The sequence below is a fragment of the Gopherus evgoodei genome, unplaced genomic scaffold, assembly GCF_007399415.2.
Source record: "Gopherus evgoodei ecotype Sinaloan lineage unplaced genomic scaffold, rGopEvg1_v1.p scaffold_31_arrow_ctg1, whole genome shotgun sequence".
Lineage (NCBI taxonomy): Eukaryota > Metazoa > Chordata > Testudines > Testudinidae > Gopherus > Gopherus evgoodei.
Genome location: NW_022059983.1, coordinates 4,245,073 through 4,315,164, shown reverse-complemented (window position 1 = coordinate 4,315,164; position 70,092 = coordinate 4,245,073). Strand labels below are relative to the sequence as shown.

Here is a 70,092-nt window from a genome sequence, read left to right as displayed (position 1 = left end):
ACCATGTTTTATATTTACAAAGGTGCACTCACCAGAGGTCGCTTCCATAGCTTCACTGTCTGGGCTAGTGGCTTGGGAGGGCTGGGACGGTAATTCCATCTGGGTCAGAAAAAGTTCCTGGCTGTTGGGGCTTACGGAGTGCTGTGTGTTCTCTCCAAGCTTGTCCTCCTCTTCCTCCTCCTTATCTTCCCCGTCCGCATAATCCTCAGCCATGGCTGAGATTACAACCCCCACCACGGTATCCAAGGACAGGGGTGGGGTAGTGGTGGCGCAGCCCCCTAAAATTGCATGGAGCTCAGCGTAGAAGCAGCATGTTTTCGGCCCTGCCCCAGACCTTCTGTTTGCTTCAAACAGTAGTATTTTATATCGAGCAAAAAAGCATTACAAATTAAACCTTGCTAAATTTTACAATTATTAACCAAGACAATTTACATTGAGACCCAGGCCTTCAATGTTTCTCTAATTTACTTAACAGACACAATAGAGAATCCTGTCTCTTACTATCTAAATCTTAAAACAAAGAGTTAGAGAGGGCCCAATTTGTAATGCATATGGGAAAACAGAATCCTATAGTCCCAGAAGGTCATTTCTTTCTGCTATTTAAAAAGGGTGGCTAGCAGGATGAAATCAAATTATACTTTAATTCTTATGGGACATTATAAAATCCTGCTCCTACATATCCCCCTTTTGACACTAAGATTATTAATCGGCAGTGTCACTTTTTATTTAGTTCACGTAATAGAAAATACTGGGAGGTGATTTGGGCCTGTGGCTTTAGCTTTGCATACATTTGTTTTATCCACCAGCACATTTTAAACATTTCAATTAAACACATACAATTTAAAACCAAAAACAATTAGGGGTAGTAACATTAGTATGCCAGTAGTTGTGGGAGACCATACAGAAAATATGTTATACCAATGGTAAGCTGTTATGTTTTTCTGCAGTGGCAATTCTTAACATGTCCCCATTTGCGTGTATAATATGAATGGTGTCATTATTAATTTTATTTTATATCCAAGATTCTAATGAGATGTCTTTACTACAGGGCTTTGGAGCAACAGGCATGGATAAGCATACCCTCTTTTGAGGAGTCCACTTGGTACAACCTCTGGTGTCCAATAGTTTCCCTTTCTCCACAGCCCACTGGCTTGAGGTCCAGGGCAGCCAGAAAGATCCCAGGTGCAATCTGGGGAGTGGGCTAACCTTCCATATCTTTGCTTCCAGAGCCTGTTGGTGTGCGATTTTAACAACAATTTCTTTACGTAACAAATTTTGTCTCACCGTACCGCTGACATACTGCATTTATTTATACTGATAGGTATCAATGATTTTTCCTTTGCTTTAACAGATGCATCAAAACCTTAATATTTTCTGATATTACCCAAAACATCTTATGTTTTAAATATCTGCATTTCAGTACATTCCATAGCTATTGCAATATGTTTTTTTACTTTCATTTGTTTTTGTAATAGGTTGCTTTGTAGCTGGTATTAGCTTTTTCTGATTTTCTGAAAGAAAAAAATAACATTTTTCTACCCCTTTCGGGGTGGCATTGATCATCGCTTAAAAGATTCCTTTCTTTTACAAATACTCTGCTGACTGCAGGCAAAACAGAGGAATTACCCCCATATTTTCCTGTTTTTTTTTGTTCTATAGGCAGGCCAGGTTTTAATGGGTTCTACTTTTTAAGGGTTATGGGGAAGTTATTCCACGGTTTAGTTATTAAATTCATGAGGTGGTGTACCTCAAGTTTTTTATTTCTTATATAGCAGACCAAGTTTGTTATAGCAGCAAAGAATCCTGTGGCACCTTATAGACTAATTCACCCATGAAAGCTCATGCTCCAAAATGTCTGTTAATCTATAAGGTGCCACAGGACTCTTTGCTGCTTTTACAGATCCAGACTAACATGGCTACCCCTCTGATACTTGACAAGTTTGTTATGTTTTTCCTACTGTGTTAAGCTGTAAGTTTATTCACAGGTAATAGCTGAGAAGCATCATTGCCATATTACTTTAAAGGATTTTTCCAAAAATCATGCACACTATACATTGTTACAGGGGTACTTACTAACATTACATTTATTTCAATGTTTAATATTAACAATAACATTTAGCATCAAATTTCTTAAAGGGATCTTGTTATACCATGTCTTTTATTTAGGCAATTTCTTTTGTGCTGGCAGTTCTCACCTTCCTTTATCAGTTAGGTAATTTGCATCAGCACAGGCTTGGTTTTTGGATTCAAAACCATCAGCAGAGCTCAGAGACAGAGGCCTTGGCTACACTCACACTTTACAGCGCTGCAACTGGGGTGTGAAAAAACACCCCCTTCAGCACTGCAAGATACAGCGCTGTAAAGCGTCAGTGTAATCAGGGCAGCAGCGCTGGGAGCACGGCTCCCAGCGCTGCACGCTACACGCGTAAGGGATGTGGTTTACATGCAGCGCTGGGAGAGCTCTCCCCCGCGCTGCCGCTCCGACTAACTCACACTTCAAAGCGCTGCCGCGGCAGCGCTCCCGCAGTGCTGCCGGGGCAGCGCTTTGAAATTCCAAATGTAGCCATACCCTCTGTCTTAAAACGGACACAATCAACTTCCACCAGAGTTTTGATTTCTTTCCACTTTCAACTCCTGCTTAAAAAACACACAGAGATCTGAAAAAGAAAACACAATCTATTGTGGCTTTTTTTGGAGCCCTAATAGGATTTTAATTCAGTAGCTCGTTTCATTTGCATTTCTTTTACCCCTTTCTACAATATACACTGCACATGTCCTAGGGAAAATGCACATTCCTTCTATACTGCAACTTTTTTTTAAACATTAGCCATATCAATTTTTACATAAGGTGTAACTGTTTCTTTTGTTCTTACAGTTTTCATGTACCCCATCAAAGTAACAGTCTGATTACACAGAGCCATTTTAAGGCTCAGTGTTTTTAACATTGCTTCTTTTTGTTTTGTGCACCTCACCTCTGCTGTTGCTTCAGAGGGTCACTGTTAATTTCTTATTCTTTCACTACAGCTCTTACCTGCTATTGTTACAAAAAAAACCAAACCAAACAAACAAACAGACTCCAGAATCTCTACCTATTCTCCTGATTTTGACTGCCCTATTGCAGCCATGACTTGGTCTTTATTTAAAAACATTTTAATTTTTGTAAAGAATGAAGTTACCCCTTAAGGGTTAAATCCCAAAGACAAACAACACTAATTGCCTGTGTCTTGCAAAAAGGTCTGTCAGTTTTGCAACTTTGAATTAGAGTCAAATGCATTTGTAGTGGCATTAAAAACAAAAACAAAATCAATTTATCTTACCCCTACAAAACAGGAGTTTTACAAACCAGATGTGCTGGTTTAGATTCTTAGAACTTTACATATTTTCACAGACAAATAGATACATACACTTTTTTTTTTAACATTTCTTTACACTACTTTGTTTTTACATAGCTGTATATATATTTGGATGATTTACAGGCATTCTTCTGGAAAAGGGCCCATTTTCCCTTCAGAATGGCTGCAAAGAAACCAAGAATTCTCTCTTTAACATGGTCCTTTTTAACATTTTCCACAAAGTTTAACTGCTTAATTCTCTCCAGCCTCTTTAGAGTTAACTTTTCGCTCTCTTCCCTTAAATCACCTGTTTATGTCCCAAAATGACACCTTTATCACCTCAGATTTCACCATTTTAAGTATTGTTCCAGGGATTCATGCCTGCACTTACTGCTTTTCTTACTCCTGACACTATGCCCTTAGGGCTTCCAACCTGTTTTTCAGTTTCTTTATCTGTTGCTTGTCTGCTTTTCTGGGCCCGATCCTGCTTTTTTTTCCCCAATGAACCATTTGTGAGTGCTATTGTGGTCACTTCACAATTTTGAAAGAAGTGTTCAAAGAAAGGGACCAGGAAGGGTAGGGGCTAGTTGAGGAGTCCCCGCTCTTGCTGAATTGGTAGTGGAACATTAACAAATCAGTTTCTGAGGCAGACAAAGGGGAGCAGAACAAGGAGCTTTTTGTCCTTTTTACAATGAGATGGGAGTATGAAGGGGGTTGGATCGATCCGGGGTTTGGAGAACGGGGTAACGGGGAGCGCTCAGTCTGGTGGTGGGAGAGGAGGCTTTTAATAAAGCTTTTAACTTATTATTTGAATAATTGAGAGAGGCCAGTTTTGATTTTGTCCACCTATGATTTGCCTCTTGCAACCACTGCATGAAACAATTAACCTTTCCTTTAGCCAATTTAGTTTTAGGTTGGCAGAGTTTGTCCTTTAAGGCCATGTCTACATCTAAAATTTTGCAGCGCTGGTTGTTACAGCTGTATTAGTACAGCTGTATAGGGCCAGCGCTGCAGAGTGGCCACACTTACAGCAACCAGCGCTGCAAGTGGTGTTAGATGTGGCCACACTGCAGCGCTGTTGGGCGGCTTCAAGGGGGGTTCCGGGAACGCGAGAGCAAACCGGGAAAGGAGACCAGCTTCGCCGCGGTTTGCTCTCGCGTTCCCGGAGCCACCCAGCAAACCGCAGGGAAGGAGACCTGCTTGCTCGGGGTTCCGGGAATGAGAGAGCAAACCGGGAAAGGAGACCAGCTTCGCCGCGGTTTGCTCTCGCGTTCCCCGAACCACCCTGCAAACCGCAGGGAAGGAGACCTGCTTGCTCGGGGTTCCGGGAACGAGAGAGCAAACCGGGAAAGGAGACCAGCTTGATTACCAGAGGCTTCCTCCTTCCACGGAGGTCAAGAAAAGTGCTGGTAAGTGTCTACATTGGATTACCAGCGCTGGATCACCAGCGCTGGATCCTCTACACCCGAGACAAAACGGGAGTATGGCCAGCGCTGCAAACAGGGAGTTGCAGCGCTGGTCGTGCCCTGCAGATGTGTACACCTTCAAAGTTGCGGCGCTGTAACTCCCTCACCAGCGCTGCAACTTTCTGATGTAGACAAGCCCTAAGACGTCCACTCAGTCTTTGTTCCAAGATTTTAACAGTGGCAACTGAGTTTTGGGATCCCCCTGAGTTAGCCTAGACCATTTTCCCAGAAATTTACAGGAGTCTGGACCCTTTTTACAGGAGTCTGGACCCATCTTAAATACATAAAATGAGCCGGCATTCATTTAGGGAACTGCCCCGACTTAGACATCTGGTTACCAATACAGGAGGACTTCACACACCAATCACACAAGAAGGAAATTCGGGTTCGTCAGAGCGATGCCCAGTGCAACACACCAAAGGAGCCCACAGGCTACTGCCTCAGTCGCCCTTACTTTCACACTAGGGGTTTTACCCAAAGTGCGGTGCGGCTGCGATTGTGCAAATTCCACTCAGACCGCGGGGACAGGAACCCCTTGGTCGGCCGATCCCCGGATGGAGACGGCACCCAGACTCAAACACTCCACAAGAGGACAGATAGACACAGAGACAGGACAGTCCTCAGTCCGGACAAAACACAGAATTAATTACCTGACCAGATTCCTGATGTCAGATCCCGGGATCCCTACCAGAACAGAGTGGGAACCAACAGGTTCGATGGCGTAGACCTCACTGTGACTGTGCGCCTTTCTGCTCTAGTGGAGGACCGCTCGGGCCAAATGCCCAGGTGCCGGCTACCACAGTCATCCTACCAAAACGGTCAGGAATCACACAGCCTCAGTGAAGACGGTTGCCATCTCAGTGGAACCTCCAAATTGTCAAAGTTAGAATCAGGACTCACAGGTTGTCAGACCACTCTGTTTTATTAGCACAGCGCTCTGCTAATAACACCCAGATAATGTGAGCCCCATGCAAGGCACAAACTATCTTATTTATACAGATAAAAGAGCGGGAATTAGACAAAGGGACAAAGAAAGCAAAACTGTAAAATTTACCTGGGGCACAGCATGCATATCCTACTTCCTTACTAACTCTTCTATGTTAATGTCTGTATTCCTGACACCTGGACTGCAGCATTCCAACAGTTTTGCTTAAAGATACAGACAGCATTTCTTTAATTCTTTCTATTTTCACAATATAATTCATTCTACTTTCACAAGGGCCATGGCTTGGGATCTAACCTTCCTCCAGACTGCTAGTCCTGCCCAGTGCCCGGCTAACACTTTGGCACACACAGCACTTGGGCACAGATCTGTGTTACCGGAAGGTGTTAAAGGCTCCCCCGTCTGCCCTCACCCTATGAGCTGCTCCCTTTTCTCTCATTTCATAAAATAGATAGCTGTGACCGCAGGTAACAACTGCACAGAATACAAATGCATTCAAAGACTGAAGCAAAATTACTAAATAAAAACCTTATGTGATTTTATGGGTAGAGTTTTCTGGAGACCCCTTTTGTTGAATAGTTTGAGTGACCCAACACATGGGGGAGGCAGGCAGAGGTAGAATATAGTGAGAAAGGGGGGTTCCCTGCTTTTGCATTTGTTTTTTCACCTGGGAAAATGGGACAAAAGAAAATGAGTTTATGAGTGAGCCAAGGTGGGTGAGGTAATGTCTTTAATTGGACCAACTTCTGTTGGGGAGAGAGATAAGCCTTTGAGCTGCTGATTGAAGAATGGTGAGCAGCTCCAGGTGGTGTTCCTTTGTCTGTGGGTATGTCTACATCTACAATTTTGCAGCGCTGGTTGTTACAGCTGTATTAGTACAGCTGTATAGGGCCAGCGCTGCAGAGTGGCCACACTTACAGCAACCAGCGCTGCAAGTGGTATTAGATGTGGCCACGCTGCAGCGCTGTTGCACACCGCGGGGAAGGAGACCTCCTTGGAGGGGGGGTCAGGGAATGCCAGAGCACACCGCGGGGCTGGATACCTGCTTGGAGGGGGGGTCAGGGAACGCCAGAGCAAACCGTGGGGAAGGAGACCTGCTTGGAGGGGGGGTCGGGGAACGCCAGAGCACATCGCGGGGAAGGAGACGTGCTTGGGGGGGGGGGTGGGGGAACGCCAGAGCACATCGCGGGGAAGGAGACCTGCTTGGAGGGCAGTGGAGTTTGCTTGATTACCAGAGAGGCCTCCTCAGGTATGCTGGGATACCTGTTTATTCCACGGAGGTCAACAAAAACGCTGGTGAGTGTCTACACCTGATGACCAGCGCTGGTGATTCAGCGCTGGATCCTCTACACCCGAGGCACGACCGGGTGTACGGCCAGCGCTGCAAACAGGGAGTTGCAGCGCTGGTAATGCCCTGCAGGTGTGTACACCTCCTAAGTTGCAGCGCTGTAACTCCCTCACCAGCGCTGCAACTTTGTAGTGTAGACAAGGCCTGTGTTTCCTTGCAAGAGAAGGGCTGCCAGAGTTTTGCTTGCTGACTGAGAGCCAGCCCCTCTTCCTGGCTTTCTCCCATTTCTGGGAAAGGGGCAGCTCAGCCTGTTGCTTTCAGTTTCCATCAGAGTCAGATGAAAATACATGCCCTAAAATGGTTCTTGGGACTGTCAGAAGCTCCCTGTAAATCAGACAGGGCTGTCTGAGCGATTTAAGATTCTCCATTGCCTGCACCTTGAAAACTCAGGCCTTGTCTACAGTGGATTTTGTTGACAAAAATATTATCGACAACCAAAAAGCATTATAATCACATTGGTAGTGCATGTTCACACTACGCTGCGTGTGCTGACAGAGCACATCCGCACTTGGTGCTTTAACGTCAACAGTGAGAGCAGTGCACTGTGGGTAGCTATCCCCAGGTCTAGGTTGGATATTATGAAACACTATTTCCCTAGGAGGATGGTGAAGCACTGGAATGGGTTATCTAGGGAAGTGGTGGAATCTCCTTCCTTAGAGGTTTTTAAGGTCAGGCTTGACAAAGCCCTGGCTGGGATGGTTTAGTTGGAGTTGGTCCTGCTTTGAGCAGGGGGTTGGACTAGATACCTGCTGAGGTCTCTTCCAACCCTGATATTCTATGATTCTATGATTAAAATGCCAGTAGGCCGGTCCTGACCTCTTTGAGCTGAGAGAGGCCGTCACGGTCACCAGATGATAATCCGAGAATGGGCCCGGCCAAATGCTGGAGGTGTCAGCCTGTGACAGATGGAAGCATGGTAAATAAATCTGGTCCAACCGGGAGTGGTGCGACCGATCGTCCTCCACCCGGACACAGGTAAAGGTGCTATCATCATCTGGGTGGTGGTCGTGCCAGATGTCCAGCAGGGAGTGATGGTCCATGATCTCCCTGAGGATGCCCGCATTAGCGTAGCAGCTCTTGACTCCTGAGTGGTCCCGGTCTTCAAGGGGGGTGTTGAAATCCCCACCCAGGTCCAGGCACTTGTGCAGATCCAGAGTGCCGAGGAAGGCCAATGCCTACTGATAAAACACACTCGTTCTGGATCTGTGTTCAGGGCATAGACATTGACTAGATTCAACGCCAGCCCCTCCGCAAAGGCCAGGACATGCAGCAGATGGCCCAGCATGACCTCGGCAACCCCCAGCACCTCGCGCTGTAGCTCGGGGGAGAACATGGTGGCCACTCCAGCCTAATGGGCGCTGAGGTGGCTGAAAAAAACTCCATCCCCCCACTCCAGCCGCCAACTAGCCTTGACAGCTGGAGCCGTGTGGCTCTCCTGCAGAAGGAGCACAGAGTACCCCCCTCGAAGGAAGGAGAGCACCTGGCACCTGCGGAGACCCACCTACAGCCCCAGGTGTTTAATGTAGCAAAGATTATAACTTTCATAGAGGGCTGGGGTGGATCCTCACAGGCCAGCAGGGAGTCGCAGAATTTGCAGGCCTGCTGGTAGGCCGCGATGTCCTGCCTCCTGGTCCCTCGTCTCTCCTCCAGAAGGGCCTTCATGGCCCAGAGGCTGTGATGGAAGTCCCCCAGAACTGGAAGGTGAGCTGCATCTTGCCCTTTGAGCCATGGGTATCCACCAAGAAGCGGCGCAGCTCGTCCCTCTGCTCAGCGGGAGGTGCGGTAACAAGCCCGCTGCCGTTCTCCAGCTGGGCCCCTGAGAAGACCTCGCAGCCCATCTGGAGACTGGCAAACACAGGGCTGTCCCATCCCCAACACAGGAGAATTTGGCGTAGGGAATAGTTCAGCCCCCATAGTGTTGAGAAGGAGAGACACGAAAACCGACTTCTGAGGGTTGTCCATGGGCAGTGGAAACGAGACAATCTCAGGGGTGGCAGCAGCATGGGAAGTGGAGGGGAGAGGGGCGGTTGATGCAATGGGGGCAGGAGTGGGGCCGAGAGTGGGATCAGGGGCAGGAGCAGGGACCGGGGCTCAGGCAGGCGAAGGCGAAGGGGCAGGAGTGTGATCCGGGCAGGGATAGTGATGGGAGTGGAGACAGAGGCAGATACATGGTGTGGCACTTCTTGACCGGGGTTTGGGGCTGGGGGACTCTTCGGGGGGGACTCCTCGAGGGGGACAGTGCCGCCCCATCCTCTGCTATGGTCTCAATGGCCGGCACCTCCTGTGTGGCAGCACCAACCCCCCTCAGTATTTTTCAGGGGGCCTCCTCTCCCTCCTCATCTGGCTGCTTAGGGCCTCGTTTTTAGCTGCCTTATTGGTCACAGACTCACAGCCCATGTGCAAAGGGTAGAATTGTCTTAGCAGACAGAGGCAAATGGACAGCAAAAGCATGAAAGCGAGAGGCAGGGGCACCAGAACAAGGGTACCAACGGGCCCTGGCCCCAACACTTTTAAAAATGGGAGGATTTTGCCTTCCCACTTTTTAATGGCTATAAGGGTGAGCGATGATGGGAGGAGGCAGAGAGCAGCGAGTGGGGGCAGAGTGTTGAGGGAGAAGAGGCGGCGCAGGAGTAGGGCCTCAGGGGAAGAGGCAGAGCGAGGGCAGGGGCTCAAGGAGAAGGGGTGAGGGTGGGATCTTGGGGGGATGGGGCAGTGCAAGGGGCAGGGGTTTGGGGATAGGGGCAGCATGGGGGGGGCATGATTTGGGCACTAGTGGCCCCCCCCATTTTTAGGGACCTTCAGTCACTGCTGGCAAAAGGAGAAATTATATGGAGAAGGAAAGTAACCAGGAGGGCGGGGAAGGGCCGGTGCAAGGATGTTTCGCTCCCCCTCTCCGCCCTGAGGCGCCCCCCCCGTGGCAGGTCCCCCCCTCCGCCCTGAGGGCCCCCCCGCCCTAGCTCATCCCTGCTCCGTGCATGAGCACCCCAAACACCCCATCGCTGCCTCACTTCTCCCATCTCCCAGACTTGCGGTGTCTAAGCTGATTGGCACCGCAAGCCTGGGAGGCGGAAGAAGTGAAGCAGCCACGTCATGTTTGGGGAGGAGGTGCGGTAGGGGTAAACTGGGGTTGGGATTTCCCCTGCGTGCCGCTCTTCCCCCCCTTACTTGCTGCAGGTGGCCCTCCCCATGCTTCCCTGCCCCAACTCCCTCCGCCTAAATGCCGGTGGCGACCGAGGTGGCCAAAGATCCGGCCATTGCAGTCGTTGCCAAAGAAAATGGCACCTCCCAAATCCCAGCACCCTAGGCGACTGCCTTGGTCACCTAAATGGTTGCACCGGCCCTGGGGAGAGGGGTGTCAGCAGGAATCTCTCTCTTATCCCAAGTGGTGTTTAGCAGATTCAGCTGGAGCTGGTGGTGTCACATGGCTCCATCTCTGACCTGCTCTGGTCAGCACGTCTCTGAGGATGAGGAGAACGAGACCCAGTTGTGTCACGATGGACTCTGGGGTCCCAGGAGACAGTGGGGGTGGCAGCCTTGCTGGTGAGGCTTGTTTCTCTCAGTCCCCCCATCCCAATGCTCCTATTTAGTGACCCCCAGATACACAATATTGGGGTGAGGGGATGGGTCTAGTCCCACTGACGTTAATCACTCAAAGGCGCTCTGGGGATTTGAACTGCGGAAGGTTCTTCCCATTTCTGGACTCTCTCAGCTCAATGTTGTGCCAACCTGGGACATCACCCGGAGCCCGGCCAAGCCCGTAGCCTGAGCCCAGCTCTTTCCCCTCCCGCAGCCCATCTGCCCGTCTGTTCATCTCCTGCTTTGCTGACTTTTGCAAACCGTTTGTGTGACAGATTGAGCTGGACCTTTGTCACCTTGGACATGCCAGACTGAGGCTTCTCCATGAACAGTTCCTAGGTGGGCCAAGACCCCATAAGGGACAAACCCCTGAAGCCCCTTGTCCTCATTCACATCTCCTGTCCTTGGGGAGCTTGTGAGGGTGGTAGGGCCAGAGCCTTGTTCCTGCTGGCTTTAGGGGAGAGGAGGTTGGGGGTGTCTGAACAGCAGGAAACCTGGAGGAAGAGTAGGGACATATTCCCACCAGTCACTGCTGCTCCATGGGAAATACGCTCTGTGTCTTCCCCTGAGACTCAGGAAGGTTTCTGTGATTCCCAGACCAGCCTGGATTCTCTTCAAGGTCTGATCCTGACCTCGTCCCCGGGGTATCCGAGCACTTTCCAGTCGGGTGTTATATGAGGTGACTGACGTCTGTCACGTGTGATTTGGTGCCTCTCATCCTCGCTTTGCGCTGTGTGTGCAGTGGGTTTGTTCTGGGAGGTGTCACTGGCTGGCCGGCCCTTTAAGGCAAACCAAGCTCAGCCTGGCCTGTGAGCTAGCAGCGAGTCCCCAGCTGGGGGTGACAGGACAACTTACTGATAATTGGTGACCCCAGCTGGGTCGGGGCCAGGAAAAGACGATACAAGGGAGGGGGAACCCAGGTAGGGGCAGACCCTGGAGAGAGGAGTGTGAGCCCTGGGGCCTGAAGTCCATCAGAGAAGGCAGGTACCGGAGGGAGCTCTCTGCTGGCATCTGCTGAGTGAGGCCGTAGCTCATTTACATATCAACTGTGGGTGGCTTGGGGACATTGGGGTTAAATGTGGTTAAGTTTCATTGTTGGGCTGATACTGTGGAGAGTCCCCTGGTGGGAACCAGCTGGGCAAAGCCTGAACAGTGACTGGGCTCAGGGTCTACATTCACCTAAAGACTCTGGTGCAGGCTACCTGTCCCAGCTGCTGAAATAATTGTAACAGCCCCAGAATGGCTGAGTGGTGGCAGCATTAGGTTTAAGATCCAATGGACGTGTCCACGCACAGGTTTAAACCCACTTCTGACATCGTCATAACAGGATGGGGGTCAAGCCCCAGGGACCCTGATTCTCCTGCAGCCACAAACTGTGAGTGAGGGGCTGGGAGGCAAAACAAACTGAATCAGCCACTCAGGGGCCAATTGGTCTGGGCTGTGACAGATGTGCCCTGAGACAGTAGCTGGGGGAAGGTGTTGAACTGTAAATGTCTGTCCCAGCTCACACCATCCTTCCTCTTCCCTCCGCCAGCAAAGTTCTTCTCTTTAACCCTCTGTTGACTGTGCTGGTGAGTGGGCGCAGATTAGCCCAGCAAAGCTGCCCAGAGTGGATACAGGTTCCCAGGTTACTGGGTGGGGGCTGGAGTCACAGTTAAGGAACTGTAGAGAATCCCCTAAGGTAAAGACCCGACCCTTGTTGCTGGTGACGCTGCTGCTTCAGGGTTTCGCTGCTTCGCCTCACAAACACCCTAGGGATGCATTCCTCCCCCCTTGTTAAACCCCCCAATTAGTGACACTCGGAGGGAAGAGCTCCTGTCTACTCAGAGCAATGCCCTTAAGCCCTGGGCCTTTAGCAATGGTGAAATTCAGAGACGCGGGCTCTTAGTCCAGATTAAATGCAAGTTTATTATAATTGAAATATTAAATCATTTCTACTAGACAAGAGGAGCCCATTCTGGCGTGTGACAGGATTGCAGAACCAGACCGCTAATCATTATGAAAATAATTTTTTTCAAAATGGCCGATGGCGCCACACTTCGGCGCCAACGGAAATGGGGTGGGAAGGCGGAACATAAGCCCGAAAAGGGGCCTGGAAACCTGTCAAAATTGCACGGTGATGCATACTATTGAGTGTATTACTACTCAGGTGTGTAAATCAGGGCAGAAAAAAAGCCTGGTGCCTGTATCTAATTCTTTTTCTTATTGAACTACACATTCCAAGCACCTCTTCACTTGTCAGGATGAGAGGGAAATGCTCTATTTTAGGGAGAACGAAAGGCCTTTAGGGAGTTGATGGCCCAGAGTGGTGGCAGGCAAGACATTTTGGGTCATGGCTGACATCTCAACCCTCATGTAAAACGCTTCCCTGTGGCCTTTTGACCTGCACACCGAGGTATCTCACTGCCAAGTCCCTATCCAGGGAGGGGGAAGGTTGCAGGGTGAGCTCCCACCTCGGCTTCCACTGCCATGCTGGAGCCTCTACATTTATTTACTGACCAAATTTGCAAATTTTTGCAGAATTTAAAAAAATTGTGCACAGAAATTAATGTTTTGGTGCTGAATTCCCTCAGGAATATGGGGTGCTGGGAAGTTGGGGGGCTGTGAGAGGGGCACTGGGCAGTGGGGGGGTGTCTGTGGGTGGGAGATTGCTGAGCAAAGGGATCTGTGGTGGAGATTTCTGGGTGAGGGGCCACTGGGCATTGGGGTTGCTGGGCATAAATTTTCTGTTCTTTAATAGCCTACCAAACTAAGCCTTTACCATCATCTGTCCTTACTCAAACTCACTAAAAATCTCTCTTCTTTCAAACTAACTAACCCTTTAAAAACAAAAAAAAATCTATTCTTTCATAACCTGCTTTTACCAGCCTCTATTCTTCAATAATTTACCTCTCTGCCTTCAAATTTCCTTTTTTTCTCTACACCTTACTCAAACTCTCTTTTCTCGTCTTTACACTCTTTCACAGTCTTCTTTCAACCTTTTTCTCTCCATGTACCCAAGCACAAACATACGCAACACTTCCCCTAGTCAAACACGCACACACACACACATTTTTTCAAAATGGCCGATGGTGCCATACTTTGGCGCCAACGGAAATGGGGTGGGAAGGCGGGACATAAGCCCTAAAAGGGGCGTGGAAACCTGTCAAAATTGCAGGGTGATGAATACTATCAAATGTATTACTAATACTCCCCCATCCTCACAGCTCAGGGAGGGGTGCTGGGATCTGGGAGGTCTGTATAGTAGGGTCTTCTATGAATCCCTTTTTAGGCTCCTGGCTCTTGCCAGGAATTGCATGAGCCTGGGCAGCTGACTGGGGCTGTGAATTCACAGAGTGGCAGGTCACATCAAAATTAGGTGCTGCAATGCTGAGCCTTGCAATGCTTAACTTCCCCCTTGTGAATCCTGCCATTTGTGCACATTCTTTGCAAATAACCAGCATTGCAACAAAGAAATACATGATTCCTACATCAAGTTCTCCTGCTAATGGAATCAACCGGCGAGATCCCAAATATTGGCAAAACTGCTTGGGCAAAAGGGGGAAGGGAGTGCATACTGGCAATCCACATTAACTGTGGAGTTACAAAGAACATCTCCTTCAGGCAGAGTAACCGGCGTTCTGACATTTACTCTGGGGGAGTGGTGACAATGCCACCATTATGGTTGTAGCAAGTTTTGTTTCTTTTGAAAGGAAGATTAAACTTTGATTTTAAAGAAATGTTGTAAAAGTGATAAGGAACAGAGACATTAAACTTACAAAGTGTTGGAACTTTTTGTGGAGGTTGGGTGCAGAGCAACTTCATATGAACAGAAAATAACTTTTTAGAATGTCAACTGATTGGGGGGATTCCTTTACTGAAAAATAAACTTCTGGGGTCTGATTTTTGGCTCATACAGGCTCTGCATTAGATAATGAGGCCAAGAATGATTAGAGCTAGGTCTCCCTTTTACTTAATTTTTTAATAAAATAACTTATCGATGAATAGCAGCTAAAGCTGGTAGGTTTTGTTTGTTTGTTTTACCAAAAAATGGGTTTCATTTTTCTTTTCTTTTCTTTTCTTTTCTTAAGTCACAGTTCAGGCTATGTTTTGTGCATTGTGGTCTTTGTTCAGAGATGGTATTGATCTATCATTATACATAATGGGATGTGAGTTTAATAGCATGTGCTCTGTTCCACATAGATCATGGACTATTATCTGTGTTGTTTCCTGTGTTTGGGGGTTTTGTGCTCTGTCTGGGGGCCACCCGAACTTCCAGCAAAGTTTCTGGCTGGATTAATATCATGATAATGTGCGATGAAAAGCCTTTTAGGCCTTTACTATACATTTTTGAGGTCCCTATGATGTATTTAAATGTTCAGAGGCTGATCTTTTCCACTACATCTGGTTTTTCACCCCCTCAGGAAATTAAGAATAGTACATGATTACCAAATAAAAGCAACAACTCTACCTTCTGTACATGTCTCTGTGGAGTCTTTCAAAGCCATTGCTGTAGGGTGATATTGTAATTGCTGTGAAGCACCATTCCACCGGAGATCTTTGATAGATCATTTCCTTGGAGCTCAGCTAGGTGGAGGGAAAAGATCCAGGCATGAGTCAGCAGGTTCACTACAGTTCATCAGCTCAGCATGCTAGGGACAAGCTGCAATGTGTGTATGGGAATGTTTTGAAAATACAGTGTACTGAGCAGGTGGTTTGGAACTGAACTTTGGCTGTTGATTTTTGCCTCTTTAATTTAATCAAACATCCCAGAGCATCTGCTATTGCTAAAGGTTGGGTGTTTGCTTCTAGGAAAATCAGCCTGTGTTAAACTTTATTACGACCTCATATGGTTAAAATTGATGTCAAAATGAACCTTTCCCCCAACCAGAAGCAGGTCCTGAAGGAAAGGGAATCTGATTTATCCTGATAAAAATAAATCACTGGAATTTTTCTTTTCCTTTTTCTAAGATCAGTGGTAAGAGCATCTGAGCCACCACCAAAGGCTGCCATGGTTGGTAGACTCTCCAGAGCAGAAATTGAAGAACTATAGGCCATTGTTGAGAGAGGAAACCTCATGGCAGCAGCTGCTGAACTTCAGAAGAAGTTGGAATCAATAGAAAACACCCCACTGGACATCGCCATCATGGGAGAGTCAGGTGCAGGGAAATCGTCCTTTGTCAATGCCATCCGGGGCCTGCATGATGATGATGAAGGAGCTGCTAAGACTGGGGTGAAACAAACAACAATGAAGCGAAAGGCTTATCCATACCCCAGACTCCAAAATGTGACAATATGGGACCTGCCAGGAATTGGGACACCGAGCTTTGAAGCAGACAAATACCTTAATCGGGTAAAATTCAACAACTACGACTTCTTCATCATCGTCACTGCTACGTGCTTCACTTCCCACCACATCACCCTGGCCCGTGCCATTCACAGGCTGGGGAAGAGGTTTTACTACGTGCGCTCCAAAGTGGATATTGACTTGAGAGCTGAACAAAGGAAAAGGAATTTCAACAAGGAGAGAACCCTGCAGGAGATCAGGGAAGACTGCAAAGAGAACCTGAGAAAAGCAGGTGAGACCTCCCTGTGGGTTTTCCTGCTCTGCAGCTGGGAACTGACTGAGTATGATTTCCAGCTCCTGCAGGAGACCCTGGAGAATGAGCTGGATGATCAGAAGAGACACATTTTCATCCTGGTCATGCCCAACATCTCGGCAAAGATCCTGGAGAAGAAAAAGGCTGAACTGCAGGAGCATATTTGGGAAGTGGCCCTGTTGTCATGTGCTATTGGTGCTCTTCCTGTTCCAGGCCTCTCTCTCATCTGTGATGTAGCCATCTTGATTTTTCACATGAAGCATTACTGCCTGGCCTTTGGCTTGGATGAAGAGTCTCTCACTAGACTGGCTAAGCAGATTGACAAGCCTGTTGCGGAGCTGAAATCTGCTATCAGAAACTCTCCACTGGCCTCAGCCATAACAAAAGAGTTTATACTGTCTCTGCTTTCCAGATCTCTATGTGGAGCACTGATGGTGGTGGAACTTATTCTGAATTTTGTACCAGGCCTTGGCTCCCTAGCAGGGGGAGGGATTTCTTTTGCGACCACATACTACATGCTGCAGAGCTTTCTGGATGACACTGCAGAAGATGCTCAGAATATTCTGACCAAGGCTCTTGAACCCAGAGCTGAAGAATCCATAAAACAGCACCAAGACCGCCTATACATGCCCATAGAAAACCAGACACACTTGTCCCAACCCTGTCAGAATCTCTAGATGTGAGTGAGCCCAACAAAAACAAAACAACACCCTAAACTGACAAACAGCAGAGAGACCGACCAAATCAGATCAGACAGGATTCTGGTAAATCAAAAGCTTGTCCCTTCCGCTAATACTATATGTCAGGTTATATAATTTCTTTTCAGGCAAAACTAACTGGGATGGAGCTGGTCTCTAAACCCGTCTATGAATGCAGGAGAAATGTTCTGAGAAAAAGATGATGCTCCAGTATCTCTGCTTGGCTCCCTCACCCTGGCCTCATGTGAAACAGAATCTGTAAACCGAACAGTTTCTATGCAAATAATAAATGGACACAAATCGGACATCAAGAATCACAACATTCAAAAACCAGTTGGAGAACACTTCCATCTCTCTGGTCACTCAATAACAGACTTAAAAGTGGCAATTCTTCAACAAAAAACCTTCAAGAACAGACTCCAATATGAAACTGCAGAACTGGAATTAATTTGCGAACTGGACACCATCAAATTAGGCCTGAATAAAGACTGGGAGTGGATGGGTCATTTCAAAACCTAAAACTAATTTTCCCCAATACTAATTTCCCCCTACTGTTACTCATACCTTCTTGTCAACTATTTGAAGTGGGCCACTCTCATTACCACTACAAAAATGATTTTTCCTCCCTTGGTATCCTGCTGTTAATTGAATTGTCTCATTAGACTGACCTCATACTTGGTAAGGCAATTCACATCTGTCATAAACAGATAGCTAAGGGTTAATGTTCTTATACCTGGAAAGAAGTTACTGAAACACCTGACCAGAGGACCAATCAGGAAACCAAACTTTTTTCAGATCTAGGGGGAGGGAAGTTTGGGTGTAAGTTCTTTGTCTTCTTCCTGTATGCTCTCTCGGATGAGGAGTGATTTCTATTTCCTGCTTTCTAATCTTCTGTTTCCCAGTTTTAAGTACAAAAAGATCAGATAGGATTTATATGTTTTTTTGTATTTACATGTGTGTAGTTGCTGGAGTGCTTTGAATTGTATTCTTTTTGAATAAGGCTGTTTATTCATATTTCTTTTAAGCAATTGACCCTGTATTTGTCACCTTAATACAGAGAGACCATTTTTATGTCCTTTTCTTTCTTTTATATAAAGCTTTCTTTAAGACCTGTTGGAGTTTTTCTTTAGTGGGGAACTTCAGGGAATTGAGTCTGCAGCTCACCAGGGAATTGGTGGGAGGAAGAAGTCAAGGGGGGGAGATCTGTGTGTGTTAGATTTACTAGCCTGACTTTGCATTCACTCTGGGTGAAGAGGGAAGTGCTTTTGTTTCCAGGACTGGAATTAGAGAGGGTGGACTCCCTCTGCTTAGATTCACGGAGGTTGCTTCTGTGTATCTCTCCAGGAGCGGGGGGAAGGGAAAAGATTTATTTCCCTTTGTTGTGAGACTCAAGGGTTTGGGTCTTGGGGTCCCCAGGGAAGGTTTTTGTGGGGACCAGAGTGCCCCAAAACACTCTAATTTTTTGGGTGGTGGTAGCTTTACCAGGTCCAAGCTGGTAACTAAGCTTGGAGGTTTTCATGCTAACCCCCATATTTTGGATGCTAAGGTCCAAATCTGGGACTAGGTTATTGACAACATCTTTTCATGTATTTATACCTGCTCCTGTATTTTTCACTCCATGCATCTGATGAAGTGGGTTCTAGCCCACGAAACCTTATGCCCAAATAAATGTGTTAGTCTCTAAGGTGCCACAGGGACTCCTCGTTGTTTTTCCTATCAAGTCTGGTACAACTGCGTCTTCAGGGCTGGATCTGTGAAAAGGCGTTAGGTGCCTAACTGTCATTTTAACCCCCAAGTCCAGCATGGGGCACCCGAGCATTCAGAAAACCATCGCTCAGCTGCCACCTGACCCTGTAGGTGCCTAAAGTCCCTTGATGGCTACTTTTCCACCATAAAACCTCAAGGCTCCTACATTTCTGCCAGTGAGCAGGGGCACAGCCACATCAGTCTAGGCACCTGGGAACCTCCCCCACGCCGACACCACAGAGGGTTCCATTCTCTCGTCTGTATGGCCTGCAGGAGGTTGCTTAACGGAGCTGAGCAGCAGGTGTTCACTGGCTGTCCCAAGACGGTCGTACTCCTGGCTGTGGCCTAATTTGTCCTACACAACCTGATGTGACACCAGGAGTTTTGCACAAAAGAGACTGGAATTTTCAAGACCCCCATGTAAGAACTCACAAGATATACCTGTGGCTGGGTGGTGAGAAGGACACAAGTCTCATTTTGGTTGGACATTTCCAGCCTTCATCACAAGCATGGGTCACCGTTTGATTGGTCCATACCAGCTTCTCCAAGAAGAGGAACCAAGTTGAACTCACAGCAGAAAGGGGATAAAATGGCCTGTCTCCTTCAGCACCTCACTTCCTGAAAGCCAAGAAAAGGAGAAGACTGGAATTCTGAGTTGGCCACTTGGGAATCCTCACTCCTGGTGACATTAAGTACCCCTCAGTTAGGCACCTTTAACTCTCTCTCTCTCTTCCAGCTTGGGTTGCCTGTTAGCACAGGAGGAAAACACAATGTCCGTCCTTCACTCCACCTGTGTTTGCAGTGTCAGCCCCACTGTGATCAGTAACGGAGCTGAAAGCTGACAGTTGAGCAAAGATTTGGTGATAAGTAACATACAGCCTCTCTCTCTTTGGCGAGGACCCAAATCAGTCACTTGACTCCTTCCTCAGCTGGGTACCTAATTACTAAAGACATGTACATGCTTGTGTACGTGGTTTATAGATTGTCCCAGAGTTATAGCTTGTGCCCTTGTTTTGATAAAGTTTGTTGTAAAACAGCTTTTAAATAGAACAAGTTACAATTCCTAAACACTGCACATCCCCCGTAGTTAATGGCTGCACACTGCCTGTCCAGTTCCAGGTATACAGAGACATAACATAAGGCCTTGGCTACACTTGAGAGTTACAGCGCAATAAAGCCGCCCACGGCGCTGTAACTCATTCCCCGTCCACACTGGCAAGGCACATACAGCACTGTGTCTCCATGGCTACAGCGCTGCAGGTACTCCACCTCCCCGAGAGGAATAACAGCTGCTGCAGAGTGGCTGAGACGCTGGTGCTCCAGTGTAAACGGGGAGTAACCTTATTACGCAGTGATTGACCTCCGGAAACTCCCCATAATCCTTTTAAGTGAAGGTTCCTCTCCTTGTTTTGTTGTGATGCCTCTCTTTGTTTTGTGGTGAACTCCGGGAAAAACAAACACAGCTACTGTTTGCTGAGAATGAGTAAAGGCAGGCAGGGGGGCTCCCTTTGGAACGCCCACAGCCAATATTTGCTTGAAGAGAGAGGCAGCGCATGGCAGGGAGGGGAGGATCCGTTTCGGGGAGCTCTGCTTATCTAGTCTGTGAGAAAAAAACCAAACAGCTGCTGTTTGCTTTCAGTGAGTGAGAGAAGGGTTGGGGAGGGGGTCAGAACTTGCAAGGCAGCTGCTGACACTGTGTCTGCTCCAGAAATCCACTCTCTCTCTCCCCCAAGCTCCCTGTCATACTCCACCCACCCATCCCATTTGAAAAGCTCCTTGCAGCCACTTGAATGCTGGGATAGCTGCCCATAATGCACCGCTCCCAGTGCCGCTGCAGATGCTGCAAACGTGGCCATGGCAGTGCGCTGGTAGCTGTCAGTGTGGACAGGCTGCAGCGCTTTCCCTACTCAGCTGTACGAAGACAGGTTTAACTCCCAGCGCTGTACTGCTGCAAGTGTAGCCAAACCCTTAAACTACATGTGAAAGCTTCTTCAACTGCATGCAGCCTGTCATAAAAATATAGATGTTCCTGTTAGGTGGTTACCAGATCCTGAATGTAAGTGGTGCGAGGATTGGTTAAAAGGGGTAACTACAACAGACCCATTGGGAAGGAGACCATGGTGGGTTGGCATGTGAGGAATTGCTCACGTTGTCTTATGCATTAGCCTAGAATTGTTTTCAGATGTTGAGTCAAGTACCACTGGAGAGTTTTACTAAAGGGCTTGAGTGCGGTTCCTTCTGCTTTAAGGGGCTTGGTCAAAATTCCAAACAAAGTGAAAGGATAATTGTCGAACAGGAATTTCACTGCTTTCTGCTATGGATGTGTTATGTGATTCTTAAAATCTGGATGGTTCCGTTTTTCGTGTTTCTCTCAGCCCAATCATAAACCAGTGCTACTGTGCATTCTTTTATGTTATATACTCTTGGCTGCTGTTGATAAGAGTAGCCAATAAAACTGAAAAATCAAATCTGAGTCTTTTCCTTTCATTAAGAGGTCAGTATCCAAAGACCCCTAAGACAGGTGATTTGGGTAATCAGCTGAGCAATTAACTTAACCAAGGTTTTCTTTGATACCTTTCTTTCTTAGGTGTTCCAGGAGGGAAACAAACTCTGTGCATCACCCTGACTGGCCACCAGGTGCCAGCACAATAGGGTGCTGATCCCAGCCCGGGGCCAGGGAATGTTACCTCACTAGTGATAATTAGTGATCAAGGGGCAGGGGGTGTATCCCACACCCTGAGGCTGAGAAGGGCAGAGTCTGCCAGGCATTCCTGCACCGGCTGTGCACTTACAGACCTGCCCTGGCTCCCTGCACAGACTCTCTCCCTCCCTCAGACAGCTCATGGGGCAGCCTGGGCTGAGCTGGGGTTTGTGCAAAGCCACCCGGTGCTGACTGACCCCTGGGCCGAGCAGACATGGTGACTGGGCTGCGGAGGCCCTGATGGGCTGCAGGGGCAGTCGAAAACAAAGCCAGCTCCTCTCTCTTCCTGGCAAGAGCCCACTGGGGTGACACATCAGGGGTTCCCAGACCCAGCCTCAGCTGGGCATCCTCCCCTCCCCGTCTCTCCGGGGCCAACCACGTCCACCCCTGGAACAACCCTGCCACCCTCTCAGCCCTGGTAAACAGCCAAGCTGCCCCCTTCTCCCTCCAGTGGGTCAAATCTCCTGCCCCTTTCCTCACCTCCCCCTCCCTGCCTTATCCAGACACGTGCTAGCTCAGCGCCACGCCAAGGGTCCTTGTACCCTGCCCCGGCTGCTGAGCCAGGCGTGCTGGTGATGGGCGCAGGCACAGCCGTGCTGTCAGCTACCTGTCCCCTTTCCTGGGTGAACGTCTCTCCCAGGGATGTTATTTCTGTCACGCAGAATTTACATTGATTCCTTTAGCTCTAGCCCTGTGGCTCTGGCTGCTCGGAGCCACTGGTCAGGCTCTTCTGCTGCTGTTCTCCACATCCAAGTGCCACCTGTGTAACCTTACAACCCACTCTAGCAGAGGTGGGCAAACTACGGCCCGTGGGACCGTCCTGTCCGGATGCTGAGTTCCCGACCGGGGAGGCTCGCCCCCGGCCCCTCCCCTGCAGCTACACCGCCGTGCGGGCAGCGCTCTGGGCAGCAGGGTTGCACACTCCTGCAGGGCAGCACGACAGTGTATCTAGGTCTGGCCAGGCGGCGCAGCTACCAGACATGCTGCTCTGAGCGGCATGGTAAGGGGGGGGATCCCAGGGGGCAGTTGGATGGGGCGGAGGTTCGACGGGGGTGGTCAGGGGATGGGGGGTTGTATGGGAGTCTTGGGGGGCCTGTCAGGGGGTATGGACAGGGGTTGGGGCAGTCAGGGAGCAGGGCGACTGGATAGGGGGTGGGGTCCCAGAGAGGGGGACAAGCAACCAGAAAAGCTGTGGTGTGGTGCAAAAACGCAGCTGACAAAGGGCAGAAGTAGTTGAGAGATGATCAGGTGTTCTTGGCCCAGGTGGAGACGGCTGTGGGATGAGATTAGATTAGTTCAGTAACTGACCAATTTTAGGTCCTGCTGAGAGAATTTTTCCTTGGGGAAATGTTTCCTCTCATACTGGAATCAATGTAGACAGACGGCAGCGCTTTCCTTGCTCAGCTGTACGAAGGCTGGTTTAACCCAAAGCACTTTACAGCTGCAAGTGTAGCCAGACCCTGTGTCTCCAAACTCAGACAGACTCATAAGAAGTTAATCATGTCCACACTGGGTCAGACCAATGGGTTCCTTAGGGAGGTAGTGGAATCTCCTTCCTTAGAGGTTTTTAAGGCCTGGCTTGACAAAGCCCTGGCTGGGATGATTTAGTTGGGAATTGGTCCTGCTTTGAGCAGGGGGTTGGACTAGATACCTCCTGAGGTTTCTTCCAACCCTGATATTCTATGATTCTGTTTCCCCCCGTGTATAGTCAGCTTATAGATACTGATCTTTCTGAGGCATTTTGAGATCTACAGTTGAAAAACACCAGCTAGAGGGGAAGGACGGGCCCAGTGGTTGTTGGGCACTAGTCTGTGACATGGGAAACTCAGCTAATTCTCTACAGACTTCCTGTATGGGCTGGGACAACTCACTTTAGGCAGCGAGCTTCCCTTGAAATCTGTGACATTGCCTGAGTCTGCAGAGAGCCTGAGCCAATTGCTCTGAAATCAGTGGAAGTTAAGTGCTTAAATGCCTGTGAATTTCCGGGCTTCAGTTTCCCCATTTGTAGAATGGGGGCAATAGCCCTGCCCTATCCCCAGATATGGTGGGAGGATAAAGACATTAATGAGGCCTGAAGCCCTTTGAGCTCTGCTGATGAAAAGCGCTGTGTAAGAGCTAGATATCATTTATTGTGCTGGCTTTAATGGTGCTGGGCTAAGTCATGGTAGATGGGATCTGATCTCCAAGGCCTTATTTTCACAAGTAATAGTAACTTGCAGCTTGGTCTGCAGTGCTCTGAGCAGGGGATTCTCCTCCGGCTATGGCAGCTGGCAGGTGATCTTCATGATGGCTTTGTTATACTCCTTGGAGGCTGGCTTGAACTCACCCACCAGCTCACTGAGCTCCTCAATCTTCGCCTCCAGTTGGTCTCTCTCTATGGCGCCCAGGATCGCGCTGAGAATCAAGTCGACACCCACACCCAGTAACATGCCAGCCATGGCGCCAATCACGGAGGCACCGATCTTGGCCAAGACCATGGCCGTTTGGCTCAGGACTCTACCCACCACCTGTGAGAAGGCCAGCTTGATGAAGAACCCCATGGCCACGATCCCAGCGAAGCCGCTCACCACTGTGGAAACATTGCGAAGAATCAGCATCTTTGTGGCGTCAGGCTCCTGGAAATCGTGAAGCTTTCGGTAGAGATCTGGCTCCAGGTTGCTCTTCAGCTTTGCATCGATGGCCTGCAGAATGTCTTGGACGGACTTTATGGCTGTGAGGAGGATCTCGCAGTTCTCCTGGACGGTGCCCTTCGTGTTCATCTTAACGCTGTGCAACTTGCACTGACAATGCGTGTTCAAGGCTTCAATCAGCTCATTGGTGGTATCAAAATTGAGCTCTATGCAGTCGATCAGCTCCTGGTGTAACTGCACCACCGTCTTCCGCCTCGCCGGGTTGTCTGGGTACAGGATATTGATCCAGGACATTCTCGGGAAAGCTGCCAGGAGAGGAAGATGACAGAGGCATTAGCCAGAGCCCCCCACTGCGCCCTGCCCCCACAAATCACAGACTTACCCAGTGCAGAGACTCAGCTGCTATTAAAACAAAAAAGGCACCTAAAGGATCAGGGCCCTGGAGCCTAATTCTCCGTCAATCCGGGGGAGTCTAAACACCTTGGAGGTTCTAGGGTTGAAAGACTCGGGCCCTGTCTTTTCCCCCCGGCCCCAGCCCAACCACGTGGCCTCAGGAGGACTGGCTGGCTCCAGCTGGGAGGGGGAGAATCCACCCAAGCAAGCTCAGGACTCAGGCCCACTCCCCAACAGACCCTAAATTGCCAGAGATCCCCCTCGCCCCAGCAGTGTCCCAGCTCCTGCCCCAGACACCCCCACTTCTCCTCCCACACGTTACCTCCCCACATTCTCCCGATCTCTGTCCCAGCACCCAACCCCCTGCACCTCCAACTCCTCCCAGTCCCCCCAATCCATCCATCCCAGAGGCGCGGCAGCATCCCCCATCCACCCGGCCACCTCCTGCCCCAGCCGCGGCGCTTCCCAGTTCTCGGCAGCTGCATGACCTGCTCCCTCCCCCCTGCTGCCCGGGGACCCAGCTGTGGGTCAGACGCTGCAGTTTCTGGCTGGCTGCAAACTAGCGCCCCCTCCCCCCAGCCTGTGGGTGACTGATATTCTTTGTCCCTAGACTGGCATCTTGCCGGGGGCTGCAGGAATCCCCCGTTCCTGGAGGAGCCCAGTTCGCCCGGCGATCCGGGGGGCTCTCACCGCATGACCCCTGCTCCCATTTGTGCCCCTCTGCCCCGTCCGACGGGGCGAGTTACCTGCTCGCTGGGCCTGTGGGAAGCTGAGGGGCCGTTCGCCGGGGCAGAGCTCGGCTCAGCGCCGCGGGCAGCAGCCTGGGCTCTCCGGAGAGGATCCCTTGGCGGGGACGCTCTGTGCGCCCGGAGCCGGGACTCGCCTTTATAGGAGGCTGCTCCGCGCGTTCACCTCCCCGCTCAGCCTCCGCGATCCCACGGGCCGGGGCGCGGTGCCAGCGGGTGTCACACGGTCCTTCAGGTGGGTGTTACTGGGACTCAGCTGCCGCTTCGTGACTTCGGCTTCCAGTTCCCCGCCTGGTTTCCAGGAACTCGAGTCTGGCTGGTTTCCAGGTCTCGGTTTTCTCCCGGTCACGAGGGGCTGGAAAGATCCGCGATCTGCTCAATCCAGGAGCCGCCGAGCCCCGTCCGGGGAATTGCTCCCGCGCGGTCCTCCCGGTGCCAACTTTCACTGTCCGCCCCCGCCCGGGAGCTTCATAAGGAGACGCGGAGAGGCGGCGCCGTCCGCCCCTTCTCCCGCCGGACCCGCAGCCGCGCCGAGCGGCGACAGGTGAGAGCTCCGGTCCCCAGCCCGTCTGGGTCGCAGCTAGCGGGAGCAGCAGCAGCAGGGAGTCCCCCCCCCCCCTTCGCCCAATCCGAGATGGCTGCGGAGAGCCTGGACACCCCTCCCCCCCAAATCCGAGTTGGCTGCGGGGAGCCAGGCCGCCCCCCCTCCGAATCCGAGCTGGCTGCGGAGAGCCGGGCCGCCGCCCCCCACACCCCGCGCCCGCTCCCAGGCCGAACTGGCTGCGGAGAGCTGGGACCCCCGCCCCTTCCCCAGTCTGAGCTGGCTGCGGAGGGCTCCTCCTCGAAGTATGGTACTCCTAGATCTCACGACCCCCCTCCACAGTAGCCTCGCACGCACCCTCTTCTGGGGCAAGACCCCCAGTTTCAGAAACGTGGACGTTTCCGAAATGATCTTCTTCAGGGGATGCAGATCACTTCCACCCTGCAGCACCACTGGTCCACAGCAACGCATCTAGCTGCTTGGGTACCCCGGGGAACCTTTCCGGGTGCAGCCCTGCCCAGAGCTGGAACCCGCAGCCAGCCGCCGGCCCCTGGGTGCAATGCAGCCCTTCAGGGTATGTCTGCATTGCAATTAAACACCCATGGCTGGCCTGCCTAGGCCCTGCTGAGAGCTGGAACCAGCCGCGGGCCCCTGGGTGCAATGCAGCCCTTCAGGGTATGTCTGCATTGCAATTAAACACCCGTGGCTGGCCTGCCTCCGCCCGGCTGAGAGCTGGAACCAGCCGCACCCCCTGGGTGCAATGCAGCCCTTCAGGGTATATCTGCACTGCAATTAAACACCCATGGCTGGCCTGCCGGGCTGCAGACTGGCAGTGTAGACCTGCAGGCTTGGACTGGAGCCCAGGTGGTGGGACTGTGCCTGGTGGGACGCTCCCAGAGCCTGGCCTCCAGCCTGAACCCAGATGTCTACATGCCAATTTTTAACCCCGCAGCCTGAGTCAGACCAGACGCCACCGTTCCAAGGGGCTTTTAATACAGTGTCAATGTACCAGAGACTCCCCCATCACTTCAACAGACCCTGTCCCCTGGCTCCCCCCCAATGGTGCACTGCCTCCGGTTCGCAGCATGGCTCTCTTGGGGCCCACAGCAAATGCAAAGTGGGTAATGGACTGACGTGCTTTGCATGCCCCGTCTAGCACAGCAGTGCCCCTGTACCTCAGCACCACTGGCAGGCAGGGACAGTTCCTGCCTGACAGCCGTTAGTTAGAGAGAGTCATGCCCTGGAGCATGAGAGTGTTTAATCTTATTAAACTTAAAAAAAAATCTTTTCTAATGTCATTCTGGCTCTCCTCATTAGCCATATAAATGTCAGATCCCTTTCTGGGTCTTGCTAGGCTCTCGGCATCAGCAAGATCATGAGGCAGGGAGTTCCACAGGCAAATCTCAGGGTTGTTGTGAAACAACGTTCCCTCTACTCCATTCCATCACACATCCCCCTGGCCTTGCACTGGGGATCCTGGAGGGGAAACTCTTTCAGCCCCTCACTCGTGCTCTCTGCTTTGTTTCCCAGCCTCGCGATGCTCTCCCTGTTCTCCGGAACAGAGAGCGAAAGAGAGAGGCTCGTGCGCGCCAGCCAGTCCCTGCTCGACTCCCTGGAAGGATGCATCTTGGCCACTCACGCTCTGCTCCACATCCTCAACCAGCACCTTGACACCAGTGTGTCCCTGGAACCGGTGGGGGGCAGCATCGGCGTGAGGGAGAACTTGGAGCGCCTGCTGTGGGCAGCACGGGAGATGCATGCCGCGGCAGAGCGGACGGACAGACATGTGCGGAAGAACGCCAGCCGGGACCTGTATGCCCGCATGGCCTCCCCCCACACCCCGCTGCAGGAGAAGGGGGCCATCGTCCGGGACTTCCACCAGGCCACCATGGGGATCTTCGGCAGCGTGGGTGGCCCCGTGGTGGCCGTGCTACTGCAGAACGCCAGCCTCCCCGAGAGGCTGGAGGCGGCTCTGCGGGAGGCGGAGGCCTCCCCGGTGCTGTGCCTGCCGATGGACACCCTGCTCAGGAGCAGCGAGGAGATCGCCAGGGCTGTTTCTGCTTGTGCCACCCCTGGGGGCCCAACAGGGAAAACGGCTGCAGAGCCCCCCGAGAATGGCCCCGTCTCTGGGACCGGCACGGTGCAAAGTCTGAGGGGCTACCTGCCCGATGTCCTCACGGGGCGTCATGCTAGGAACGCCCTGGCTGCAGCCGCCCGGCATCTGGAGCAGACGCTCCAGGCGCTGGCACCGGCCTGCAAGTCTTTCCAATTGATAGCTGCCGCGGCTGAGGTCTACATGGCCCTGATCTCGGAGCAGCAGCCGGGAACGGAAGAGGGGCCGGGCCAGAATCCTGCCGGCGTCGCCCATTGAGCTGCGAAGGCAGAGCCATGACAGCGCCCCCTCGCCGCGGCACATACATGGGCAGGCTTTGCCCCGGGCTCTGCTCCGGTTAATGAGCCTGGCAGAGCCCAGCATGTGGGGCTGGTAGCCAGGAACCACAGCAAATAAAGGGAACTGAGCAAAACTGCGGGCCTGAGTCTTACTGGTTTGTCCTGGCTGGCGTGCTGGCCCAACGGCCTTAGAACCAGACTCCCCTCCTGGCCCCTGGTGTAAATCAGGAGTAACTTGGGGGGTGGGGGGACAATGGCGCCAATTCCCCTTCTCTCTGGTGTAAATCAGGAGAAAGTCAGGAGTGGGGGGGTCAAAGACCTGAACCACAAATGTTCTGGTTACAGTTATTTTTCCTTCAATTTTGTGTGTGTGTGTAGGGAGTCGGGGGAGGGGGGGGCGTTTGACGAAAAAACAAAAGAATAAAAAAAATCATTTTCAAAACCCCTTTCTGGTAAAAATAAAAACCCAGGTGGTGGTTTGGGCTGAAAGTTTGTGGTTTGGGTTTTTTAAAACTTCCTTTTTTTTTAACATAAAGGCGTTGAAAACCTTAACCTGATTTTTCTTTGTTACTTCAAAACTGACATGTTGCTCCCAGCTTTGGTTCCAGGGTTTTTCCCGGTTTTTGCAAACTGCCTCGTTTCATGTGCAAACAGGGAGCCCAGATCCCCTGATATCAGGGGCTTTGTCTGAGACGCCCCCCCCCCCCAGACCAGGCATGATGGGGGGTGGCCAAGGGTGGGTGTGAGTCAGAGCTCATTCCCCAGCAGGGTCTCCCAGCCCCTGTGGGGGTCAGATCTGGGCTTTGACCCGGCCTGTGGCACTTTGGGCTTGGCCGGGCCAGAACCCACCTGCCCACAGGGCCCGAGGGTGGAGCAGGGGGTCTGGAGTTGCGCTGCAGCGGAACCAGCACCAGGGAGCAGATGCCGGGGTCAGGGAGTCACAGGGCTGGTACTCTGGGACAGTCTCTGGGGGTTCTACAGCTGGCCAGCCCCCCCTAGGGTCTCGCTCTGTCACCAGGGGAAGCCACTTGGCTTCACCACCTCCTGGAACCCAACCTGGCCACCTCCAGCCCCCTCGCTCCCTCCAGCAACTCCGCCTGAGACGGCACCTAAGGGAGACGTGTACCCCAAAGGAGGCACTGCCCCCATCATCTGCTGGGGCTCCCAGCCAGTGGGGGAAGGGCAGCGGGTTAGTTAGGTGTCTGCACCCAGCATGGCCAGTCCTCGGTCAGTCTAGAGAGCCAGAAGCTGCAGCCTGGGGTGTGAGCAGATCCGAGCCCCAGCCAAACATGTCCACCCTCGGCCCCCGCTCTTCCAGCTGGCTTCCTGCAATGCAGGGAGGGCATCACCCTGGGCATTAGTTACTAGGTTGGAAATGTCCCAGCAGGTTGGCTTTGCCGTTGTCTTTGTGGAGTTGCCAGCAATTGGCCCCAAGTCGAGAAAGCCAGGATCTGCTGCCCCGGGTGGTAGCCTGCCCCAGAGAAAACTGATCTTTTCCAGCCCCTGGGGGTCAGCGTGGTACATAGGGGAAACTGAGGCACACACGGTCTTCACACAAACTAGTGCAGACACTTCCCACTGCGCTACTCATGCAGGTGCAACCTGAGACTCACAGGAAACATGCGTGAGCAGAACTCTCACAACTGCTAGCTGGCATGGACACAGCCACGAGCCTGAATAAATCCACTGCCCCCATGTATCTTGGGTGTGGGGCGACACACACACCCAGAGTGGGGCTCGTCCTCTCCAGCAGGGGGCAGCAGGGACACACACACACACACGCACGCACGCACGCATGCACAGAGAGCATCTCTATGTCCAAGGGGTTCCTATGTGCATCAGATAAGTGCTCCCACCCCCAGAGCTTCCCCTCATGTGACTGGGGTATGTGCCCCAGCCTGCTGGGTGAAGTAGTGTCTAATGGTTAGAGCAAGGAGCTGGGAGCTAGGACACCTGGGTTCTTTCCTGGCTCTGTGAGGGGAGTGGGGTCTAATGGGTAGAATAGGAGACTATGTGCCAGGACTCACTGCAGCCAGAGGGTTTTTGGCAGTTCTGCCAGGGTCATGACATATTTGTGGGCCCATCTTCCAGTCCCTGCCCGGCCCACTTGCCCTATTGGGTGGCAGTGAAGAGGCATCGGGCACCTGATGGTTGGGGGGAGGAGAGAGGAGGAGATCTGAGACCACAAGCAGGACCCAAGCCCATGTGTCCATCCCGGCTTGTTGGCTCTGGGCCACGGCCCAGCCCCTCACCCACATTCGCTACCATTCCCCTGCGCTGGACCCGCAGCTTGAAGTTTTGGGATTCCGCAGCCTGGCCCCAGGTGCTCCATATGCTGGCTGGAATCATCCTGGCGTAAATCTGGAGTAATGTCATGGGGGTTGATTCCCTTCTCCCTCACCTGGGGGTAAATCATTTCTGTAGCTCTTCTCAGAAACCTCCGCAATTGTCCAATGTCCTGTTTGATGCCTGGCTCCCCCCAAGAGCTGGGTGCAGTCTCCAGTCATGGTCTCCCCCATGCTGTATCCAGAGTGGACCCCAGCTCCTATTCTCTAATCCCCTGCTTCTCCATCCCAGTGCCGCACTCCTCCTCTCATCCAGGGAGCTCTAGCCCAGTGGGTTCCACCAGGATCTCTGGGTCCTTCCCGAATTGTTGCTTTCCAGGATACAGCCCCAATCGTGTAAATCCTACCCACAACCGTTGTGTCCCTCTCTTAGCCAATGCACTGGGGGCTCATGGTGGGTTGATTCTCCTTCAAAATCTAATGATTTGTCCCAGGTCACATTTGGAGTTGGTGGCAGATTCGAAACCAGATCTCCTGGATCTCTAAACACGAGGCTGGCCATCATAAAAGAGTCTGTAGCGAATTAAGGATGTTAGCAATTTACATTCATGGGCAGTGCTATGGCCAGTGGGATATGCCACCCCATAGAACGCACAACCATTGGGAGATGCCACCTCTCAGAGTGCTTGGCCGTTGGGGGAGACACCATTGCTCTCTGATGCTCCTTTCATCAATCGTGGGTGCCAAGAGGAGTTGATTTAGCACCAACCCATGGGGATCTGCCAAGCAACACGTCTAAGCCTTGCTCCTGTACCCAACATGAACCCCACATGACAGGAATGGCGCCGAGTGAAATGAAGACAACCCACCAATAGCAAGTAGTTAGGCTGGGGAAGGAAGGACACTTTCTGTGGCCCAGAAACCCTGCTCCCTGGCTGGGAGGGGGTTTAACGCTAGAGAACGTTTGGAGAAGGACGAGGCGGGGAAGGATCGGTCTGGATGCACCATTAACATGGGTGGAGATTGGGGGAGAGCATGGCGGCCCCAGCCCCCCAAACTGGATACGACCCAGAGGCGAGGTGTGGGGAGGCACCTAGATTTCTCCCTTGCAGTTGGTCCTGCTTCCTCCCCACGGAGGAACATTGGGAGCAGTGGTGGTGGGGTGACCAGCGGCAGAGCTGCACTTTGTATGGAACCAGGGCCGTCCTTAGGCATAGGCAGAATAGGCAGCCGCGTAGGGCCTCACTCTGCCTGGGGCACCACTCTGCAGGCAGCCCAGACAGTGTAGAAGCAGGGCTGCTGGGTCCTAGACAGAGCCGAATGCAGCACAGTCTGAGGAATGGGATTGGCTGCTGGGGTCTCTGGGGAGGGGAGGCGGTGGGGGTTGGGAAAGGAGCTCACCTGTGAGTGTGACTCTTTCCCCCCGGCTGAGGTCAGGTGAGGCAGGCTCTGTGGCTCTGGAACCAGTATCCTTTGTTGTCTCCCATAACATCCATTCTTCTCCCCCCCGCCCCATGAAGCACCCCCTCCTTTCTCCCTCCTCCCCAGGAGCACCCCTCTCTCTCTCCTCCCTCCCCTCCGTCAGGGCTGGGCTGGGTGAGGTGCTGGGGGATAGGTGGGGGGAGGGCTGGCTGCCTGCCTGCTGAGGAATGAAAGTGAAAGTAACTCACTTCCTCGGCAGGCAGCCAGAATCGGAATGTCACACAGGGCTGGGTTGGGGTTAGCCAGATGTGTGAAAAATCAGGATAGGGGATTGGGGTACAGTGATCAGATATCCCTATTTTATAGGGACAGTCCCAATTTTGGGGTCTTTTTCTTATATAGGCTCCTTTTACCCCTCCACCCCCACCCATCACTGTCCTGATTTTACACACTTTCTGTCTGGTCACTCTAGGTGGGGGTAATTGGTGCCTATATAAGACAAAGCCCCAAATATCGGGACTGGCCCTATAAAATCAGGACATCTGGATCTATCACCCTAGCTGGGGAGCGCCTCTCCCCCGGGCTGGCAGCTGCCAGCGATCCATCTCATCCGGGGGGAGCTGCACAGGGCAGGATGAGCTGCTGTGGCTCCATGGGTGCTCCGTCCCTGAGATCAGATGCTGTGCTAACTTCACCATGGTCTGTTGGGCTGGCAGCGGTGCCCATTGGCGTGTGATTGGACCTGAGGGTTTGCTGCTGCTGTTGCCACTCTGCACCCCAAGAGGTGAAATTTGGAGTCCTGCAGTTTTCCACCTATCTCCTCCTCTACTGCAGCTGTTGGACCAGCAGGTTGGGGGGGCGAGCCAAGCATGAAAGCAGTACTGTGTTGCCATTTAGATTGTCATTTAACAAATTTGTTTGCCAAAAATTCTTGCTAACAATCCTGAATCCAATTTCAATATGTTTTTTTTAAAAAGAAATCAATATCTTAGCCAAAAACAGAAAATTAAGTTGTTGACAATTATTAGTGACAGGTTTGGTTTGAGGCAGGGAGTGGGTCAGTTTTCATCAGAGAAACAAAAAATGTTGACTGACTTTCCTATAGCCTGTTACTCCTGATAAGAGCCCTCCAACAACTGTAATATGCTCATCTCCTTACTAGTGTATAAAGCAGGGGTCGGCAACCTACGGCACACATGTCAAAGGTGGCAGGTGAGCTGATTTTTGATGGTATGCAGCAGCAGGCTGAGCAGCTCAGCTCAGCCCATCACTGCTCTGGGGTTCCGGCTGCTGCCCTATTGCCAGCTGGAATACCAGCCATCGGCCCCACTCAGCACCTGCTGCTGGCCTGGGGACCCCCAAGGAACCCCAGGCTGGCAGTGGGCTGAGCAGGCCAGTTGAACCACTCAACCTGCTGTCAGCCTGGGGTTCCATTCACTCAGCCGGCAGCGGGCTGAGTGGGCTGGTGGTGGGCTGAGCGGGCTGGTGGTGGGCTGAGCAGGGCCGGTGGGGGGTTGAGTGGCTCAGTCTGCTGCCAGTCTGCGATGCCAGCAGCACTCAGCCTACTGCTACTCCGGGGTTCCGGCTGCCGGCCCCTTGCCAGTCAGGAGCTCAGCTGCCAGCCCCACTCTGCCTCCTGCCAGCCTGGGTGAGCAGAATCCCAGGCTGCTAGCGGGCTGAGGGCGGGGGGGGGGGGGTTGGCGGCTGGGATCCTGGCTGGCAGGAGTTGGTGGTCAGAACCCCAGACCATCAGCGGGCTGAGCGGGGCCTGGGATCCTTGTCTAGGGTTCCAGCCACCAGCCCGCTGCCAGTTTGGGGTTTCATTTACTCAGCTGGCAGTGGCCTGAGCAGGACCAGTGGCCAAGACCACAGATAATAACAATAGTTTATTTATATAATATAGACATAGAGAGAAACCTTCTACAAACATTAAAATGTATTACTGGCACGAGAAACCTTAAATTACAGTGAACTTGGCACACCACTTCTGAAAGGTTGCCGACTCCTGGTATAGAGTGACCATATGTTGTACTAAGATTCACCTGCTTTTTTTTTTTTTTCCCTGTGAGTCAGTATAACTTTTGCCCGCCCAGATGTTGGGCAGCCAATGTTTTACGTTTTCACAATGTTTTCTCCAACTTTCATAAAGTAAATACATAGTTAATATGAGTTAAAAAGGCCAGGGACACTTCTTTGTGAAGAATCTGTACAGCAGATCATGCCCATAGACGATCCAGAAAAGAAATTTGAGGTTGAATTTTTTAATGTTGTGATGGATAAAGCAGTATCTGCTGTTGATGAAAGGTTTAATACCTTGCAAGTACACCATGAACAGTTTGGATTTTTGTATGACATAACTAAATTCAACGAAATAGGAAAACAAGAGCAACTAATGACAAAGTGCAAGAATCTAGAGAGCCTCCTGAAGCACGGTGATAGTTTTGATTTAAATGGACTTGAACTGTACGAAGAATTGAGTACACTGTCATCAATGTTGCCACATGCAAAATCGGTGATGGACACTGTACAGTTTATTCATACCCACAAACTTGTTGACATATATCCTAATGTGTACATTGCCACTTGTATTCTACTGACAATTCCTGTAACAGTAGCATCAGGAGAACGGAGTTTCTCAAAACTAAAGCTCATTAAAAACTATCTCTGCTCTACAATGAGTCAGGAACACTTGACTGGTCTTGCTATTCTTGCGATCGAACAAGACACGACTTTGTCTTTGTCATACGATGACATTATTACTGATTTTGCAGCCAAAAAAGCCAGAAAGATTGCTTTTAATTAAAAACAAATGTTTGTTTCAATACCTCTTCATATACATTTCCAATAAAATTTTGATAAATTAAAAAAAAATATTATTTGCATCATTCTGTCATATCAGAATTTTTTCTATAGTGCTGCTTCTTTATTGCTAGTCCATCAGCATTACAGTGTGCTTAATTAAGTTAAACTGGTTTTAATAATGTGAATGTGGCAAGTTTTCCAATACTATAAGCTTATGTTTGTGTTGCTAAGAGCAGATCAGGCACAAGGGCACCAGTTTAATAATCTCGCCTAGGGCACCATAAATCCTAAGGCCGGCCCTGTATGGAACCATCTTCTGTTGCGGAGGGAAAGAAGCTTTCACCTGGCTATTGGATGCACTCTAGGCTAAACAACTCCAAATGCTGCTCCCTCACCTGTGCTGCCATGCACAAATTAAGGGCTGCCAGAGTTTTGTTTGGTGACTGAGAGCCAGCCCTGCTTCCTGACTATCTCCCATTCCTGGGAAAGGGGCAGCTCTGCCTGTTGCTTTTGGTTTCCATCAGAGTCAGATGAAAATGCAGGCTCCAAACTGGCTCCTGAGACAGTCACAAGCTCCCTGTAAATCAGACGGGACTGAGGGATGACAAAGACGGTTACTCACCTTTGTAACTGTTGTTCTTCGAGATGTGTTGGTCAAATCCATTCCAGTTAGGTGTGCGCACCGCGTGCATGTTCGTTGGAAGACTTTTTACCCTAGCAACACTCGGTGGGTCGGCTGGCGCTCCCCCTGGAGTGGCGCCGCTTTGGCACCAGATATATACCCCAGCCTACCCAGCCACCCTTCAGTTCCTTCTTGCCGGCTACTCCGACAATGGGGAAGGAGGGCGGGTGTGGAATGGATATGAGCAACACATCTCAAAGAACAACAGTTACAAAGGTGAGTAACTGTCTTTTCTTCTTCGAGTGATTGCTCATATCCATTCCAGTTATGTGATTCCCAAGCCTTACATAGGCGGAGGGGTCAGAGTGAGATATGGCAGAATGCAAAACAGTTGAGCCAAAGGCTGCATCATCTCTAGACTATTGGACCAGAGCATACTGCGAAGCAAAGTGTGGACTAAGGACCAGGTAGCTGCGTGACATATCTCCTGGATTGGTACATGGGCCAGGAAGGTGGCTGATGATGCCTGAGCTCTGGTAGAATGTGCAGTGAGATGGCCCAAGGGAACATGAGCCAGGTCATAGCATGTGCGGATGCACGCCGTCACCCAAGAGGAGATCCTCTGGGAGGAGACAGGTAGGCCTTTCATTTGGTCAGCCACTGCAACAAAGAGTTGGGGCGATTTCCGGAAGGGCTTCATCCTATCCATATAAAAAGCGAGCATCCTACGGACATCTAAGGAGTGTAACTGCTGTTCCTGTTGAGATGAGTGAGGCTTCGGGAAGAAGACCAGAAGGAAGATGTCCTGATTGGTATGGAAGGTCGACACCACCTTAGGGAGGAACGCCGGATGCGGTCGCAACTGTACCTTGTCCTTGTGAAAGACAATATAAGGTGGGTCCACCATTAGCGCTCAAAGCTTGGAGACACGTCTGGCCGATGTAATGGCTACTAGGAAAACTGTCTTCCAGGACAGGTATAGCTGCGAACAAGTTGCCAACAGCTCTAATGGTGGAAACATAAGCCTGCTTAGGACTAGATTGAGGTGCCAGGTAGGGGCAGGGTGGCGTACTTGGGGGTAGAGGTGCTCCAGGCCCTTGAGAAATCTAGTAACTAAAGGATGGGAAAACACAGAGTGGCCACTCTCCCCTGGATGGAATGTGGAGATGGCTGCCAAGTGCACCCTCAGAGATGATGTCGCCAGGCCCTGCTGCTTAAGGGACCAGAGGTAGTCCAATATAGTGGGGATCGAGACCTGAGAGGGAGTAGTATTCTGCAGTACACACCAGCAGGAGAAACGTTTCCACTTGGCCAGATATGTTGACCGAGTGGAAAGCTTTCTGCTATTCAGGAGTATATGTTGTACTGGAGCAGAGCAGCGTAACTCCGACCTATTTACCCATGCAGGAGCCACGCCGTGAGGTGGAGGGCCTGCAGGTCCAGGTGGCAAAGATTGCCGTGGTCCTGCGTTATGAGGTCCAGCTGGAGAGGTAGGGTAATTGGGCTGGCTATGGACAGGTTGAGCAGTGTGGTGGACCAGTGCTGTCTGGGCCACGCTGGCACGATCATGATTAGGTGCGATCTGTCCCTGCGGAGTTTTATCAGGACCTTGTGAACCAGCGGGAATGGAGGGAAGGCATAGAGCAGCCGGTGCTCCCACGACATGAGGAATGTGTCCGAGATTGATCCCAGTGAAAGACCCTGGAAGGAGCAGAACACTTGGCATTTCCTGTTCGTGCGAGAGTCGAAGAGGTCTATGTGGGGAAAGCCCCATTTCTGGAAGATCGAAAGAATAACATCTGGTCTTATCGACCATTCGTGACAGAGGAAGGATCTGCTCAGCTGATCTGCGAGAGTCTTCCGAACCTCTGGGAGAAAGGATGCTACTAGGTCTATTGAGTGGGCTATGCAGAAGTCCCAGAGTCAGATGGTCTCCTGACAGAGGGGAGAAGATCGAGTCCCTCCCTGTTTGTTGATATAATACATGGCCGTTGTGTTGTCTGTAAACACCGAGACACAACGGCAGTGTAGATGCTGCTGGAATGTCTGGCAAGCCAGACGGACTGCTCTCAGCTCTCGGACATTTATGTGAAGCATCAGCTCCTGTGATGACCAAAGGCCCTGCGTGCAAAGGTGTCCGAAGTGAGCCCCCCATCCGACGGTGAGGGCTGTGGCGGATGGAACGGTAACCCTGCACATACCGGGGAGGGTGTTAGCCACCAGACGAGGGAGCGTAGGGTGCTCGAGGGAATGGTGACTATTGTGTCTATCGGGTGCCTGCCCTGATGGTAGACCGAATTGATCCACGTTTGGAGGGGTCGGAGGCGAAGCCTGGTATATTTGGTCACATAAGTACAGGCAGCCATGCGACCTAGGAGACCGAGACAGGTGTGAGCCAAGGTCATCGGGAAGTTCTGCAAACCTTGAATGATCGATGCCATTGCCTGGAATCACGGCTGAGGTAGGTAGGCCTTGGCTAGATTGGAGTCCAGGGTAGCTCCTATGAAGTCTAGCCTTTGTGTGGGGACCAGTGTGGATTTCTCCACATTGAGCATCAGGCCTAAGGGTGTGAATAGGTCCCTGACAATGTCTATATGCTATCTGACCTGTGTCTCGGAGGTCCCTCTGATGAGCCAGTCGTCCAGATACGGGAATACGTGTATCCGCCGTCGGCGGAGGTGTGCGGCGACTATGGCCATGCACTTTGTAAACACCCTTGGGGCCGTGAAGAGGCCAAAGGGGAGGACCCGTGAACTGGAAGTGCTGGTGGTTGGCTACAAAACGAAGGTACCTCCTGTGTGGAGGAAAAATGGCGATGTGAAAGTACGCATCCTTCATATCGAGGGCAGCATACCAGTCTCCAGGATCCAAGGACGGGATAATGGTCCCCAGGGAGACCATGCAGAACTTCAACTTTATCATGAAATTGTTGAGGCCTCGCAGGTCTAGGATGGGCCTGAGGCCTCCTTTAGACTGGGGATCAGAAAGTACCGGGAATAAAACCCTTTGCCCTTCTGGTTTTGAGGTACCTCCTCTATTGCTCCTATGGCGAGGAGCGTCTGCACCTCTTGGAGGAGGAATAGCTCGTGAGAGGGGTCCCTGAAGAGAGACTGGGTTGGAGGGTGGGAAGGTGGGGGTGAAACAAATTGGAGGTGGTATCCTTGTTTCACCGTGCGTAGGACCCATAGGTCTGAGGTCAATTGGGACCACGCCGGGAGGAAGTAGGAGAGGCGGTTGGAGAAGGGAGGAAAAGGATCCTGTCCTGAAACTGATACGCTGTCCTCGGGTGTACCTTCAAAAGGCAGATTTAGGCTCCAGTGGTGGTTTTGAGGAGCCGTGGTTTTGGCCGTGGTTTTGGCCCCCTTGGGGTCTGGACAGCCGTCTACAGCCACCCCGCCCGCGCCGTCTGCTAAAGCCTTGCCTGTGTCTGGGCACAAAGTACGGGCGGTGAGTCTGGGGACGGAAAGGTCTGCATTGGGTCACAGGTGTATGCATGCCCAAAGAGCTCATGATGACCCTGTTGTCTTTCAAGCTTTGTAGCCTGGGGTCAGTCTTCTCCGAGAACAGACCCTTACCGTCGAAGGGTAAGTCCTGGATGGTATATTGTAATTCAGGCGGGAGGTTGGACACCTGTAGCCAAGAGATGCGTCTCATGGTGACGCCGGAGGCCAGAGTTCTGGCTGCCGAGATGGTCGCATCTAGAGAAGACTGGAGGGAGGTTCTGGCCACTTTTTTCCCCTCCTCTAGGGAGTCCGAGAGGAGTAGCTCTGTATATCTACCTACCTCTGCCCAGGTGTTGTAGCTATAACGGCTCAGCAGAGCCTGCTGATTTGCCACCCGGAGCTGTAGGGCGCCTGCTGAATACACCTTGCGGCCGAGTAGGTCCATTCGCCTAGCCTCCTTTGACTTTGGGGCTGGCTCCTGTTGGCCATGGCGCTCCCTCTCGTTGACTGATTGGACAACCAGTGAGGAGGGAGGAGGGAGGACATATAGATACTCGTACCCCCGAGAGGGTACCATGTATTTGCACTGGACCCCCTTTGCTGTAGGAGGGATGGAGGCTGGGGACTGCCATAAGGTGTCTGCATTAGCCTGGATGGTCCTGATGAAGGGCAAAGCCACCCTAATTGGGTCATCTGCCGACAAGATGCTCACTACAGGGTCCTCGACCTCCGGGACCTCCTCCACCTGGAGGTTCATGTTGAGCGCTACTCTCCTGAGGAGGTCCTGATGGGCTCTTAGGTCTATTGGAGGCAGCCCCGAAGAGGAAGTCCCTGCCACTGCCTCATCTGGAGAGGAAGAAGATCAAACGCCAGGGACAAGCGGATCCTGTATGGCCTCTTGCTCATGCGCCGGTTCCTGCTCCAGTGGCACCAGGGAACCCGGTGGCTGGACTAGTGGTTCCTCCGTCCCGGGTGGAGGAGGACAACTAACTGTGGCCTCTGGTGCTCAGTGCTCTGATGAAGCTGAGCTGGCTGGAACTAGCGGAGCACCTTGGGCCTGGTGGTACGCCCAAGGTGTCCAAAAGGACCACTGGTGAGGTCCTGGGTCCTGAGCCCGGGCTTCTTGAAACACTCCGGTGGGCACATCGGAATCACGGTCTTGGCCATAGTAGCTGTCCGTGTGGGAGGACACCAACATATGCCTGGATGGCCATGGAGGAGCGGAGAAGCCTTGTGCAGATGTTCTAACGGACCTAGCTCCCCTCGGTATCGGGGACCGGTGCCGGGATGCATATCGGTACCGGGATCGAGAGCGGGACCTGCGACCAGATCAGTGCCGGGAGGTCGACCGAGATCTCGAATCCCGGCGTCATGAATGGCTTTGGGAGGCATGGTGCCTGGAGCGGTGCCGAGAACTGGAGTGGCGCTGCGGGTAATGAGCCGGTTAATTCAGCTGCTACGGTGGACTTCCAACCAGTCCACGAGTCTGACCAGTGCCGTGTAGTAGAACGATGCCGGGACTGTGAGTGGCGTTGAGAGCGGGAGTGCCGTCTGGACCTGAAGGGTCTGCAGGACCGCGACCATGAGCGGTGCCGGTCCACTGCACCAACAGAAGGTGGTCTAATCAAGGTCGGCTTGCCTACGGATTGGATTACCCTCACCCACGGTGCCAGGGTAGAGGCAGTGCCGAGTCTGTCAGGGCGATCAGGTCTCTTGCAGCTGAGAACACCTCTGGTGCGGACAGCATGGTGAGCTCTACCATGGCATGTGCTGGGGAGCTAACAGGCACCGGACTTGATGGCGCTTGTGGGACCAGAATCGAATAAGTCGATTTTGTCGGTGCCGCAGCAGGTGTCGGCGCCGGGCGAGCCGACTTAGGCATACTCTCTGGCTGCGGTGTGGTCGGTGCCCACCCAGCAGGAGTCTTGGCCTTCCTCGACCTCGGGGAGAGGGAGCGTCGTTGAGCCGACTTCGGTGCCGGCGACGTCCGGTGCCGTGAGTCCTTGAGTGTACTGGTGCGGTCTGGTGCCGCAGAGGCGCTTCTGCTTACCGGCTGACCAGCGCTTGGTGCCGAAAGTAGAGGGGTGAGGGCTGCCTCCATGAGGAGCTGTTTGAGCCTGATGTCCCGCTCCTTTTTTGTTCTCGGCTTGAAAGACTTGCAAATGGGGCACTTAGCGGTCAAGTGCGATTCCCCAAGGCACTTCAAACAGGAGTCGTGCGGATCTCCTGTCGGCATCGGCTTGTGGCAGGCCGAGCATGGTTTGAAACCCGGTGAACCGGGCATGGGCTCCAGCACCGGGTGCGGGGAAGGGGCTACTCCCTGAACCCCGCTAACTATTACTAAGCTAACTATGCTAGTAAAGAAAAAAAAGTATAACTATATATATATATATAAAAGAATTATAACTATATAACTATATACACGATAATGAACGAGAAACTACAAGTAGCTAGGGAAATGGAGGTCAGCTAAGCCACTCTCCACTGTTCCAACCACCGACACGGGCAGTAAGAAGGAACTGAGGGGCTGTTGGGTCGGCAGGGGTATATATCCGATGCCATAGCGGCGCCACTCCAGGGGGCGCCCAGCCGACCCACCGAGTGTTGCTAGGGTAAAAAGTATTCCAAACAATATATACGTGGTGTGCGCGCACACCTAACTGGAATGGATATGAGCAATCACTCGAAGAAGAAGATGCTCCTTTGCCTTCACCTTGCAAACTCAGATCTTGTCTACACTAGAGTTTTGTCATAAAAATATTATCAACGACCAAAAAGCATTATACCAACATCGGTAGTGCATGTTCACACTACGCTGCGTGTGCTGACAGAGCTAGGGTCGGATTAACTTTTTGTGGGCCCTCTGACAAACGTACTGTGGTTGTGATTGGCCCCTTCCAAGTGTGGGCTTGGTGTGACAGCACCACTGATGTGATATTGCCGGGATGGGGATGAAAACGTTCAGTGTATCATCAGCTCTCAATCTGAGTTTCCTGACCTGCTGTGTGCCATGGAAAGAAACAACATCAGATTATTTCTGGCATTCACGGAACAACTGAGCACGGTGGACCATCACTTTTGGGCTCATGAAACAACCACTCAGTGGTGGGATCACGTCGTTACGCGGGTCTGGGATGACGAGCAGGGACTGCAGAACTTTTGGATGAGGAAAGCCACATTCACGGGACTGTGTGCTGAGCTCGTCCCAGCCTTCTGGAGCAGGGACAGCCAAGTGAGAGCTGCTCTGTCAGTGGAGAAGCACGTGGCGATACCCTTGTGGAAGCTGGTGATTCCAGACTGCTGCCGCTCATTGAGGAAGTCCACCGTAGGGGCTGCATTAACATAAGAATGAAGAGCCTCCAAACAGTCCCCATTGGTCTGTGGAAGGGAAGAGAAAGAGGATATAGTTACATAACCACTACCTGAACTACCACTCCCTTCCTTTATCCAAGGGTGCCTTCGATCCCAGGACCGTATCTGCCCAGCGCGGAACTGCAGGCCAGCCCCAAAGCTCCTGCAGTGTCTGTTGCCTCCCTAAGATATCATGTCCCCACAGGCATGGCCTTTGTTCCACTCCCCTTTTATCAAAGACGGTGGGCTCCTTGGCCAGCCCCTCTCCCTCTAGGTCCCCTAAAATCTCATCCGAGGTTGACCCCTGTACCAGGAATGGGCCCTTATTCTTCCCTGTCCTTTTATCCAAAAGAACAGTTATCTCTGGGGAGAGACAGTGCAAACGGGACTCCCCCTCCCTCACATTACCCTACCTGTTTCTCCAGAAACCCCATCAGCTCCTGACTACTAAATGGTCCATTGAACTTACCAAGGTCCATGGTGAACAGCAGCGACCAGCCACTGGTCTATCTCTGGATCCTGTTTGTGACGGCCAGTGTTGGGGTATGTCTTCGGACACAACAGACGGACACGCAATTCGGGTATCCTATGTCTTCCGACACGGGCAAGAGTCACACAGGAACACACGGAGACTGGAGTCTTTGGTTACAGTTGTGCATTTATTGTAGCAGAAGCTCCACTACACCCTGCAGAAGCACAGCTGTACCACACTCATTCACTCCCCCACATCCCGGGGAGGGTGCCCCATGGTTCTATTGCATTTCTCCATTATTGAAATCTTCTGCCCTCCTCCGCCCTAGGTGAGCAGTCCTGGTCTTGGCCTTGCCCCAGTAATGGCCCTCTAATTACCCTACTAAATCCCCTGTCCTGTTTATATTTATCCCTGCCATGATCTTTGTCACCTTACAAGGAGCTGTTTTTTCAGCACTTGGCTGTTTTTATCACTGAACACCTGTAGGCCTATGGGTTTGGGGGTTTTCCACTTGCGTCATGGATCGTCTCTGCCAGCACTTTACCAGACAGACTCAATGAAGCCTGGAGACAACTCCCCACATTAAGTGGTGGGACCTGAAGATGTGGCATCCAGCAGGGCAGGCAGTGGAGAGGAGCGATGAGTCAGTGCCTGGACAGCTGAGCCAGAAAGATGCCTCTTTATCCCAGCCCCAGAGTGGACGGTGAACTCTGCAGATGCACCTCTGAACTCTGGGGCTGCACCGACCAAGGACAGCAACTGTGAGTGGGGTGCAGAGAAGGGACGGGCAGGCTAAAGGGACTTTTGGTTGCTGGACTTAAGCACCTGAGGGAAAAGGACACTGGCACAACCCACTTGGAGGTGGGTCTTTTGCTCATGGGTTGTGTGCATGAACTCTGTTTGTGGTCTTTTCCCAAATGAATGCCAAGTTACTTCCCTCTTGTTATTAATAGTTTTTTTCCTATACTCAGACTCAGTGTTTGCGAGAGGGGAAGTGTTGCCTCTTAGAGGCGCCGGGGGGTGGGGTTTGTAATTGTCCCAGGTCACTGGGTGGGGGCTCGAGCCAGTTTTGCATTGTGTTATTGAAACAGAACCCCTAGTTACTGAACCCGCCCCTGTTGCTGCCAACTGTGATTAGGTTACACCTATCCACAGCTGCAGGTTGAATCATTCTGTCCTCGGCGATTGCAGGTCCACTTCTCTTCTCCCAGGGCAGCCTGGTAACCCCTTCCTCAGCCCTCTGCCAAGTAGAGCATAGACCCAAAATCCCGAACTCTCTGCCCCCACCCCCTGCCTGGTGCACAAAGAGAAACACGGGAAATTGGTCCCTTTCCAATCTGTCTCAGCTTTGGAAGACCTGAGGAGATCAGGCTTTGGGCAGATTCTCAGCCATAGAATCATAGGACTGGAGGGACCTTGAGAGATCATCTAGTCCAGTCCCCTGCACTCATGGCAGGACTAAGTATTATCTAGACCATCCCTGGCAGGGGTTTGTTTAACCTTGAAAACCTCCAGTGATGGAGATTCCACAGCTTCCCTGGGCAATTTATTCCAGTGATTAACCACCCCGACAGGAAGGTTTTCCTAAGGTTCAATCTAAACCACCCTTGCTGCAATTTAAGACCATTGCTTCTTGTCCTGTCCTCAAAGGCTAAGAACAATTTTTCTCCCTCCTTCTTGTAACAACCTTTTATGTACTTGAGAACTGTTACCCTGTCCCCTCTCAGCCTTCCCTTCTGCAGACTGAACAATCCCAGTGTTTTCAATCTTCCCTCATAGGTCATGTTTTTTAGATCTTTAATCATTTTTCTTGTTCTTCTCTGGACTTGCTCCAGTTTCTCCACATCTTTCCTGAAATGTGGGGCCCAGAACTGGTCAAAATATCCAGCTGAGGCCTAATCAGTGTGGAGTAGAGGGGAAGAATGACTTCTCGTGTCTTGCTGACAACACTCCTGCTAACACATCCCAGAATGAGGTTTGCTTGTTTTGCAACACTGTGGACTCATCTTTAGCTTGTGATCCACTAGGACCCCAGATCCCTTTCGCAGTACTTCTTCCTAGGCAGTCATTTCCCATTTCGCCTGTGTGCAACTGATTGTTCCTTCCCAAGTGCAGTACTTTGCATTGGTCTACATTGAATTTCATCCTATTTAACTCAGACCATTTCTCCAGTTTGTCCAGATCATTTTGAATTTTAATTCTATCTTCCAAAGCACTTGCAACCCTCCCAGCTGGGTATCACACAGAGAGTACACAAGCTTTATAGGTGTATTCTCTGTGCAATTATCTAAACCATTGTGGAAGCTATTGAACACAGGGTACAGAACCATGCTGTGTTGTCATTGGCACCAATGCAGAAAGGGTCTAGAATGCTGATGTGCTGTCTCAGCAGAGCTGTCCACCCGTTTTGCAGTGGTGTGAATGAGTTTGCAAGGTGCTGGCAATGGAGAATCTTTCATCCCTCAGACGGTCCCGTCTAATTTACAAGGAGTTTGTGATGATCTTAGGGGCCAGTTTGGAGCCTGCATTTCCACGTGATGGAAACTGAAAGCAACAGACTGAGCTGCCCCTTTCCTAGAAATGAGAGAAAGGCAGGAAGCCACCCTGGCTCTCAGTCAGTAAACAAAACTCTGGCAGAACTTAATTCTTGCACGGAAACACAGGGGAGGGTGTGGCATTTGGAGCTGTTTAGCCTGGCATCCATCCAACAGCTGCACCAAAGCTTCTCTTCCTCCGCAACAGAAGATGGATCCATATAAGATATTACTGTGATGAGGTTGTCTCAGAGTGAGGGCCCTGCACCCGCGGCTCCCTGCTGTTCACCATGACTCTCAGCCAGCCAGTAAAGCAGAAGGTTTATTTATACGACAGGAACACAGTCCAAAACAGGCCTTGCAGGCACAGACAACTGGATCCTCCCCAATTAGGTCCATCTTGGGGTCCTAGGAGCCCCATAGCCCCCTTGGGAGTCAGAGCCCTGTCTGTCCTTCCCTCCATTCCCCAGCCAGCTCCCATCCTCCAATGCAGATCATCTTCTCAGGCCAACACCCGCCACTCAGCACTCACAGACCACAGTAAGAACAGTCCCAGTTCGTCACAGAGGTCCCTGGGGTGCAACATGACGTGTGGGGCTGCCGAGCCTCTTTTTCCCACCAGCCTAGGCTGCCGCTCATATTGTGCTGCTGATATCAAGCTACACCCCTCTGATAGGCCCTGCACTCACACAGCTATCCACAGGCAGGGAAACACCCCATTGAGTTCCATGGACGCTTCTCCCAGCCGCTCATGAACCAACAATAGAGACGTTCCAGCAACTCCCCCTTCCCACCCACCCCTCTGCAGCTTCCCAGCCTTGCACCGCACACTGTGCCGTCTTGTCCTGGTCAGAAGCCTGGCGGGTGTGAGCTCATCACCCAGTTCACCACTTCTACAGAGGAAAGCGCACGTGCGCAGCCCTTTTTGACCTGAGCAGATTTTCCAAGCACTTCAACCAAAACACACTGGTTTAGGTAAAATATAGAAGAGATTTATTATCACACAAAGATAGATTTTAAATGATTATAAGTGGCAAGTGTAGACATCAGAGCTGGTTACTTAAGAAACAGTTTACATTGGACAAACTTAACAGGATTTGAATCGAGCGGTGTCTCTATCATAAACAGATAAGTTAATAGAACAGAAGTACTTCATATCTCTTTTGCCTGTAAAGGGTTAACAAGATCAGTGAGCCTGGCTGTCACCTGACCAGAGGATCAATCAGGGGACAGGATACTTTCAAATCTGGATGGAGGGAAGTTTGTGTGTGTGCTGTTAGTTTTTGGTTGTTGTTCTCTCTGGGGGCTCAGAGGGACCAGATGTGCAACCAGATTTCTCTCCAATCTCTCCGATACAAGCTCTTATAAGGTCAGAATAGTGAGTACCAGGTAGATAAGGCGAGTTAGGCTTATGTTTGTTTTCTTTATTTGCAAATGTGTATTTGGCTGAAAGGAGTTCAAATTGGTACTTTGCTGAAAAGATTTTAATTTAAACTTGTAAACTTAGGCTGGGAGGGTATTCCCAGTGTCTATAGCTGAAAGACCCTGTACCTATTCCCTTTTAAATTTACAAAGATAATTTTTACCTTTGTTCTTTTTTTAATTAAAAGCTTTTCTTGTTTAAGAACCTGATTTTTTTTTTATTCTGGTGAGACCCCAGGGGATGGGGTCTGGATCCACCAGAGAATTGGTGGGGAGAAAGGAGGGAAGGGGGAGAGAGAGGTTAATTTCTCTCGGTGTTAGGATTACTTTCTCTCTCAGGGAGAGTCTGGGAGGGGGAGAGAGAAGGAGGAAGGAAGGTGAATTTTCCTCTCTGTTTAAGATTCAAGGAGTTTGAATCACAGTGATCTTCCAGGGTAGCCCAGGGAAGGGAAGCCTGGGAGAGGCAACGGTGAGGGAAAGGGTTTACTTTCCTTGTGTTAAGATCCAGAGGGTCTGGGTCTTGGGGGTCCCCAGGCAAGGTTTTGGGGGGACCAGAGTGTACCAGGCACTGGAATTCCTGGTTGATGGCAGCGCTACAGTCCTAAGATGGTAATCAAGCTTAGAGGAATTCATGCTGGTACCCCATCTCTTGGACGCTAAGATTCAGAGTGGGGAATTATACTATGACAGTCTCACCCTGACAGATGGTACAAAAAGGTCACAGAGCCTCAGTACATAGGCTGGGACTCTCCTCCAGCTTGGGACCACCTCCCCCAGTTCAAAATCTTTGTCCACCAGACGTGTTTCCAGGTGTAGAATAATGTGGGGAGTGAGGCCAAGTGATGATGTCACTTCCCCACTTTATAATTTCTTGCAGCTCGCTGAAATGATCTATGCTGCAACATGGAGGTCAGTCAGTCCCCATTGGTCAAGCAGTCTCCATTGCTTACCTGATCTCTCTGAGAAGTCTCCGTTGCATACAGTTGCTGGGACAGCGGATTCTTTCCTTGGCGGGTGTTGATGAGCCATGAACCGCTGTCTGGCTACTCCATTGTTGAACCTGAAAGGTTGGTTGTGGGTGTTCCCAACCTCACAGTGTATTTCAGTAACATACCCAGCAGTACTTCCTAACTTTACATACAATGATAGCACATACCGTCCCACAGGATATTAACGTTCAACAGAGCAAGAGTTTTAAAAATGATGCCTCACAAGGCAGACTGAGTACAAAACCTATCATAATGATATGTCAGTGGTGAATAAGGGGGTTCCAGGGTACTGCTTTGAGGTACGCCTGTCATTAACAAAAATCCCCTTTGGACTTCATTGGGTGTCTGTGCAATACCCAGCAAGGACCTTGATCTAAGTCAGGGGTCAGCAACCTTTCAGACGTCCTGTGCCAAGTCTTCATTTATTCACTCTAATTAAAGGTTACGTGTGCCAGTCATACATTTTAATGTTTGCAGAAGGTCTCTTTCTAAAATTCTATAATATAGAACTAAACTATTGTTGTATGTAAAGTAAATAAGATTTGTAAAATGTTTAAGAAGCTTCATTTAAAATGCAGAGCCCCCGAGACCGGTGGCCAGGACCCGGGCAGTGTGAGTGCCGCTGAAAATCAGCTTGTGTTCCGCCTTCGGCACTCGTGCCAGAGGTTGCCTACCCCGGATCTAAGTCAAGGTCTGTGCAAAGATTAGCTGTGACAGGTGCTGAGTAGAAAAACTGCTTAGCCGACCCTCTGTCACTCCAGCTCCAATGACGGGAGGTGAATTGGAGCTGGGTAGACCACCTGGCCCTGACTGGGGAAGTTTGAACAGCTGCTGCCTCATCAGGCTGGGGCTGGCTCAGAATCCCAGGGGAAGGGAGCCAGGGGGAACTAGAAAGAGGAAAGCTGCACTAGAGGAAAGGCAGGGAGGGGAAGCAGAGAGAGATAGCTTGGCCCCTCTCTCCTGCTGGTGGACTGCAAGAAAGGGACTACTTGTGTGGTGGAAAGGTGGTGGGAGCCCAGCCTGTAAATACAAGCACCAGGTCTCTGTGTGACATTCTCAGCCCGGTGGGGCAGGAGCCAAGGGGGGCCCTGCAGCGACACTGTTACACTAGCATGACGGGGTTGGGTCCCTGATCTCAGTCGGCACAGCCCTGGTGCAAATAATAGTAAAGTTGTACTCTAGGAGGGTTTGGAAGCATCTGGCGGTTAAACCCCAACCGGAGACTAAATTCTTAAATTGCTCCTGTCAGATTTCTGTTTTATTCCTGAGCTGCAGCCTGAGCGCCTGCTGCTGAGTTTAGACACCGACGTGCTTGTTGAGGCTGAGCTTAGAGTTGACCAGGTGTCTGGGAATCGCTGACACTGCTCAGACTAACCTGGTAGGGGCAGACTGTAGTCGCATTGTTTTGGGCTCTGATAGTGGTTGGTTCATATGATGTTGTGAACCAATTTGTTGCTACACATTTGCTGTGTATTCTGCAGTCAGGAACCAGCGTGTGTTCTATCTCCCTGCTCCATGTACTCATTGCCCAGGGTTTTATTATTCTGACTCTTGCAGACACACTTTAATAAACTGATGTGACCTGGCACTTTGTGCATCTGATCTTTATTGCTCTTCGAAAAACACAGATTAAGGGGCGTCAGTTGCACCCCGGCAGGTTGAGTATTTCTACTTTGGGAAGGGAGCAGATAGTCAGCTGAACACCAGGAATATCCAGAGTTCTCATAATTAATCATTGCAAAAATGCGGTAAGGGATGTTGAACCTCATGGTGAAGGGCTTAATCTGCTCTTATTGATGGGGGGGGAGCAAGGCATACTATGGGGAGAGGTTCTCCCACATCTGCTACTGTGAGGTTATTACATCTTCCGATGGATCTCCAGTGCTGGCCACTGGCAGAGGCAGGATACTGATGTAGATGGACCTCAGCTCTGACCCCATCTGGCAATGGCTACATTGCAGTGATGAATTTCGGGACCGGATAACTGTATTTGTTACACCTTCAGGCCATGGCTTGGGATCTAACCTTCCTCCAGACTGCCGGTCCTGCCCAGTGCCCGGCTAACACTTTGGCACACACATCACTTGGGCACAGATCTGTGTTACCGGAAGGTGTTAAAGGCTCCCCCGTCTGCCCCCACCCTATGAGCTGCTCCCTTTTCTCTCATTTCATAAAATAGACAGCTGTGACCCTAGGTAACAACTGCAGAGAATACAAATGCATTCAAAGACTGAAGCAAAATTACTAAATAAAAACCTTATGTGATTTTATGGGTAGAGTTTTCTGGAGACCCCTTTTGTTGAATTGTCTGAGTGACTCAACACATGGGGGAGGCAGGCAGAGGTAGAATATAGTGAGAAAGGGGGTTTCCCTGCTTTTGCATTTGTTTTTTCACCTGGGAAAATATGACAAAAGAAAATGAGTTTATGAGTGAGCCAAGGTGGGTGAGGTAATGTCGTTAATTGGACCAGCTTCTGTTGGGGAGAGAGAGAAGCTTTTGAGCTGCTGATTGAAGAATGATGAGCAGCTCCAGGAGGTGTTCCTTTGTCTGTGTTTCCTTGCAAGAGAAGGGCTGCCAGAGTTTTGCTTGCTGATGAGAGCCAGCCCCTCTTCCTGGCTTTCTCCCATTTCTGGGAAAGGGGCAGCTCAGCCTGTTGCTTTCGGTTTCCATCAGAGTCAGATGAAAATACATGCCCTAAAATGGCTCTTGGGACTGTCAGAAGCTCCCTGTAAATCAGATGGGGCTATCTGAGTGATTTAAGATTCTCCATTGCCTGCACCTCGCAAACTCAGGCCTTGTCTACAGTGGATTTTGTTGACAAAAATATTATTGACAACCAAAAAGCATTATAATCACATCGGTAGTGCATGTTCACATTACCCTTCATGTGCTGACAGAGCACATCCGCACTTGGTGCTTTAACGTCAACAGTGAGAGCAGTGCACTGTGGGTAGCTATCCCCAGGTCTAGGTTGGATATTAGGAAACACTATTTCCCTAGGAGGGTGGTGAAGCACTGGAATGGGTTACCTAGGGAGGTGCTGGAATCTCCTTCCTTAGAGGTTTTTAAGGCCCGTCTTGACAAAGCCCTGGCTGGGATGGTTCAGTTGGAGTTGATCCTGCTTTGAGAAGGGGGTTGGACTAGATACTTCCTGAGGTCTCTTCCAACCCTGATATTCTATGATTCTATAATTAAAATGCCAGTAGGCCGGTCCTGACCTCTTTGAACTGAGCGAGGCCGTCACGGTCACCAGATGATGATCCGAGAATGGGCCCGGCCAAATGCTGGAGTTGTCAGCCCGTGACAGATGGAAGCATGGTTAATAAATGTGGTCCAACCGGGAGTGGTGTGACCGATTGTCCTCCACCCGGACACAGGTAAAGGTGCTATCATCATCTGGGTGGTGGTCGTGCCAGATGTCCACCAGGGAGTGATGGTCCATGATCTCCCTGAGGATGCCCGCATTAGCATAGCAACTCTTGACTCCTGAGTGGTCCCGGTCTTCAAGGGGGGTGTTGAAATCCCCACCCAGGACCAGGCACTTGTGCAGATCCAGAGTGCCGAGGAAGGCCAACACCTACTGATAAAACACACTCGTTCTGGATCTGTGTTCAGGGCATAGACATTGACTAGATTCAACACCAGCCCCTCCGCAAAGGCCAGGACATGCAGCAGATGGCCCAGCATGACCTCGGCAACCCCCAGCACCTCGGGCCGTAGCTCGGGGGAGAACATGGTGGCCACTCCAGCCTAATGGGCGCTGAGGTGGCTGAAAAAAACTCCATCCCCCCACTCCAGCCGCCAACTAGCCTTGACAGCTGGAGCCGTGTGGCTCTCCTGCAGAAGGAGCACAGAGTACCCCCCTGAAGGAAGGAGAGCACCTGGCACCTGCGGAGACCCACCCTACAGCCCCAGGTGTTTAATGTAGCAAAGATGATAAGTTTCATAGAGGGCTGGGGTGGATCCTCACAGGCCAGCAAGGAGTAGCAGAATTTGCAGGCCTGCTGGTAGGCCGCGATGTCCTGCCTCCTGGTCCCTCGTCTCTCCTCCAGAAGGGCCTTCATGGCCCAGAAGCTGTGATGGAAGTCCCCCAGAACTGGAAGGCGAGCTGCACCTTGCCCTTTGAGCCATGGGTGTCCTCCAAGAAGGGGCGCAGCTCGTCCCTCTGTGCAGCGGGAGGTGCGGTAACAAGCCCGCTGCCGTTCTCCGGCTGGGCCCCTGAGAAGACCTCGCGGCCCATCTGGAGACTGGCAAACACAGGGCTGTCCCCATCCCCAACACAGGAGAGTTTGGCGTAGGGAATAGTTCAGCCCCCACAGTGTCGAGGAGAGACACGAAAACCGCCCTCTGAGGGTTGTCCATGCGCAGTGGAAACGAGACAATCTCAGGGGTGGCAGCAGCATGGGAAGTGGAGGGGAGAGGGTCGGTTGATGCAATGGGGGCAGGAGTGGGGCCGAGAGTGGGATCAGGGGCAGGAGCAGGGACTGGGGCTCAGGCAGGCGAAGGCGAAGGGGCAAGAGTGTGATCAGGGCAGGGATAGTGACGGGAGTGGAGACAGAGGCAGATTCATGGTGCGGCACTTCTTGACTGGGGTTTGGGGCTGAGGGGACTCTTCGGGGGGGACTCCTCGAGCGGGACAGTGCCGCCCCATCCTCTGCTATGGTCTCAATGGCCGGCACCTCCTGTGTGGCAGCATCAACCCCACTCAGTATTTTTCAGGGGGCCTCCTCTCCCGACTCATCTGGCTGCTCAGGGCCTCGTTTTTAGCTGCCTTATTGGTCACAGACTCACAGCTCATGTGCAAAGGGTAGAATTGTCTTAGCAGACAGAGGCAAATGGACAGCAAAAGCATGAAAGCGAGAGGCAGGGGCACCAGAACAAGGGTACCAACGAGCCCTGGCCCCAACACTTTTAAAAATGGGAGGATTTTGCCTTCCCACTTTTTAATGGCTATAAGGGTGAGCGATGATGGGAGGAGGCAGAGAGCAGCGAGTGGGGGCAGAGTGTTGAGGGAGAAGAGGCGGCGCAGGAGTAGGGCCTCAGGGGAAGAGGCAGAGCGAGGGCAGGGGCTCAAGGAGAAGGGGTGAGGGTGGGATCTTGGGGGGATGGGGCAGTGCAAGGGGCAGGGGTTTGCGGATAGGGGCAGCATGGAGGGGGCATGATTTGGGCACTAGTGGCCCCCCCCATTTTTAGGGACCTTCAGTCACTGCTGGCAAAAGGAGAAATTATATGGAGAAGGAAAGTAACCAGGAGGGCGGGGAAGGGCCGGTGCAAGGATGTTTCGCTCCCCCTCTCCGCCCTGAGGCGCCCCCCCCGTGGCAGGTCCCCCCCTCCGCCCTGAGGGCCCCCCCGCCCTAGCTCATCCCTGCTCCGTGCATGAGCACCCCGAACACCCCATCGCTGCCTCACTTCTCCCATCTCCCAGACTTGCGGTGTCTAAGCTGATTGGCACCGCAAGCCTGGGAGGCGGAAGAAGTGAAGCAGCCACGTCATGTTTGGGGAGGAGGTGCGGTAGGGGTAAACTGGGGTTGGGATTTCCCCTGCGTGCCGCTCTTCCCCCCCTTACTTGCTGCAGGTGGCCCTCCCCATGCTTCCCTGCCCCAACTCCCTCCGCCTAAATGCCGGTGGCGACCGAGGTGGCCAAAGATCCGGCCATTGCAGTCGCTGCCAAAGAAAATGGCACCTCCCAAATCCCAGCACCCTAGGCGACTGCCTTGGTCACCTAAATGGTTGCACCGGCCCTGGGGAGAGGGGTGTCAGCAGGAATCTCTCTCTTATCCCAAGTGGTGTTTAGCAGATTCAGCTGGAGCTGGTGGTGTCACATGGCTCCCTCTCTGACCAGCACGTCTCTGAGGATGAGGAGAACGAGACCCAGTGGTGTCACGGTGGACTCTGGGGTCCCAGGAGACAGTGGGGGTGGCAGCCTTGCTGGTGAGGCTTGTTTCTCTCAGTCCCCCCATCCCAATGCTCCTATTTAGTGACCACCAGATACACAATATTGGGGGGAGGGGATGGGTCTAGTCCCACTGACGTTAATCACTCAAAGGCGCTCTGGGGATTTGAACTGTGGAAGGTTCCTCCCATTTCTGGACTCTCTCAGCTCAATGTTGTGCCAACCTGGGACATCACCTGGAGCCCGGCCGAGCCCATAGCCTGAGCCCAGGTCTTTCCCCTCCTGCAGCCCATCTGCCCGTCTATTCATCTCCTGCTTTGCTGACTTTTGCAAACCGTTTGTATGACAGATTGAGCTGGACCTTTGTCACCTTGGACATGCCAGACTGAGGCTTCTCCATGAACAGTTCCTAGGTGGGCCAAGACCCCATAAGGGACAAACCCCTGAAGCCCCTTGTCCTCATTCACATCTCCTGTCCTTGGGGAGCTTGTGAGGGTGGTAGGGCCAGAGCCTTGTTCCTGCTGGCTTTAGGGGAGAGGAGGTTGGGGGTGTCTGAACAGCAGGAAACCTGGAGGAAGAGTAGGGACATATTCCCACCAGTCACTGCTGCTCCATGGGAAATACGCTCTGTGTCTTCCCCTGAGACTCAGGAAGGTTTCTGTGATTCCCAGACCAGCCTGGATTCTCTTCAAGGTCTGATCCTGACCTTGTCCCCGGGGTATCCGAGCACTTTCCAGTCGGGTGTTATATGAGGTGACTGACATTTGTCACGTGTGATTTGGTGCCTCTCATCCTCGCTTTGCGCTGTGTGTGCAGTGGGTTTGTTCTGGGAGGTGTCACTGGCTGGCCGGCCCTTTAAGGCAAACCAAGCTCAGCCTGGCCTGTGAGCTAGCAGCGAGTCCCCAGCTGGGGGTGACAGGGCAACTTACTGATAATTGGTGACCCCGGCTGGGTCGGGGCCAGGAAAAGACGATACAAGGGAGGGGGAACCCAGGTAGGGGCAGACCCTGGAGAGAGGAGTGTGAGCCCTGGGGCCTGAAGTCCATCAGAGAGGGCAGGTACCGGAGGGAGCTCTCTGCTGGCAACTGCTGAAGGGCAGAGGGACTGAGTGAGGCCGTAGCTCATTTACATATCAACTGTGGGTGGCTTGGGGACATTGGGGTTAAATGTGGTTAAGTTTCGTTGTTGGGCTGATACTGTGGAGAGTTCCCTGGTGGGAACCAGCTGGGCAAAGCCTGAACAGTGACTGGGCTCAGGGTCTACATTCACCTAAAGACTCTGGTGCAGGCTCCCTGTTCCAGCTGCTGAAATAATTGTAACAGCCCCAGAACCGCAAAGTGGTGGCGGCTTTAGGTTTAAGGTCCAATGGACGTGTCCCCGCACAGGTTTAATCCCACTTCTGACATCATCCTAGCAGGACAGGGGGGTCGAGCCCCAAGGACCCTGATTCTCCTGCAGCCACAAACTGTGAGCGAGGGGCTGGGAGGCAAAACAAACTGAATCAGCCACTCAGGGGCCAATTGGTCTGGGCTGTGACAGATGCGCCCTGAGACAGTAGCTGGGGGAAGGTGTTGAACTGTAAATGTCAGTCCCAGCTCACACCATCCTTCCTCTTCCCTCCGCCAGCAGAGTTCTTCTCTTTAACCCTCTCTTGACTGTGCTGGTGAGTGGGCGCAGATTTGCCCAGCAAAGGTGCCCAGAGCAGATACGGGTTCCCAGGTTACTGGGTGGGGGCTCAAGTCACAATTAAGGAACTGTAGAGAATCCCCTAAGGTAAAGACCCCATCCTTCTTGCTGGCGATGCTGCTGCTTCAGGGTTTTGTTTCTTTTCCTCACAAACACCCTATGACTGCATTCCTCCCCTCCTTATTACACTCCCCAATTAGTGATACTCGAGGGAAGAGCTCCTGTCTACTCAGAGCAATGCCTTTAAGCAATGGTGAAATTCAGAGACACGGGCTCTTAGTCCAGATTAAATGCAAATTTATTATAATTGAAATATTAAATCATTTCTACAAGACAAGAGAGGCCCATTCTGGAGGTGTGAAAGTATCGCAGAACCAGACCTCTAATCATTATGAAAAATAAAAGCTACAAATCAATGGGTTATTGAGGGAAGGCAGAGGCTGAGGCACTGGCTATACATATGGCCAGACCAGCTGCAATGTATCGAAGTCTCCAATTGCTCAAATGAATTGTTCAATCATCGGCTCTTATAATAAACTACAGAAAAGGCTCCCACTGAGAATGGCAAATCAAGGAGCAATAGATGTACATAAACTCAGCATCAAACACTAGAGCCTCTCTCCGCACAAACTCACCAGCCGTGAATGGGGGCACAGCCCAGAGCACAAGTTACAGCCACACTCAGACAGGTAATTATCAAGCAGCCCATATGGGTTTATCAGCCAGACACATCTTGACCCTTCTCCATTTAAATCCAGGGCCACTCACAGGATTAATAGCACAGCCAGACACAGGTGCTTCCCTGGACAAATCTACCTGTGCATAATGGGCTGGTTAAACCTATGAGCATAGAGGCAGAATTACAAGGATCAGTCTAAGCATTTCTTAATCTATTATTGTCTCAGAGTAACATCTGTTGGGAGACGGCCCTGTTGCGCTAGGTGCTGTACAGACACAGAACAAAAGGATAGGCCCCGCCCCTGCCCCTGAGAGCGACAGTCTAAGACTAAATAGCAACAGAGAGTCCTGTGGCACCTTATAGACTAACAGACGTATCGGAGCATGAGTTTTCGTGGGTGAATATCCACTTCATCAGGTGAGCGTTCTTGCGTCTGACAAAGTGGATATTCGCCCATGAAAGCTCATGCTCCAATACGTCTGTTAGTCTACGAGGTGCCACAGGATTCTATGTTGCTTTTTACAGATCCAGACTAACATGGCTACCCCTTTGATACTTGAATCTAAGACTAGACCAAGCAGGCAGGTGCTCCAGGCAGACAGGGGAATACAAGGGAGCAGGGAGATGGTTGGGATAATGCAATGAGCAGCGCTCCCAGAGCTCAAGCTGTGGGCCATTGTCGAGGGATCCGGAGGGTCCATGGCGGGGGTGAGGCTGAAGGAGGTGTTTGCAGGAGGTCAGTCAGGGGGCTTTGTGGGAGGTTACAGGCCGCTCCTCCCCAGACAGGGGCAGCCTGGGGGAAAGTGTGAAAGCGTCTGTGCTCAAAAACCTGTTTTGTTGGCCTGGGGTCCTGCGGTGACGAGGGAGGAATTGGCACCAGGGAGTCGTCACCCAAGCCAGGTCAGGATTTAGGGTTTTTACGATTGTGTCTGAGTGAATTTACTCACATGCCCAAGCCCAGGCTGCAATTTCAGGGCAACGGGAACCAAGAAATGGAAAATCTGTGGCTAGAACAAGTCATCGTTGGTGTCGCTCCCTGTCATTTCCCGGAGAAGAGTTTGATGGGCTCTGCCATGGCCCTGCTCTCTGCTGGGGCCTGAAATAACCATTCCCTGAGGTCTCTGCAGAGAGCATGAGGCACTCGGGACCCTGTGGAGCTTTATCACAACTTGGCCTCTTTTGCTGGGGAAATGAAGACAAAGCAAAGAACAGGGTCAGTCAGGATCCCCCCTGTCCATTTTATGGCTGAATTAAATTCAATATGTCATGGTGGGTGAGAGACCTCAGTGGAAATGGGGCTCAGAGCTCAGTTCTGGTGAAGTTTCCCACCTGATGCAGAAAGGCAGCAATTTTATGAGACTTTGAGCTCCGAGCTCCAGCCACGTGCTGATGTTTCTTCCTTTCAAGGGGTGCGGGTGTTTTTGTCCATTTTCTCCAAGTTTGAAATGGCTTCGTCCATAACCACCTCCAGAACTCGTACAGCATCAGCAGCAACATCATCCAGGAAACTCTTCAACATGAAGTATGTGGTAGGGAGAGAAACTGCTGCAGCTGCCACAGAACCTACCACAGCACCAGCCACGGGTATAAATTTTAAAAACAATGTAGCATATTGCACTGCCCCAGCTGCGCACTTGGTCAGTAGCTTAAATGCAAGATCTTTTGTTATTTCCTCACACAGAGGGTACTTTATAACGGCCTTCAGCTCTGCAATGGGCTTGTTATTCTGTCTAGCTAGTGCAGCGAGAGCGTTTTCACTGAGACCGAAGTCCCTGCAGTACTCTTTCAGGGACGTCACCAGTATGGTAGCATCACAAGCAATGGAGAGACCCGGGAGAGGAATAGCAGCAACTGCGCATGATACCACACTTTTAAACCATATCCGTGTTTGCAGCTGTTGTTTTTTCTTCTCCAAGATTTCTTTAGAAGTATTGGACAGAGATCGTAGAAGAGTGAGTCTCTTGTGACTGGGGAGCTCATCCACTAGCGTTTCCTGCAATTTGGGAAAATCGTACTTGCCTAAGTCCAATCTAGATACAAGAAAAACCCGTGGGGAGCCCCCCCCTCCTGTTTTCAGCCATTGGATGCAGTTCTCTCTGATGCCCTCGAGGATCGCACTCTCACTGTACTGATGTGGCCTTTTCACAGAAGCATTGCTCTGCTTCAGTTTTCCCTCCGCGTCATAGTATCGGTTTTCATTTGTCAAATCCTGATCCACCTTGGAGCGCACAAAGAAAAACTTCTTCCCCAGTCTCTGGATCTCCTGGGTGAGTTGAATGTCGTCGGATGTGAAGCGGGTGCAGGAGATGATGATAAAAAAGTCGTAGCGGCTGAACTGCACCTGTTTGAGGTACGTGTCTGGTTCAAACTTTGGGGACCCGATCCCTGGCAGATCCCAGATGGTTACATTTGGGTATGTAGGATGTGGGTAAGCAGTGGGCTCCATTGTCGTTTCATTCACCCCCGTCTCAGAAGCACCTTTATCTGTATCCTCCAGGCCCCGGATGGCATTGACGAAGGACAATTTTCCAGAGCCTGTCTTCCCCGTGACAGCGATGTTGACTGATTTTATCAGCCATCTCCAGAGCCTCTTTCGCATTAGCAGCTGCTTCATTGAGATTTCCTTTCCCAACAGCTGCCTTCAGTGCTTCCATATCCTCTTCAGGTATCTTGGGAAGCTCGTTATCATCTGACCCAGCCATGGCAGCTCCAGTGCACTGCTCAGCCTGCCTGCAAAGAGACAATGAGATATTCCATGTACAGTTAGTTTAGACAGCTCACATGTGAAGGTCCAGTGGGAGTTTGGGCAGGAAATGGGAAAGGTGGAGTTAAGGTGATACTTTTCACTCAGCTCAAGCACATAACCTTAACTCTGCCCCCTTAGGAATGCCAGGAGAGATACCCCCTCTGTTTTTCTGGGGATGGAAGGGCCCACACAACGTGTGACATGTGAGGAAAGGATTAGTATTTTCCCAACAGGAAGCCAAAGAATTTCCTTACAGAAAGAAGTAGTTTCCCACAAAGTGCTTGGGATGGGTAATGGCTCCCAATCAGCCTGCTGGGGCTTCTCCCACCTTGCAGATCTCAGCGAGTCCACAGGGAAGGGAGGAAGAACCCCAGACCCCTCAAGCCTTCTGTTCTCTACACAAGCTCTAGCCCTTCATCCCACCTTGAATCTAGAGCAGGAGTCTCCTCCTAGAGCTTCCAGGAGAGCCAGAGTGTGCGGGAGAGGGGACTGGGTGACTATCAAGGGCTTGGACAAAGGCAGGGGCATTTTTCTCCCTTCCTGTGTGCATGAGGAGAACCCCCACTGGGCCTCAGTCTCATTAGTTCTACCAGTGTCTGCAATGGAGCTTCTGTCGGCTTAAGCATATCACACAGGATGTGAAATTTTTCACAGCCCTGAGCGATGTAATTAGGTCGACCTAATTCTGCAGTGTAGACCATCTCTTAGAGGAAGCAGAGGGACAGAGTTTCTTGGGCACAGAGCCCACTGAGGGCAGGCCTGGGGATTTTGGAGCGAGGAAACTGCCTGTGACTCTTTCTGCTGTGTTCAGAAACTACAACTGTGTGTGCGCTCTGTGCAAATAAACAAGATCACACCAAGACCAGACCTGACTTGTCTTTGATTTCTCCTCCTAATGCAACTAGCCCTGCAAATAATGGTGAACCCTATGGCCCCAAGAGACAAAAGCATTAAGTGAGACTTTCATTTTCACAATCTCCCTCAGTCATTCCCTGTGCCTGTAGAGAGTCATTTATGGAGAACCCCCTGGTTGCCCAGTCTGTAGGATAGCGTCAGAGATGGTATGAATTGTCCTGTGGGGGGAAAGAGGGAAAGTTAGTTTAGACGAGCTGGAGCGGCTGCTGCTGTTGATGCTGTCACAGTCTGACCCTGCCGGGTTTAAGGCAAATCCAGACAAACACACACAAAAGGGGAGAGGAAAGAACAGCAAAGGGAGAAAATGCAGCTTCTGTCCCTGGGGCTGACTCTCACTTCCAGCCATGAGTCTGGAGAAACACAGGCCCAGCCCATGGTCTGACCAGCCTCTCCTGCACCTGGCAAACTCATGCTGGCACCTGGATGTTTAAGGCCTCGCTTTTAGCTGCACTATTGGTCACAGGCTCACAGCCCACGTGCAAAGGGTAGAATTGTCTTGGCCAGTGAAGCTGAATCCTTAGCAGACAGAGGCAAAAGGCAGAGAGAAAAGGGGTAGAAATAAGGCGGAGAAGCACAATGCCCTAAGACGGACTGGGGTGTCCTCAAGAATCCATCTCACATCCCAGGTGGCGTTTAGCAGATTCAGCTGGAGCTGGTGGTGTCACGTGGCTCCCTCTCTGACCTGCTCTGGTCAGCACGTCTCTGAGGATGAGGAGAACAAGGCCCAGTGGTGTCCCGATGGACCCTGGGGTCCCAGGAGACAGTGGGGGTGGCAGCCTTGCTGGTGAGGCTTGTTTCTTTCAGTCCTCCCATCCCAATGCTCCTATGTAGTGACCCCCAGATACACAATATCCAGGTGGGGGGATGGGTCTAGTCCCATTGATATTAATCACTCAAAGGCGCTCTGGGGATTTGAACTGTGGAAGGTTCCTCCCATTTCTGGATTCTCTCAGCTCATTGTCGTGCCAGCCTGTGACTTCACCGGAGCCCGGCCGAGCCCATAGCCTGAGCGCAGCTCTTTTCCCTCCCTCAGTCCCGTCTGTTGGTCTCCCGCTTTGATGACTTTTGCAGTTTGTGTGACAGGCTAAGTTGGCCTTTTGTCACCTTGGACATGCCGGATTGTGTCATTGGGGCCAGCGCTGATGGCAGGGGGACAGTGCCCCCTACTGAGCACGGTGACCCTAGCGCCATACTGGGGCATTCGGGCCAGCACAGACTGTGAGGGGAAAGCACCTTCAGTATAAATCCCACCCCACCCCTTGCAGCACCGCACTGCCCGTCGAGCTCCCTGCCCCTTCCTGAATCCCCCCAACCTGCTCCCTGCAGCACAGCACCCCCTGATGAGTCCCCCCCCTTCCTTGAAGCATGGCACCCGTTGCTGAGTCCCCTGCCACCCTCACTGCAGCGTGGTGCCCCCTACTGAGCCTCCCAGTAATACAGCGCTGCCTCCTGAGTCCCCACCCCCGGTTCATATCCATGCAGCGGGGGGCTCTCTGCTGAACCTAAATAACCCCTCCCTGCATGAGCCCCTGTCCCATCCCTGCAGCACGGCAGCCTTTAATGATAGTTGTAGCCACCACAGCTGAGATTTCTCTCCCCGGCCCTGTTGACAGCTACACACTGGGAACGTTTCACAGCACGACCATTAACCCTAAAGGATAAAATTCTGTCACAGAGATCATGGATTCCAGGACTTTCAGAGACCTCTGGGACATTTTCCGCTTCAGCCCTGGGGTGTGTGTGTGGGGGGGGGAGATGTCAGCAGGCTCGTGCCCCGGAGCTCTGAGCTGCTGCAGCTGGTGCCTTAGGGCCCTGAGGCACCGCGGGCCCTGGAGCTGTCAGCAGCCACAGTGCAGGTGCTAGACCCACCCCCCGACCCCCCACTGTGGGACTCGGGCTCTCTTCCCCCCGCACCATGGGGCTCGAGCTTCAGTCACCGCCCATCAGCCCCTCCCCACATTATTTTTGGTTATTGCCTGCGACCTGTCCCTGACTTCCTAAAATTAACCGTGACAAAATCTTCACCTTACCCCCAGCACACTGTAACGCAATGTACAGAAGAAAGGAGAAGCCCTGAGGAATCACATGGCAACCACGTGGCCTAGTGGAGAGACCCTTGGACTGGGACTATCCCTAGCTCTGCCACTGGTCTGTTGAGTGACCTTGGGCAAGTCACTTCTCCTCCCTGTGCCTCAGTTTCCCACCTGTATAATGGGGATACTGATGTAAAGCTGTTTGAGATGTCCTGATGTAAAGCACCATGGAACACTTCGGTGTTTTGATAATTACCTAGGCACAGTAGCATGGCAACTGCAAACCTAGGCAGGGACAACAGCTGTGTAAATGGCCACGAACTCTCACCGACAACCATTTCTCTTTCAATTTAAAACACTAGGAAGTTAAATAGCAAAAACTTCACTGAAGCAGAGTTCAGGTTGCCCAGTGAGAGCTCCTGCCCTTCCAGAGCCGTGAGTTCAGCAGAACTCCAACTTCAGAAACAGAGTTAGGGCAAAGGCCCACATCACCTTAGCTCTGCCCCCTTAACTCTACATTTCATGGTCTTCAGACATTTGTGACATTCTGGAAGGGCGCAAGGTGTCACTGGGCACCTTTTCTCTGTGTTAAGGAAGGTTTTGGCTGCTTAATCTATCCCTGCCCACCTCCCTGGAGCACAGCACCCCCTCCTGACCGTCCCAAACTTCTGCTGAGTCCTGCCTCCCTGCAGCACCACACCCATACTGAGCTCCTCGCCCCCAGGGCCACCTGGGTGAGGGGCAAGTGGGACAATTTGCCCCAGACCTCGGGACCAGCAAGCCCTGACCAAGAATCCCTTTCCTCACCCAGCGGCAGTCTGGGTCTTCGGTGGCACTTCAGCGGCAGGGGGCCCTTCAGTCACTCAGGGTCTTTGGCAGCATTTCGGCGACGGGTCCTTCAGTGCTGCCGAAGACACTGAGTGATTGAAGGCCCCCCTGCCGCAAGCCTGGGAGGGGAGGAGAATTGGAGCGGCACCGGCATGCGTGGCAGAGGAGGTGGAGCGGAGGTGAGCTGGGAGGGCTCCCCGGGTGGAATTAGCTTCCGCGGGGGGGCTCCCTGGGCAGGGTTAGCTGCAGAGGGTGGGTAGCTGCTGTGGGGGCCGCAGGATCCCCAGGTGGCGGGTTGGGTTAGCTGCCATGGTGGGTGGGGTTAGCTGCTGCAGGGGAGGCTCCTCTGGTGAGGGAGTGGGGGGGTGGTTAGCTGCCGTGGGGGGGGAGGGGGCACAAGGTGGATGTTTCGCCTAGGGTGCAAAACTTCCTTGCACTGGCCCTGCCCCACCCCCTCAACTTCTTGCAGAACAGCCCCCCTACTGACCCCTCACCCCACTCCATGCAACATGATGCCCGTAACTGATGCCCACCACCCGACTCCCGCAGCACAACATGCCAGCCAGCTACCTGCAGTCCAGTGCTCCCAGGACCGGCGCTAGGGGTTTTAGCGCCCTAGGCACACGGCAATTTCACCACCCCGTGCGCTGCTCCCGCGGCTCCGGTGGAGCTGCTGCAGTCGTGCCTGCGGGAGGTCCACCGGAGCCGCGCGAGCAGCCGACCGTCCGCAGCCATGACTGCGGCAGCTCCACCGGAGCCGCCTGCCGCCCTCTCCGGCAAAACGCCGCCCACCAATAATCCTGGCACCCTAGGCGATTGCCTAGGCCGCCTAAATGGAAGCGCCGGCCCTGAGTGCTCCCAGCTGAGCATCCAGCCACATTCCCTGGGGCATTGCGCCTCCTATGAGACCACCAACCTCTCCTTGGAGCACAGCGCCCCCTACTGAGACGCTGCCCCACTCCCAGAAACACAACACTGCCTAATTAGCCCCTGACCTGCTCCTTGCGCCCCAGTGCCCCCAACTAAACTGTGGAAGGCAAGTCGCCCCACCATTGCACCCTCCTCCCCTCCTGGTTGCACCTATGGTTTAACAAGCCGCGACCAGAAAAGAATCTCTCACCATTAGTCCCGAAACACTTCCGTTCTTCTCAGCTTTATTGAAGTAGAACAGATGGGCCAGTCTTCAGTTGTGATCTCGACACACAGATACACAGACACACACACACACGGCTCCTCCTTATATACTGAGCAGAGACCTTGATCTGATTAATATCGAAAGTGAAGGCAGCAAGTCTCAGATCGGCTGCAAAGCTCGTCCCACACCCACAGGACAGACTGCCTAAGCAGGCCTGTTTGCTTCCTCTTCAGAGATGGTAAACAGTGTAATTGCCACAGTTATGTTACCAGGCAGCTCTTTCTAAGCAGGCACATTTATTCTTAAGCTAAATGCAATACAGATAAACCATATTAAAAACAATAAAAGTGTTTTATTTGGTTGTCATGGTGATAGACTCTTGTGTTGCTATGGCAACTGAGTTAGATTATTAGGGGATAGCCCAGCCTGTTTGGGCTGGCGGTTGGTTAGTTCTGTGTGTAGCAATAAATGCTGCTCCAAGGTTTACAGTTCTCTGTGTTTCCAGGGATTTCTTCCTAAACCTGTTGTCCCCAAGGATCATATAACAACGAGCCATGAGGGTGGGATCTCTGTGCTGCCCCAGCAACAGAAGGAAGTAGAAGATAAGGTACAAAAACAAACAACCCTCGTTTGCTGCTGGAAGGGGGTGATAACTGGCTTGTTTGCTCTGACTGTGCAAACTGAAACTAAAACCATGGCTACACTTACAGGGCCACTAGAACCTTTTGAGGAGACTATAGTGCAATGGCCTGTGTATACTGAGCGTTTTGAGCTTTTTGTTATTGCAAATGACATTACAGAGGAGAAGAAGGTGCCAATATTTGTAAGGGTTGTAAGGGCTAAGACCTACTCCCTGCTATGCAGCTTACTACACCCTGTTAAGCTAGAGACCAAATCTTACAGTGACATTGTGGAAATCCTGGGGTCCCATTTTTCCCCAAAACCACTGGTAATTGCTGAAAGATACAGGTTCCACAAAAGAGCCCAGAAAGAAGACGAAATAGTTGTACAATTTGTAGCAACTTTGAAAAGGCTTGTGGAACACTGTGAATTTAAGGAGATGTTGAATGATGCCCTACGTGACAGGTTAGTGTGTGGCCTGCCCAGTGAAGCTATATGGAAGCGCCTATTGACAGAGGCTCCACTTACCTTACAGAAGGCCATTGATATTGCTGTCTACATGGAACTGGCTACAAAGGAGGCACAATCCATCGGTGCATCCCCTAGGGTGCATGAGGTGTCACAAGAATCTACCCACAAAACTGTGGGGAGTCAGGAATGTTACCCCTGTGGTAAGCCGGGTCACCATGCATCAGAATGCTGGTGTAAGGACCTGGTGTGTCGACACTGTGGCAAAAAGGGACACATTGAGTGTGCCTGTAAACAAAAGAAAAGGAGGCCTGTGGTCTGGCCAACCAAAAAGAGAAATCTGCATATCCTAGAGCAGACTCAGGATGACCAAGGAGATATCTCCTCACAAGAAAAAGAGCCACTGGCTTTGACAGTGTGCTCACATGAATTCTGGGTAACCCCATTGTTGGATGGCAAACCTATACACATGGAACTGGACAAAGGTGCAGCTGTTTCGCTGGTCTCAGAGACGGTGTATAAAGAAAAGCTACAGCATCTTCCGCTTAAAGCAACAAAAACAGTGCTGAAGACATATCCGGGAGAAGCTGTGCCCATGCTGGGCACTACTGATGTTTAGGTGGAGCTCAATGGACAGGCTGCTAAATTGCCAATGTTTGTGGTGAGAGGTAATTACCCAGCCTTGATGGGTAGGTCTTGGCTTAGGAAGATCCAGCTGAATTGGGCAGAAGTGCACCAAGTGACTAAAGAAGAAACCGGTCTTACCACTATACTAAGGAAACATGCTGCTGTTTTTGGAGAGGATCTGGGACATATGAAGGGAATCACTGTGACATTGAACATTAAACCTGACAGTCAACCAAAATATCTGAAAGCCAGAACTGTGCCATATGCCATCAGGCCGAAAGTCGAAGCGGACCTGGAGCACCTGGTCACAAATGGAGTCCTAATACCAGTTACCCATAGCCCATGGACAACTCCTATCGTTCCAATAGTGAAGAAAGATGGCTCTCTCCGGATTTGTGGTGATTTTAAGGCCACTGTCAACCCAGTGTTATGTGCAGAGCAATACCCGCTACCCCGCATCCATGACCTCTTTGCAAGCCTGGCTGGGGGACAAAAGTTCAGTAAGATTGATCTGAGTTAAGCATATTTACAGATGCACATTGATGTAAAGTCCCAAGAGCTATTGACTATTGTGACGCATAAGGGGCTTTATCGATATTGTCGCCTACCCTTCGGAATAACATCTGCTCCCGGCCTGTTCCAGAGGGCTATGAATCAGATCTTGTGTGGCTTGCCAGGAGTCTAGTGCTATCTGGATGATATCCTAGTCACTGGAAGGAATGAGGAGGATCACCTAAAGAATTTAGAGGCTACCCTACAAAGACTGGAAGAGTATGGACTACGAGTCTGCAAAGACAAGTGTGAATTCTTCTAGCATTCTGTTGAATATTTGGGACACATCATTGATGCTACAGGTCTTCGTAAGACCCCTGCCAAAGTTAAGGCTATTGTGGAGGCTCCCCTCATCAAAATGTTAGCCAGCTTTACTCGTTTCTAGGACTTTTGAGCTATTATGGAAAGTTCATCTCACAGTTAGCCACACTGCTAAAACCACTTCACGAACTCCTTGGGCAGAACAAGGCCTGGAAGTGGACTGAAGCGTGTGATGTTGCATTTAACAAAGCTAATGATGCATTGCTAAATTCTGAAGTTCTGACGCACTTTGATCCATCCTTACCCCTACAGTTGGCCTGCGATGCATCCCCTTATGAAGTGGGAGCAGTCATGTCACACATTATACCTTCGGGAGAAGAGAGACCTATTGCTTTTGCTACACGCACTCTAAGCAAAGCAGAAACTAACTACACCCAAATCGAACATGAGGCATTGGGAATCGTTTTCGGAATTCAGAATTTTCATCAGTACCTGTTCGGACAGAACCATCGACCCCTGACTTCAATTTTTGGACCCCACACAGGCATTCCCCTATTAGCTGCTAGTCATATGCAACGGTGGGCATTGTTGCTTTCCGCACACACATATGACATCAAATATCGGAAATCCACTCTGCACGGCAATGCGGATGGTCTCTCAAGGCTGCTGTTGTCAGTCAACTGTCAAGATATTGCCCAGAAGGAAATCTTTTACTTTGAACAAGTAGAGAATACACCTATCACCGCTATTCAGGTAACGAAGGCAACTCGAGTTGACCCAATATTGTCCCAAGTTATGGACCTGGTGATGCATGGAACATCTCGGTGAACCTCTCTGATCTCACCTGACCTTGTTACCTACATGTCCAGGAGGACGGAGTTATCGGTCCAATCCGGTTGTTTGTTGTGAGGGAGACGTGTCATTATCCCACCACCACTCAGATCACAGATGTTAGAACAGCTCCATTCCAGGCACTGTGGAATAGTGCGCATGAAGGAAATTGCACGAAGCTATTTTTGGTGGCCTGGGTTGGACAGTGCTATTGAAGAGAAGGCAAGAGCTTGTATGTGTTACTGAAATGTCGGGTCCGCCTAGCTGAGAGCCAATGACAGCCAGACAGGATAAGGAAAGGTTGCTTTATTCTGCAGAAGATAGGAGAGTTCTGTACCTTGGTTCAAAAAGCTCTACTCCATACAAAACCCAAGAATCTTTTATACACACACACAGGCTTCGGTCGTGTTAGCATTTGATTGGTGATTAGCAAACCCTGCACTTCTGCAATCTGCTCAGCAAAAACCAGCTTAGGACCAGCTTAAACTGCCTCAAGACTGATAAGGAAAGACAGTTCAAAAGTTCAGGCTACTATGTCCGTGAGGTGTCCAATTTCTCCTAATGGTTGCCAGCTATTATAAGGCTACTAGCTGTTAGGGGGTCGCTGCTGACTGTCACATATGTCATGTCAGGGTGTGAGGAATGCACCCCAGTGGGCACCCCTACATCCTTGGGACTGGCCTGAAAAACCGTGGCAACGTATTCACATTGACTTTGCTGTCCCCCTTGAAGGAAGCATGTTCTTGGTGATAGTAGGTGCCCATTCTAAATGGCCAGAAGTCTCTATAATGCAGTCCACTACTGCAGAGAGTACTATCCAAAACTCCAAGGACTCTTTAATCGTTTCAGTCTGCCAGAACAACTTGTGAGTGACAACGGACCGCAGTTCATCTCTCAGGAGTTTCAAAAGTTTATGAAGGCAAATGGGATACACCACATCACGTCAGCACCATATCATCCACCACCAATGGATTAACTGAAAGATTTGTGCAGACAATGAAACACGCTTTGAAATTGACAAGGGGACAATTATCCCTTCAAAAGTGTCTGAATACCTTCTTACTACCCTACAGAAACACACCTCATGCTACAACCAAGGCATCCTCGGCCTTTCTAATGATGGGACGACAGCTGCGCACTTGCTTTGATCTGCTGAAATCTTCTGAACCCCGACAAACAGTTCTATGTCAGCAGCAAGATCAAGTCATCAGGAATATACCCAGGACCGGTGCCAGGGTTTCTCACGCCCTAGGCGCACTGCCATTTCACCGCCCCCCCCCCCCCCGCGGCTCCGGTGGACCTGCCGCAGTAATGCCAGCAGATGGTCCGCTGGTCTAAAGGCTCCGGTGGACTGTCTGCTGGCATGACTGCGGCAGGTCCACCAGAGCCTTTAGACCAGCGCACCGTCCGCCGGCATGACTGCGGCAAGTCCACCGGAGCCACCTGCCGCCCCCCGGCAAAATGGCACCCCCCAATAATCCTGGCGCCCTAGGCCATTGCCTAGGTCGCCTAAATGGTAGCGCCGGCCCTGCATACACCCAGAGAAAAAGACCGAACTTTTAGCCCCAGACAGCCAGTTTTGGCTTAGAATTATACTTCTGGAGCTAAATGAGTCCCTGCCACTGTCATCGCTTAAATGGGACCTGTTTCCTACACAGTCCAGACTGCAGAGGATCTCACCTGGCGGCGACATATAGATCAGCTGCTGCCAGGTCATGCCAGTCCTCAGGACACATCATCAGTTGAGTTGCCTGACTTCACCACCTCTGACCAGACACCGAATCAAGAGTCACCTGTTCCTGACTTTTCCCCTCCATTACTGCCAGCGGCAGAGATACCCCCCTGCCCGGCATGAGCTGATACCCCATCCTCACCCCTTCGCCCTACGAACCCTGAGCCCATTGTCAGGCCCATGCTGTCATAAACAGATAGCTAAGGGTTAATGTTCTTTACCTGTAAAAGGGTTAACACAGGGAACCAAACACCTGACCAGAGGACCAATCAGGAAACAAGACTTTTTCAAATCTGGGTGGAGGGAAGTTTGGGTGTGAGTTCTTTGTTCTTTGTCTAAGAGTAGGTTAGATAAATGTCTATTAGGGATGGTCTAGACAGTATTTGGTCCTGCCATGAGGGCAGGGGACTGGACTCGATGACCTCTCGAGGTCCCTTCCAGTCCTAGAGTCTATGAGTCTTGGTTCGGTGACCCTCTCAGCTCTGAGAGTGATTTCTCTATCTCCCAGCTTTCTAATCTTCTGTTTCCAAGTTGTAAGTACAAGGATAGTAAGACAATAGGTTTATATTGTTTTTTTGTATTTACATGTGTGTAGTTGCTGGAATATTAAGTTGTATTCTTTTTGGATAAGGCTGTTTATTCATTTTTTTCTTTTAAGCAATTGACCCTGTATACTGTCAACTGGATATAGAGACCATTTTTATGTCCTTTCCTTTCTTTTTATATAAAGCTTTCTTTTTAAGACCTGTTGGAGTTTTTCTTTAGTGGGGACTCCAGGGAATTGAGTCTGCAGCTCACCAGGGAATTGGTGGGAGGAAGAAGTCAGGAGGAAAATCTGTTTGTGTTAAATTTGCTCAGCCTGACTTTGCATACCCTCTGGGTGAGGGGGAAGAGAGATTAGACCTCTTGGTACTTGTGTTTCCAGGACTGGAAGCAGGGAATCTCCTAGGGTCATCCAGGGAGGGGAGCCTGGAAGTAACAAGGAAACAAGGGGAGGGGGTTATTTCCCTTTGTTGTAAGACTCAAGGCATCTGAGTGTGGGGATCCCCCAGGGAAGGTTTTGGGGAGACCACAGTGAGCTAGGCACTGTATAATTTCCTGGCTGGTGGCAGCATTATCAGATCCAAGCTGGTAATTAAGTTTGGAGGTTTCATGCTAACACCCATATTTTGGACGCTAAGGTCCAGATCTGGGAAGAAATGTTATGTCAGGCCCATGCCCAAGACACTTTTGGGTGCAACAACACCAGAAGTCCGCTGTAATCCACCTAGAGACAGAAGGCCCCTCGTTGGCTGGATCTTTAGCTAGGGCGAACCTATGTTATGGGGCAAAATAATCCCTGGGGTTTAGCCGGGAATGAAGGCAGTCTACCCTCCTTCTCTAGTCTAGTGTGTGTTTTATTTTGGGGACATTCTTATTAAGGGGGAAGGAATATGTTGTGTATTTGGTTGTTGTGGTAATAGAATCTTGTGTTGCTATGGCAACTGAGTTAGATTATTAGGGGATAGCCCAGCCTGTTTGGGCTGGCGGTTGGTTAGTTCTGGTGTAGCAATAAAATGGCTGTTTCAAGGTTTACAGCTCTCGGTGTCTCCAGGGATTTCTTCCTAAATCTGCTGCCCCCAAGGATATAACAAAAAGCACCTACCCACATG

General features: G+C 51.3%; 4 protein-coding genes and 1 long non-coding RNA gene across 5 annotated transcripts; 2 read left to right on the top strand and 3 right to left on the bottom strand.

Moving 5' to 3' along the window:
* Positions 1 to 15,671: 15,671 nt before the first annotated feature.
* On the top strand, positions 15,672 to 16,921 carry LOC115640408 (interferon-inducible GTPase 5-like). The gene has a single exon (XM_030543148.1). It carries the CDS (start codon positions 15,722 to 15,724, stop codon positions 16,919 to 16,921), a length of 1,200 nt encoding a protein of 399 aa, XP_030399008.1. The 5' UTR covers positions 15,672 to 15,721.
* A 6,577-nt stretch (positions 16,922 to 23,498) lies between these two features.
* LOC115640589 (single-pass membrane and coiled-coil domain-containing protein 3-like) lies at positions 23,499 to 25,334 on the bottom strand. The gene is made up of 2 exons (XM_030543464.1): positions 25,159 to 25,334; positions 23,499 to 24,324 (listed from the first exon to the last, which is right to left on the bottom strand). The coding sequence occupies exon 2, from the start codon at positions 24,311 to 24,313 to the stop codon at positions 23,648 to 23,650; it is 666 nt and encodes a 221-aa protein (XP_030399324.1). The 5' UTR covers positions 24,314 to 24,324; positions 25,159 to 25,334; the 3' UTR covers positions 23,499 to 23,647.
* Positions 25,162 to 28,219, top strand: LOC115640588. Its single transcript, XM_030543463.1, has 2 exons — positions 25,162 to 25,702; positions 27,230 to 28,219. Exon 2 carries the CDS (start codon positions 27,237 to 27,239, stop codon positions 28,068 to 28,070), a length of 834 nt encoding a protein of 277 aa, XP_030399323.1. The 5' UTR covers positions 25,162 to 25,702; positions 27,230 to 27,236; the 3' UTR covers positions 28,071 to 28,219.
* Positions 28,220 to 53,773: 25,554 nt separating this feature from the next.
* On the bottom strand, positions 53,774 to 64,603 carry LOC115640528. The gene is made up of 3 exons (XR_003997892.1): positions 64,498 to 64,603; positions 64,199 to 64,201; positions 53,774 to 53,784 (listed from the first exon to the last, which is right to left on the bottom strand). It is a non-coding gene; the product is annotated as an uncharacterized LOC115640528 (long non-coding RNA).
* LOC115640526 (interferon-inducible GTPase 5-like) lies at positions 56,599 to 59,419 on the bottom strand. Its single transcript, XM_030543361.1, is given in 3 exon segments — positions 56,599 to 58,258; positions 58,260 to 58,421; positions 59,403 to 59,419. Coding segments are annotated over 3 exon segments (1,329 nt in total). The 5' UTR covers positions 59,405 to 59,419; the 3' UTR covers positions 56,599 to 57,093.
* Positions 64,604 to 70,092: the final 5,489 nt, after the last annotated feature.

Bases quoted from the DNA above. Each gene is read 5' to 3' on its own strand.
- LOC115640408 (XM_030543148.1), top strand. From the start codon at position 15,722: ATGGCAGCAGCTGCTGAACTTCAGAAGAAGTTGGAATCAATAGAAAAC.
- LOC115640589 (XM_030543464.1), bottom strand. From the start codon at position 24,313: ATGTCCTGGATCAATATCCTGTACCCAGACAACCCGGCGAGGCGGAAG.
- LOC115640588 (XM_030543463.1), top strand. From the start codon at position 27,237: ATGCTCTCCCTGTTCTCCGGAACAGAGAGCGAAAGAGAGAGGCTCGTG.